Source organism: Haliaeetus leucocephalus, unplaced genomic scaffold (genome assembly GCF_000737465.1).
Source record: "Haliaeetus leucocephalus isolate CR32 unplaced genomic scaffold, Haliaeetus_leucocephalus-4.0 Scaffold795, whole genome shotgun sequence".
Classification (NCBI taxonomy): domain Eukaryota; kingdom Metazoa; phylum Chordata; class Aves; order Accipitriformes; family Accipitridae; genus Haliaeetus; species Haliaeetus leucocephalus.
Window position 1 is genome coordinate 1,254,419 of NW_010973231.1, and position 70,590 is coordinate 1,325,008.

General features: G+C 43.9%; 3 protein-coding genes across 8 annotated transcripts in view; all 3 read left to right on the top strand.

Annotated features, from left to right (window-relative positions):
* PIGA (phosphatidylinositol glycan anchor biosynthesis, class A) overlaps nt 1-6,000 on the top strand; it is an 8,103-nt gene extending 2,103 nt beyond the window's left edge. Inside the window, exons 3-5 of the mRNA XM_010581528.1 lie at nt 489-621; nt 2,038-2,244; nt 3,954-6,000. Coding sequence (XP_010579830.1) covers nt 489-621; nt 2,038-2,244; nt 3,954-4,217 — 604 coding nt within the window. The 3' untranslated portion in view covers nt 4,218-6,000. The remainder of the gene's footprint in view (nt 1-488; nt 622-2,037; nt 2,245-3,953) is intronic.
* Nucleotides 6,001-11,005: 5,005 nt separating this feature from the next.
* ASB11 (ankyrin repeat and SOCS box containing 11, E3 ubiquitin protein ligase) lies at nt 11,006-24,193 on the top strand. 3 transcript variants are annotated; one of them, XM_010581529.1, is made up of 7 exons: nt 11,006-11,183; nt 14,180-14,259; nt 17,241-17,348; nt 19,482-19,632; nt 19,820-19,954; nt 20,892-21,083; nt 24,069-24,193. In XM_010581529.1, the coding sequence occupies exons 1-7, from the start codon at nt 11,006-11,008 to the stop codon at nt 24,191-24,193; spliced, it is 969 nt and encodes a 322-aa protein (XP_010579831.1). The 3 variants fall into 3 exon arrangements, with proteins under 3 accessions (XP_010579831.1, XP_010579832.1, XP_010579833.1); XM_010581530.1 differs by having other exon boundaries at nt 17,292-17,348; XM_010581531.1 differs by lacking the exon at nt 11,006-11,183 and adding an exon at nt 12,459-12,528.
* Nucleotides 24,194-35,962: 11,769 nt separating this feature from the next.
* On the top strand, nt 35,963-53,933 carry ASB9 (ankyrin repeat and SOCS box containing 9). 4 transcript variants are annotated; one of them, XM_010581535.1, is made up of 8 exons: nt 35,963-36,345; nt 42,711-42,790; nt 43,939-44,046; nt 44,894-45,044; nt 45,603-45,737; nt 47,107-47,298; nt 51,003-51,168; nt 52,685-52,769. In XM_010581535.1, exons 1-7 carry the CDS (start codon nt 36,252-36,254, stop codon nt 51,125-51,127), a joined length of 885 nt encoding a protein of 294 aa, XP_010579837.1. In that variant the 5' UTR covers nt 35,963-36,251; the 3' UTR covers nt 51,128-51,168; nt 52,685-52,769. The 4 variants fall into 4 exon arrangements, with proteins under 4 accessions (XP_010579837.1, XP_010579838.1, XP_010579834.1 ...); XM_010581534.1 differs by lacking the exon at nt 52,685-52,769 and adding an exon at nt 52,392-52,478 and having other exon boundaries at nt 35,964-36,345; XM_010581536.1 differs by lacking the exon at nt 51,003-51,168 and having other exon boundaries at nt 52,685-53,933.
* Nucleotides 53,934-70,590: the final 16,657 nt, after the last annotated feature.

Below are 70,590 nucleotides of genomic sequence, written 5' to 3' on the forward strand. Positions count from 1 at the left end.
GTCCCAGTATCTCTTCAAAATAATAGCTCCTGATCATTGTCCCCTAAATACTTTTTTCCACCTCAGACTGAGACTGATCAGACCTCACATTGAAAAGTCGCATAATAGATCTAATCAAAAAGGATGACAAGTCTTAATTATTGACTGCGTGAAGCCATGTTCTCTTACAGAACTGGAAAGCTCAGTAGCAATGTTTTGAAGACAGTTGCCAGTAAAACAAACAGAGCAACTTCTTCCCCCAGCTTTATTTTCAGAAGTTTCTTTTAGTGTGAAAATCAGCAGCAGTCTTCTATTTCTTCATTACTGGAAAAATTTAGAGGAAACGGAACAAAGGTGTCTGTGTTCCTTCTCTCACTATATAAGTGTGATCCATTGGCACATTTTTCAGAATATGTGTAACACCATACTGTATTATTACAGTCCAAATCTAGTGTTTATCTCTTCTCTTTATTTCTTTTTTTTTCTTTTCTTTTTTTTCTTATATGCAGGGTACGTCTCCTAGGCGCCTTGGAACACCAGGATGTTAGAAATGTTCTAGTCCAGGGGCACATTTTTCTCAACACTTCCCTCACTGAGGCCTTTTGTATGGCGATTGTGGAAGCAGCAAGCTGTGGTTTACAGGTAAAAAAAAAAAAAAAAAATCTCAACTATCTAGAATGCATGTATCCATTTTAAACAAAGTTCATGATTAAATACTATGTGTTTGTAACATTTGATTTAATCTGAGGCTCTGTCTTTACAAAGGTGAGCAAATATTATCCCCATTTACAGATCACCTGGAAGCTGAGACAGAAGGGTTAACCGAAACTGCTTAAGCTCCCAGAAGAAACTTGTGCAGAATTGGGAATAACATGTAGATCTGCTAACTCTCAGTTCTCTGAACTAACCAGACTGCCTCTCCAAAATGCTATTTTGTATGTACTGCTTTACAGAGTTTCGGGGTAGTTGATGTTCATTGAAGGTTTACTTTGACACTGCTTTAAGAGGAGCTGCAGAAAAACGGCTCATGAGCATGAGTGACTGGTCAGTCAGGCATATTGAATTATCAGGCTACACCATTGTACTAGAACTGTTTTCTTCCTGCACCAAGAACTGACACTTGTTTTCTTGTATTAACTGAAGATGTATTTGCCTTGCCATGTAGGGATTCAAGCTGAGTTGGAGAGAGAAAAACCAGTAAAAGCCCTTTCTGGCTAATTCACAACTCGGACTGACAACTCAAAGAAAGTTAAATCAGCAGCCATAAAGATCTTAGATTTTCACATTAAAATATAAAGAAACTTTTTTTTAAAAAGACAGACTGATAAGAGTGTCTAATATACAGGAAGTATAGAAAATGTGAGGGACTTTTTTTTTTTTTTTTTTCCTCCAGTATCCTTTGACAGTAGTTACTACCTAGTTGTGGTCGTTATTCTCCTGTCTTCTGTTTTGCTCTCTAGAGGTGAGGAAGTTCTGCAGTTTTCTTGTTGTTGCCTGCTGTTTAGAGATGATTGTGTAATATGAGTCTTAGTAGTTCCTGATTTCCCTTTAAAAATAATAATTCAGATTTAAAATTACTGAACTTCTGAAGAAATTCTTGTAAATGTTCAGTAGCCTAGAAAGTGTAAACTGAAGGTGGATGTGGTAAAAATGTCCTCCCCAAGTAGAGGTAATGGTTTTCGTGAGGGGCTATGGAAAGTCCAAAATCTGGTTACACATATTTAGTCATGTACTACGACAAACAACTTTAGGAACGATGTCTCATAAACTGCTCATTAGACCAAGTCTTCTGTTTTATCATGCTACCAAAGAATCATTCTAAACATTGTTAAAGGTAATCTGCTATGCTAGGTCTTTTCTAGGGCCTAGACCTTTAGTCTGCATACAGGTACAATTCCGAAAGCATGATATCGGTCTTTGCCTTCATGGCAGCCACTCCTTGTAAAATTTTTTTTCCCATTCTTCTTAAGTGCTGTATCTAAATGGTGCAATAGCAGTGTCATTGCTCGATTTCATTGTTATGCAGCATACGTGCTATTTCTTTTGTTTCTTTTGAAGGTGGTGAGTACAAAAGTTGGTGGGATTCCTGAGGTGCTTCCAGAAAATCTCATTATTTTATGTGAACCTTCCGTGAAATCTTTGTGCGATGGATTAGAAAAAGCTATTGCCCAGCTCAGATCAGGAACACTACCATCTCCAGAAACCGTTCATAATAAAGTGAAGACATTTTATACATGGAGGAATGTAGCAGAGAGAACTGAGAAAGTATGTATAACCACTTCTTTTAAATTCTCTTAAAGTACATTTCTGAAACAGCTGCTTCTTTGAAACATTACTAGGTACCTTTATGTAACCTTTCAGTGTAATTTTTCAGTGTGTTTCTTTTCAAAAATACATGGTTTAAAAAGGTTCAGACAATACTTCCCCCCCTGCCCTGAATATATCCCTAGGTAGGTGGGTTTTTTCCTATTGGCATTTTTTTTCTATGCCCTAACTGCTGATAAATATTCTGAAGAACAGCCTAGATCTTTAGTTACATTTCTACTTACATATTTTTTCAAGTCTTCACATTAAGTAACTTTTCTGGCATAACTGGAAAAAATGCTGTATGAGATGTTAGCAGGTGGCAGACAAAACTTTGTCATGAACTCTCCCTTTTCCTTTTCATACAAGTGGTTTAAAATTATGAGAGGTAGTTTAATGCTGGTAGGCTGAACATAGTTGAATTTACATAAGCTATGGATGTAATGAAAATAAATTATCACACCTTTGAAATTGTATTTCACAATTAGAACTGCACTTCAGCATAAAAACTCTGCTGTTAGTGAAGAATGTTTACTGCAATGGTGTGATAAATGCCTGTGGAGATCTGTCACTTCTGATTTCAGCCCCTGTGTTTTAGTAAAGAGAGTAGCTGAATCACATGCCACTTAATTACTTTATAGTGTACTGAGATATATATCTCCTAAGTCTCCTTGAAGTATCATGTACAACCAGTTTATTTTATCGTTTTCAAGTACTGTCAGTACAATTCACTTCATGATTTTGAAGCTGCAAGCGGCATTTCAATTGCAAAGTTTTTATAGAAGTTACTCTAGATTTCAGTTTTCTTTATAGCCCTTTATTATAAGAAAAAACAAAACAACAAAAGCTCTGTGAAGAAAATGTTAGTATAATTGGAAGAAGTCTGCATGGAACTTATGTTATACAAAAGACAGTTGTTTGTTAGCTTATTGTGAATTTACCCGTAGGGTGAAGTCTGTAATATTCTCTAGGAAAAAAATCTGTATCCTTTAAGCCTTTTTTCAGTTGTGTCTAGTGGGTATTTATGTTTCTGTTCTATGAAACACAGGACTGTATATTTTTTTAATTATTTTTTTTAGTGGTTGCAGTTAATATGTATATTAAGTCACGAGTAGCATGTATTTGCTTTTCATGTTCATTGAATTTTAAGAATTTTACTAAGAATTACTAGTGTTTCTTTAAATAAAAATCAGTGTACTATTATGATTTGCTTGATTGTTCAAACACAGAGATTTGGAAGATTGCCAACTCATCTATGAGTTCATCTATCTTTGTGTTGAAAATCTCGTAATTGCATGTTCAGATTCTTTTCCTGTGACTGATGTGAATATGAGATTAGAACCCATTCCATTAATTAAAAAAAACCAACCCTCTCTCTATAATATTACATGAGCAACAAATGATGCAGTCTTCCTATTTAATGAAATACTCTTGAGGTCCATCAAAAAAATAGAACGTTTCTTTTCCTTTTTCTCCTTAAATAATTTCTAGAACAGTACTCATAAATTAACATTTAAAATCTGCAAAGCTTTTTGGGGGGTAATATTTGTGCCATCTAGTAGTTAGGAACAGATAATTTATATTGCACACTGACAACAAAGTACTGCCTGATTTTTGAGGTAGAAGCAACATTGTTTTAAGATCTTACTTTCTGTCTCTTCTCCATTTAGGTGTATGACAGGGTGGCAAATGAAGTGGTTTTACCAATGGATGAGCGACTTGACAGGCTGATGTCTCACTGTGGCCCAGTGACTGGGTATATTTTTGCTCTTTTTGCTGTTCTGAACTTCCTTTTCTTGGCCTTTCTGAGGTGGATGACTCCAGATTCCATTATTGATGTTGCAATAGATGCCACAGGACCTAAAGGTGCATGGACTAAGCAGTGTTTTGGGAGGAAAAAAGGAGGAGTTAAAGAAGAACTTCCAAGCTCCTAAAATGCTCAAATGGAGAGGAAAGAACATGTCAGTCACTAAAGGTTTTAATGCTTGCTGATAGAGACATTACTCTTAAAATTCTTCAGTTTCTTTCTGAAGTTCTTGGAAAGAAACTTGGTTAAATGTGCTACCTCAATTTAGGATGATGTTTTAATTTAGTTTTGGATTCATGCAGATTTATGGAGATCTCTTTTGCACTTAAAGCTGGGAGGAGAGCGTGGGTTTTTATATGTGTCAAAAGCCTTTGAGACAAAAATACAAGATTTTTTCTTGACCACTTGAATATTACAGAAAGTGACTGTAAACTTTAGTGGTATTTGGGAAAGCAGAACACAAAAATTACTAGCTTACAGTAGTCCCTGCTAATTCCTGATATTTACTATGATTATTATTTTGAGACCTATTTAAAAATACTTAATTAAAAACCCAGCAAAACACACCTTTTCTCTTCTAAAATGAAAATGGCACTTGAAATTAGTCATGAAGTCCATTACCATGGAAGTTTCAGAGACTTAGTTCTAGCAGTTGTGTCCCAGTGACAGTGTTTTGCCTGCATAGTGTTATTATTTTGAAGTTTTTCCCTAGTCAAAATTGGATCATCCTGTTGCTAAGTCAAAACTCCATAATGAATTTTTGGTATTTTCAGAGGTGCTAAATTTGTCCTGTTCACTTACACGTGTGAAAGTGTTATAAAGCTTATAGCGGTTTTTTTTTACAGTACTTAGGTGAAGAAATTATATTATTTAGAGATAATATAGCCTTCAGAAACAGCTCAGGCCTGAAAACTCCTCCAGCAGACTATGCCAAAGTGTGAAGTAACACGCGTGTGTGCACGCACGTGTGAGAGAGAAACCTGTGAAGGGCTTAGCAAGCACCATTGTGCTTGTGCGCTCTGTCTCCCTTCTCTGCCCTGGGCCGCCCCCCCTTTTTTTTTTTTTTTTTTTGCCTTCCCCTTAGTTATGACCAAAATGGCATTTCAGTCCATCTCTGGGAGGGACAGACAGTGTTTAGTATGCATGATTTCACCTAGACCACATCAGAGACACTGCAAGTGAAATCTTGGGAAGGTAGCCTTTAAATGGAAATTACCAATAGGTATGCTTTTCATGGAGAGGAAAAAAAATAAAAAGAAGTGGGTCCTTGCATCTGTTAGTAGTCCTGAGTAACGTATACCTGGGCCAAAACGCAGCACAACTCACCAATGTGCAAGGAGGCATTTATCTCATTTGTGTCACCCACCTCTAAACCCCGCCCCTGCCTAGTGCACTGGGTTAATTTCTTTCTCAAGCATCACTAAAGACTAAAAATCTTACTATTTTATGACTCTGAGTATTATGTAGTGTTGGACACTGTATTAATATTAAAACTGTGCAATATGAAAATACTGTTCCCAAACCCTTGAAGGGCAGTATTTAAAACACAGCTTCTGTCAATATCCTCTTGTTTGTGTACAGACATAGTTACCCTAACATCTGACATTTTATAACTTCACTGAACATATTTTCATGAAACACAGAAAAGTAATGTGAAATAAATGCCATATACAAAGTCTATTTTCTTTTACTAGAATTTTTAGCCTTTGATATGTAATGTACAATATGCATTGTATTGGAATTTGAATTTTTCAAACTCTACATTAAAAGTGGAGGTCAGCTAAAATGATGCCATACAGATTATGGCTAAGTGGGTGGAATTAAGGTAATATCTTACTTTTCAAAGTTACTTTTTCTTTTTTCCAAACACTCAAGCTTATAACAACTTTAAAAAAAAATACTGATTATCATTCCAGGGAAAAATTTTTTCTATATATTTTTTTAATAATATTTTGTTGATTCTCATTTATTTCTTTTTGGTTTCCTGCAACATCTAGAAACACAAATCAAATTTTCAACAGGATTGTAAGAATTTATTCAAAATACTTCTCTTTTCTTTTTTGGAACATGGTTTACTTATGAATAATATAATAAAACCTTGTTATAATCTTGTTTACAAGATAAATTCACAGTTTATCTAAAACTTTATTTACCTTTGGATAATGGATATTTTTCATTAATATCTGGTGGTTAGACTTCTTATGAGAAAGATGATTATTAAAAACCATTCTGCACAAGCTGCCACAAAAATTTAATCCATAACTGGTTTAACTACAACTATGTTGTTTCTCAAGTAATGCAACTTGTATTACGCATAACTCTTTGCGGGACTGGTTCACTCACTGGTCTTGTGCAGTGGAGTAAGGGCTGATGTCACTGAATCATTTAGTTTTAAAAAGCATCAGTGGGTGAAATGGAAAAGTTTAAATAAAATAATCACAATAATAAAAGAACAGACATAACGAGTATATTTAGAAATGAATAAAATAACTATTTAAAAAATCTAAAATGTTTCAGTTGTGCTTACAGGTAACATTTGATCATTGTGAAATACGAGGGAAATGTTACCAAAGAGAGAGCGATACTGAGTAATGTCTTGCGCTGAGCAGAGCCTCCAGTGTGGAGGAGGAGGGAACACTCCCAAACTTTCTGTATAGGAGGGACTATTCATCTGCAATGAAATTCCATCCCGCAGGCATAAGGAGCAATTGTGTTTCCAATACATTGTATGCAGACACTGTGAATTAAAGTATAGACGGCATCTTGATAACTGAAAATTGTATGTTAAACCAGAGCAAGTATCAAGTAAAGTATGAATGTAAGATTCATCTTTCAGATTGTGTTTTCGTGGATGTGGATAGATCTGTAAGAAGGTAAATACACTGTAATGTACTTATTTTTGTGCTCAAGTTTTTCTGCATCTTTTTAAAATAAACTTATTTTTTCTCCTTTTGATACTTATTTCTCTTCACTAGTCCTTATTTTCATACATGCTTAGGCTTATAAATAAATAATTGTAAAAGCACATCTTTTTGATGCTCCAGTAAAATACAGACTTCATGTAAATAGAAACAAGAACAATCAGTCTCAAAAGAAAATGGTTTTGCAAACTTTTTATATTAAAAAATATTTAAATATTTTTAATGTTTTATTTGCTGTCCTTAAGCTACTCTCGTCATATTTGCTGTACATCTTTTATGACACTCAGTAGTATCTTGACTTCCACAGTTTTTCCTAATTATTTTTTGACAGTCAGATGATAAAAGGTGGATATTTTTTGTTAAGGGAATAAAACTAAAGGCAAGATCCGGTTATACATCTGAATTTACATTTGTACTGAAATTTTGCATTTTTCTTGTCAACAGATTGGATTATTTTCAGATTCTGACTTGCTTCAACACTGGCATAACTCTGGAGATTGTATTTGTGCGGGATTAATTGAACTTTAACCATGCATAAGCTGGCTGTCTAGCACGCGCTCGTTCTTTAAGCTGGTTGTTTAAGCAGGAGGGACTGATGGCAGGTGGGTAGAGAAGGAGTCATCCCCTTGCTAGCACAGTGTTGGAGACGGATGGGGGAAATTAACTGCCTGCTGGAATTTGCTGTCTTCCCGCCCAGGCAGCAGCAGGATTTTTGATAACCAGACTTTACGTGGTGCGATGGGTGGCGGAGAGGTGAGATGAATCCCACATCTGCTTGTTTGAGAGCAACCAGGGAGTTGCTATGTATGTCCCTTTTTAAAAGCAGGAGTGCTGTAAGTGTGCTGACCTAAGGATGCAAATGAGGCAAGGCTTGTATGGGAATTAGTGTAATTTATTGGGTCACACTGATAGAAAAGAAAGAGGTAGGCTCGCCGTACGTCTTTGTCCTGATCTCTTCCCTGCGGGATAAAGGGTTTCTGTCTCCTCTTTTTTCCCCCGTTGTCTTATTTTGATTGAACATATTTGAAATTCAAACTCTCAACTATATACATTAGAAATACACTGCTGTAATTCAAGGAGTGTCTAGCATAAGAATAGACTGATACCTCTTTTAATTTCTTTGAGAAGAGGATCCCTCTAATCTTTTATTTCCTTGTCAAATTCTTCAGGTCATGTCTGACACTTCTGACTGTTGGCTAAAGTTAAGGTGAACCGTGGTGAAAATGAGTTGTCTTCTAAGCTGGACTGCCTTTTCTTTTGTGCTTATTCCTTGCATGTTTGTAAACCAAGGATATATAAACATTAGCTTTCCAGTTCTTTGGAGGATCTAGCTAAACTACTTCTATTCATTCACCATCTCATGACAGTTTTTTTGAAGGATTAATATATTTTCTGGATATTTTGATTTGACAATTTAGTAATTACTCTAGCTGAAAGCTAGAGTGATTCATGGAGTAGTTTGGGCAGCTTGCAAAAGTTCTCAATAAGGCATGTTTTTTTCTATGGAGGGCTGACTTGTTCACTCCCGTCTATCTATGGAGTTGCAAAATCCCTCTCATTCAACTCATAGCAATGTTGCCCAAAACAGCGAGGGAGGAAAGATGAGATTCCTGTTTCTGCGTTGTCATTGCTCTTCCATTGTGTTATGTCTGTTCTCGTGCCTACATTATGTCGCTCACCTCTATTTAGTTTCAGAAATAACAGACGTTTCTGAGTGTTCACACCAGGTCTTGCTACGGCTTACCTGACTACCATCTTCACAGGTAATAATACTTCCCACCATGCTGTTCAGCCATCTTCCCACTGATGATGTTTTTTAATCCGCTGCAGTAATTTTCCTAGTGTTCTTGTACACTAAGAGCGGATTAAGAGATTACATGAGCTTTTCTCAGATGACTCCTTCATTTAACTAAAAATCTTCAGTTGTCTTGTTCTGAAGCCACAGGGTGATTTTGCTACTACACAAATGAAGCTTGTACTTCTGGAAGAGTCACGTTCCTGTGATGGCTTCCAAGTGGTCAAACTTCCTCATGTTTTTTTCAGACCACTTGGGGAGTTCTTCAGTATTATTGGAATTTCACCTTCCTTTAGGGATAAGAGAATTTCAGTGGAAATCACCTGATCTCTAGTTTCTTGTATTTTTCTGCGGGTTGTGGGCTTGTACAATTCTACCTACTACCTGGCAGGCTGATTGTGAAAGAAGATCAGCGGATCTCCTTTGCGACCAAAAGTCTGGTTTCTGGTCTTTCTCTTAAAAGGTGCTGTTCTTTCTTGCTTACATCCTATTGAGTGCCAGTTTTGTAGATCCTGCACGAGAAAGATTCTCCGTCATTTAGACTGACCTTTTCTTTGTAATGATCTTAATTTTTTTCTGTTTGTTCTTTTTCTCTGCATCGTATCTTCTGTTCTTTATACCTTTTGCTATTCCTCTGGCTTAGGATGAGTGTTTTCATTATCTTATGTTTTTCTAGGTCTAACTGATCATCCTTTTTTTGGTCCACTTTTGTTTGCTAATGTCTCCTTTTTGTTTCCCAGTGGAGCAAACTTAACTGCTTTTTTCTGATTCCTTAACTGAACTTCTCTTGCCATGTAATCCATGACTTCAGCTGTCTTGTCCTGTGGCAAACAGTATTAAAGTGACTAAAAATAGGCAATTTTCCTCTTTTGGATTCATAGGCATTACAGGTTCTACATGTATATTACTGTGGAAGGAAAGGTATACGTACTATTTATGTAAGGTGTTAAGTTATTGGTAAAAATGTAGTATCTTGGTTTAATTCAAAATTTTAGAAAAACTGCTTCACTTGAAAAATGAAAAAATAGCTTGGGGTGGTTTCTTCAGTCTGTCCGCATGTATTTTGTATAGTATTCTAGTGCATCTCAGAGGGCAGAGTGCTGAAGATAGCAAGGTACTAATCCAGCTGTATTGCTACAAAGCAAAACAAATTCCATCTAAAATGTCCTGAGAAACAATTTGCCATAAAATTTCCTTCTGCATATCCACCATCTCCTTGGGATCTCTAAGAGAGGAGAGTCATCCTGCTCTTTCCCTTGACAGGTCTGTAAATTGAAGGGTAAGAGAACCTGGGCATGAAGGGGATTCAAAGAAAGAAAGAAATCTCCCTCTTGCTGTGCATATAGGGAAATAGGAATTAAGAGAAGTTTAAGTGAAAAGGAGATGGGGTATTCTACATAGATTCAATTAATTACATGCAGAAAAAATACTCTGTTCTCTATGGAAGCCATGGGCCTTCAGAAAGAAAAAAGGGCAGTTAAAGAATGGGTGCATCTTCTTCAGGTTCAAATATTACACCTTTGAATCAATGATGGGTAATGTAAAACTATTTCCATTCTTTCAGAACAGTAAGATGCTGTTTGCAAGAGATATTAATAGACACCATTCTTTATCCCTGAGTGATGGAAAATACCAGTGTGTTTCTGATGACACACTTTCAAGGTATTTTTTTCCTCCTAGAACAGCTTTAACTTCTTAGCCTTGGCTTTATTCAGTTTCTTTCATGATAATGCTTTTCTTTGATATGCTTGCCTTTGTTCTGTATCTGAGTACCAGCAAGGCCTGTTACCAAGACAGGAAAGACGGAAAAGTATTCTTTTTGCAGTATCTCTGAACAATTCCTGCAACTTTACCTATGCAGCCTTTGTAAATGAAACTGCTACATCAAAGGAGGAATATAATGTGGATGTATAGGCTTTCAGGTGGTATGGACATCATCTGTCTGAAAAATTATTCTAATTCATGTGGGTTTGGAAAGGATTTTCTGTTTGTTTCCTGTATGGCACGGGATGGTCAAACTACCTTATCCTTGGTATTGTTATTCAGTATCAAATAGCCCATACCAAATAAAACCAGAATGTATTTTTGGTAAGTGAGCAACAGCAGGTTCTGGAGGGTTTAAAATAGATGACATGTGATACCAAGAATAGCCCGGTGCAACTTAGCCGACCTGAGAAACTATTCAAAGAGCAAACCAAAATGGAGGGCAGTTCTATACTCCATGCTTTCACTAACATTTATTTTGCCATTTTTGCATTGTTTTGCTTCAAGCTTTTAATTAAGATTTCGTTGGCTTTGCTGACCCATTTCTATATTGTTAAAGGCAACAGAAAAGAGGCTGCCAGGATAGCAGAAGAGATCTATGGAATAGTCCCAGGTAAAGTAAAAATATGGACGCTCTAACATTTAAATGTGTATTATTTGCTACATTTTTGTAACTTGAGGATTTAAATCATTGAGTTGCCATGAAATGAGGAATCTGTTGCTAAATGCATGGGTGAATGTTTTAACCTGAAGTGCCTTCCATTTCTGGGGTCTTTGCAGTGTCAGTATCTGTTGGCATGATTTAGGTGTGCAAAATATGAGACTCCAACAATTACCCAGCTAGAATGAGGACAACATTTGCTCAAGGCACTGTGGTAAATAAAAAGATTGTTCTCGGAAGCAAGGCATTCTTTAGTGGGCTTAACAGATGATTTTACTAAATAGCTAGCTTTACTGCCAGAGAATATTTAGGGAGAAGTTTTAGCATGTTGATTTTCTGAAAGGAGATACTAGGAGGGTATAACTGATGACTTTATGAATCCAAGCCAAGAACCCCTGTTTTGTTAAATCAGATGATAAAAATGAATACAGCTAAAATTATTCTGAAAAAATATATGGCACGGGAATAGATTGTATTTAGTAGGTCTTTTTTTGTTGTTTGGTTTTTTTTCCCAAGTGATTTTACTCCTTCACATCACTTCCATAATAATGAGTAGACAGGCATTTGCATGCCTGGTAATTCCACTAATTAAAATGACAGTATTTTAAATTTACTAAGACTGAGGACATATTTTCCTACTTGAAGATTCTTATCAGTGTCGTGACATCACAGATTTTTATGTGACTCATTTGTTGGGCCCTTGCTTCATGATGAATAGGGCCACCATGAACAGTGAGCAGAACACGGGTGGTGCGAGATTGCCACCCAAAGCAGAGAGATTAAGATCTGGCCAAGAAAAATACTGCAGCAAAGCATTCTTTACAAAGCCTTTATACACAGGCATGTCTGGGTTATTAATTTACTTGTTATTCTCCAGAACATAATTCCAATAATTTATTACTGTCATTTTTTTTCCAAGTGCCTCCATGCAATTGTAGTCAGACACGTGGCAAACAGCAGTTTTTCCGTCATGCAGGTTCTTACTGAAGTGCCTTGAAGTTTAGCAGACCGCAGCATATTTTTATCTGCAAGCTGCCATTTGCAAAAAGCCATTAAGGATAATCTTACAAAACCTAAGATCATGTGATGCTGTTGCTGGGGCACTATATTGGATTACAGGCGGAGCTTCACAGCCTTTTCTCTTTGCAGTGAAGGAGCGCAGCAGCAGCAGCAGCAGGGCTGCTTAATTTCTCTGTAGACATTTAAAAAGACACAGTGTTTTCAGACATGTCACTCACAGCTGTGAAGGGAAGAAGTGCCCCATATGGGAACTATATTTGCCACACGTTTCAGGGAGGTAGGTTGCTGTGGCTAGCATGGAAGTATGCAGCAGCATGTGTTTTCATGGTGAGGCATGCGTGTGCATCCACATGCATTGTAAATGCATGTGACGTGCACTGGCACATGCTATACTGGATGCATAAAAGGTTAAAAAAGGCACTGCAGCTCTGCTGTCTGAGTTACTTCGGAATCTTCCTGCTGTACAGGGGCCCTGGGTTTTGTCCCTTGCAATGTCTTCTGACTTTCTGAACTGAGCTTGCCTTTTTCAGTCACCAGCATGACGAGGGATGTGGGGGGTTTTTGGGTGTTTTCAGGAAAATGTTTCTCAGTCCCTACCTGGTTCCTGTTTCCATCATTTTGCCTGGCGTGTCCTACTTGGTCCTTAGCAGTCTGGTTGTATATTGTGCTGGCTGGTCTTTCCATGCCAGCTTGCTGCCCTAGGAGCCCCGGCACAGCTCCTTAAATAAATGGGAACAAAAGTAGTAACTAAAGTTAAAGCCGTAACCCCATGAGCTGAAGTGCATCCCGGTTCTCGGGTAACAAAAGGAGACTCCCTTGGCCAAGGCTGAAACCTCTGCTGTGTCCTTGGCCTCGGGTCCCCAGGGATGTGTCTGTGTTGATTTCTCCCTGCCTTGGGTTAACACCTGAAATGGAGATAAATCGCCCTTTCCATTCTCTCTGGTGTGCGCCGTAGCTGAAAAAATTAAACAAGACAAGGGTTTCAAATACAGTGCTCATGGGCTTGCTGTACAACAGAGCATGAATGCAAACACTGGTATTGCTTCTGTCCTGTGGCACTGTAAATGCAGCTGGCCTTTGGAGAAATACTCACTACACACTGTGTTGTGGTACGGTTATAAATTTTAATATAGGGCAAGTAAATTTGCTCTCTACTTGAGTTGCAGGGATTTAACCTGGGCTGACTGACTATGCCTGTAGGTAGTAGCTAGGCTAAGGAATTTTTTTTCGTGGCACATGAATAGATTAAGATAAGGAAAAGGGCAGGCTAGCCTACATGAAGGAGTCTGAACAGTTCAACAACTCAAAATGATTAAGGAAGAAAAGTAAAGCCTCAGGCAGAATTTATTTTTTCCATGTCTTTTCTGAAACCTTCCAGTGAGGAGGAGGATGAAACCTGTTACCTGGTAGTCTGAGCTGAGGATATTATTTATGAAATTGTCAGTTCAGGAAATAAAACTGCCAGGGACATGCCAGAATTCATTTGACAGACAAGTCATCCCTGCATCTCCCTGCTATGAGTCTCTTAATGACGTGCAAGAGAAGCTGGAATATGATTTGTGACAACAGCTCCCTAGGAAAGACGGAGGCTGATATGGTTTTGAATAGGAGAATTGCAGGGCTCTGAAGTCCCCGGGTGAGTCCCAGCAGCACTAAACTCGTGGTCTTTGCTGAAGCATGTTTTTAGCTTTTTTTAAAAGTTCTGCCAAGAAGCTTTTGTTTAGGTCCCTTAGTGAGCGGCCAGCTTTCTCAGGAGCGCTGAGCCCTCAGCTGCTCTGCTGAAATCAATTTATCAAACAGTTTCACCGCTGACCCCCACATTGATTTCAGCCCCAATCTGCGTTTACACGCAGCTGTTTTTTCCCTGTCCTCCCAGGATCCTCTTTTGCTGCTTACCTGAATTAACTTCTATGCATTTGGTATTTCAGGCAGCTGGGCAGACCGATCCCCTCTCCACGACGCTGCCTTCCAGGGACGCCTCCTGTCTTTGAAAACCTTGATTGCACAGGTAAAAGCCCACGGGTAAAGAAAAGGTTGGGAAGCAGCGTAGTTTCTGTTGAATTGCATCTCTGAGTTGGTGAGCTGGTAATAGACTGCAGCAGAGCATAAGAGATGCAGTTGCATAAATAATAGATTTGCGTGCATGCCTTTGGGCGTGTATTAGTTTGCTTAGTTAGGATGCTGGGGACAAGTCCAGGACAAAGACTGTTACAGCTTGTAGCTTGCTGTTTGATAAACAATCCCTGGGTTCTTTCTCAGTGGTAAACCATGCAAACTGGGCTTGGGAATAGGGGCAATATATATATATATCAGCTATTTAAAGAAAATGGGTGGAAAGCTGTAAAAGTACATCTTGCTTTATAAAACAGCAAGCATGGTCTTCCTAAAGAGAGAGCTGTCAGCCTTAAACCCTCTGCTCCAAATGAAACCAAGAGTTCAGGCAAAAGAAAGAGAAGAGGAAAGAATATACTAGAAAGGACAAGAAGCTGGATCTGAAAGTGGGCAGCTGGACAGAGACAGGTTATGGTTCTTCATGCTTTGCCAACTGCCTTCCTTGCCACCTCGGCTTAAACTCAGTGCCCTCACCTGGCGTGGGTGAGCAAGTGCCCCCCCCAACATACCCAGTCAAGACAACTGCAGGGAAATGAATTCCCTGAGTGTAAGCTCTGTGACTTGGCCATCAGACCTTTTATATTCAAGGTAAATAATTTTTACCAGTGAGGCCACAGCTCGAATGGACAACGGCCTCCTGGAGCGGAGCCGCCGGTGTGAAAGCCTCCGCCCTAGACGTGTATGGAGGCATGGCTGCAGCTAAAACAGGTTGTGGTTTAGAGCCAGTATTCCCCCTCTCATTCCCTGATCCCTCTTTCCTTCACCTGCTGATATCAAATGATTTCATGGAAAAGGAAGTGATGGAAGTTAGAGATAATAAGGAAGAGGGCTTATTCATTTGGGGCTTTGCCGGTTTTCTGACCCCCTCTCTCTCCATGTATGCTGACCTTACACCATCTTATTCGTGGGGCTACACTATTATTGTGGTTACACACTAGATGCCCCAGTTACACACTGATCATGGTTATACACTAGAGAAGCAGCTGGTGTTGTGGCTATACATTATTTAGTTAATCCACCCTTTCTCCTTCTCCTGAAGACATTTAATTTGGGGAGTGAAGGATGAGGGTCCCTACTGATGAAAAGAGATCAAGGGAGCAATGTCTGTAGAGACTGAATTGGAGCTGATTCACCACAGTGTGATAAATGTAGGGATGAAGCTGTTCATGGAGCAGCATAATCATTGCTCATTGCTTCAAATATACTTACACCACTAGCCTAAACTTAAATACGGAGCGGTACTTCAGAGTGTATGTGGGACACTGAGAAGTCTCTGCCGTAGGACCATAGGTTTCAAGAGAGGCAGTGAGGCTTCTGCTCCCCAGGGGATGCCCGGACATAAGGGAACAATGGAGCGCTGGAGTTTTAAAAGAGCTCAAAAACTCGCCAATGCCTGTTCTAGCACTGAAAGAAGATTTTTCAGATACATTGGGAAGAGTTTATAAACATCTGAAAACAAGGTTTAACATGAGCAGTGTTTGGCAAACAGCTATAGTAAGGTCTACAACTTGATCTTCATTTTGTAATGGAAGGGATTGCTGTTTTGCCTTTCACTTGCAATGACTGAGTTTAATTTAAAAAAAATAAATATGAATAATGATTGAGAATATGATTCTATGACTAGGTCTCCTCTTTTTATCAGGTCTCTCTAGAAGACTTTCCTCTTGAAGGAATATGCTGATCATTAAGTATAAAACATCTATACAATTAGAAAATGGAATGATCTCAACATTTTTTCAAGGTTTTATCTACTCCCCTGGCACTGATGTAATGGACGGGAAATTTTTAGCGACAGCCTTTGCATTAACAGTGCTTTCACGTAACTGAAAAAGCCATTGTTTTTCTATCATAGAATTTCTATCTTAAAGAGGTTACGGTGGCTGCTTTTAATGCTCCTTGCACGGGGACTGGTGACGTTGACAGCGCCCACGGACCCCGGTTTCTGCCCGCCACGAAGTGCGCTGCTGCCACCTCGTGAGCACGTCGGGCGGAGACCGAGTGGGTTTGTCACAGAGCACCAGGCGTCGAGGGGAAAATGGAGCTGCTTCCAGGCCTCTTCTCACAGGTGGCTGTGAAATCTTCAGTACCAGGAGACTTAGCTGCATTCTGGGGAAAACGCATATGCCAGCTGCTTTCTCCTTTGTGAACATGCCTGGCTTCTGCTTGTGCAGGAATAGATGTACGAACTGTCATTTAGGGAAATACCTGCAATAAGGCATTTGTAAATCACAGTTCTTTATTCCAGTGTAAAACGTTTCCTGGGTGGTCAAATAAGAGGGGCTGATTCATGGGTGGAATTTGTCATCTCACCTATGTTATGGGTTTACCAGGTACTTGCTACCTGTGAGTAAAACACACTGGGCACCCCCTAAAGTCAGTGGGAGTATTTTTAGGACACGATTCACCTGACCCACTAGAAACAGCTGGTTTAGCGTGGGATGGATCGTGTGTATCCTAGGAGCCTGTTTCTCCCCACTGAAGGAGCCGAGGGCTCCCGCCGAGCTGCTGGTACCTCTGCTAGAGGCATCCCCGTTCAGGGAGGTGAATCCCACCAGCTGTAGCTCCTGGTGCCGGACTTAACAGGGAAGGTAACGCCGCCTTTATAAGTTAGAGAAACATGATGTCTGTGGTTGACTGTGCCTTGTAAAGAGCTAGAAATAGAAGGCACAGCTTGTCCTGGCTCCCCCTTTAACCCCATCACCAGCTGCCGCCTTTGGGGACGAGCACCGAACGGCATTAATGCAACCCGTTTACGCACCCAGAGACGCGGCTCTCCCCTGCCGTGGTCCGACCACCCCTGGGACCCGCGCCGGCCTCGGGGGGAGCCGCGTGGTTCGGGCAGGGTTTCCCTCTCACGCCCCCCGCCCCGCGTTGCAGGGTTTCGACGTGAACCTGGTGACGACAGACCGCGTGTCGGCTCTCCACGAGGCCTGCCTGGGCGGCCACGTCGCCTGCGCCAAGGTGCTGCTGGAGAACGGCGCTCAGGTGAGTCCGGGGGATGCGGGCGTCTGGACCACGGATGCTCCCCGCATCAGCGGGGATGCGGGATGGGCTGCCCGTGTGGCAGGGCCAGGCTGTGGACAGACGGGAGCGCCTCGGGCAGAACCGGGGGGAAATAAAAGGGTGCTTTGTTTCCACGGGTGATGGATTTGCCTTCCCCCAGTGGCTGCTTGGGTCACCCCGTTATTCTGTTTTGTTCTCCCTCTGTATGTGAAACGTAGTCGGGATTGATGGAAAAGGAATGAGAGGTGCTAGGTGAAAATAACCTTGAAGAAAATTACTTTTTTTCCCCCCGTAACAACCACTGGGATTGCCTCTGTTTTTCTGTGGGATGGTTTGGGAGTCTCATGTAAGTAAAAAGATGTGCTTGAAGCAATGAAACATTTTATCTGCTAATAAAATAACTTTTCCCCCAGTTGGACCTAAGGTACAATACATGTTAAAAATGGAGATACAGGAATGGATGAAGTATTTAAGACTACATTTCATTCAGCTGGGTTTTCAAGTACAATTTATATGGCAAGAAATTGAGCAACACCAAAACAGGCAATCAAGCTACCCTCTGCAGAAGAATATGCATTTGTTAACTTCCTGAACTGAATGCCAAATTTCAATCCCTTGGAAAGATGAAAGGAAAACCCCTTTATGCTCAGTTTTACTTGATTTGGGTATATTAATGGCATTGCCTTTTTATAACTCAGAGAATCGTCTCTGAACTACCTGTTGCTTTCCTAAGAAATCAGCCTATTCCTGGTATAATACGTAGTTCTGATGGTTTTTTTTGGTTTTTGCTTTCACCCCACTCTGTTCATAAATAAAAAGTCAATGGGCTGTTGTCTAGCTTCTGGGAGAAAATGTGCCATTCTGCCACTCTCCTTTCTTGTCGTGCTCTTTATTTCCTTTTTTTTTACCAACCCATTTACTCCACAACAGCTGTCTTGCCATTCTTTCCTCTTTTACCAGTTAAACCAATACCCAGCAGAGAGGGAAACCAAAGAGGTCATTTTCCTTCTTCACTTTTCTCCTTGCTTACCCTTGGTTTTCAGCTTGCTTGAATCGCTGGCCCTGTTGTGAAGTGATGCTGACAGACCCCCAGCGCCTGCAGCAGCTCCAGCCACATCTGCTCGATGAGAGTGCGGGGAGGTGGGATGCAGTGCTGGGCTGCAGGGCTCCAGCATGTAATCTGAAATACAGATACCCCCAAGGCACATCTATTTCTTACTTTGTGCTGGTTTTGGAGCTGTGCAGGATGAGGGATAGTTTAGCTCAGCAATTAGCAGGAGGGGAAGAAAATCAAGGAAGAGTCTGGGATCCGTAATGATGCTGTTGAAACAGAGTGTTAAAAGTCAGAGCTTTGCAATTTCACAAGAGCAAGCTGTACTTTGGGCTCCAAAATCTGAGCAGACACGTCCCCCGTGCTGTGGTACCTGGTATCTCCCCATAGCGTGCTGACTTGCCCACCTCCTGGCCCTGTCACGATTGTTTTCCAGCCAGATCCGTTCCTGCCGCTGGTTTTCCATGAAGGTGAGCAAGCAGAGGAGGCACCGAGGAGCAGGGGCACCTTGTGGGAAAAGGGGTTAACTCATACAGCATCATAAACAAGTTGGTAGTTCAAATGAGAAAGGACAAGTGATATCTAGGATGGTATCAACTGCAGATGGTCCGCTGCTGAATTACCCGGAATAAACCAATAGGTCCTTAAACATCACTGCCTTTCCCCGCTTTAAAGGTAAAATATCCTGCTAGTTAAACTATGTGAGCTAAGGTATTTCTACCCTGGTGCTCCATCCCCTTTGCAGTGCAGGGGATTGAAGATACTCAAGCTGTCCACATAAAAAAAAATTAAAATCTGCGTTTTCTGAGCAACTCTAGGAGGAGCATTCATAGTAGGCAGTGTCGCTGCCTTATGGCACTAGCTATGTGGGAAAGCAGGCAGGCCTCAAAGGAGAATGTTATATATGTTGTGCCACAACACGTAACTCTGAAAGCTGTTAACAAAATCAGTTCTGAAATTAAACAAGCATCTTTTTCCTGGTGCATTTGTGGCGTGCACATGAGGCATGCTGCAAGGGCGTTCCTCTTAAATCAGATTATCCTGAGTGTGTCTTGCTGTTCCAGGTCAATGCAGTCACCATTGATGGGATCACTCCTCTGTTTAATGCCTGCTGCAGTGGCAGCGTGGCCTGTGTCAACATGCTGCTCGAATTCGGAGCCAAGCCGCAGCTCAGGAACCACCTTGCGTCGCCCATCCACGAAGCGGTCAAGAGAGGTAACGTTCAGGTTGTGAGTAAAGCTAACAATGACTGAAGAATACATCTTTTATTGATGTTAAATTTTTTTTCAAAAAAACACTTGTCTGTACTGGTATGGATAAATAGGTTTGGCTTATTCCCAGCCCTTGTGCCTCACTGGCTGTATCTGCAGCACTTCAGTAACGGCCCTTCTTCTCTCCACAGGTCACAGGGAGTGCATGGAGATCCTTCTGGCCCATGAGGTTGACATTGACCAAGAAGACCTGCAGCACGGGACCCCGCTCTACGTGGCTTGCACCTACCAGAGGACAGACTGTGTCAGGAAGCTTTTGGAGCTAGGTACACCTGGAAAAGGGGCCGGGGGAGAGCTGCGGTGGGGTGAGCCCGCGCTGCTGGTCTCTCCAGGCTGCCTCTGCACTGCAGACATCACGGGTTATTTCCACAAAGGGTGTTTGGGCAGCCCGAGCCTGTGAGACTCGTTTGAGGCTATTAAAAATTTCACCTGCATTCATGAGGACTTTACGATTTTTTCAGTAAAAAAAGCCCTAATTACAGAGACCTCCCTGAGACTGTCTGAATGTGAAAATAAAATACTTTCAGTTTTCTAGAATGATGACAGGAAGCACAGACTGTGCTGGCTAATATTGGTGATGAAAATCAACCCTTGATTATGATAAAGTGTCACACTAAGCATTAACTTCACATGCTTCTCAGTGGATGATGAAGACAGCAGTAAAGCTGCTTGAAAGAATAATCACTGCGGGTCCAGGAACAGCCTATGAGCTGGCATAAATTTTTGCTGTGGGTGCACGTTAGCTGACTTGCGCCTGCTCGAAGTGTGGCCCTGCTGTGCCTGGTGACCCTGGGGCAAGCGTTTCCCCTGCTGTGCTCCCGGAGTTATCACAATGAGATACCTAAAGGGTCGTCGTCCGTCCCCCACCCCGTTAATTAGATTAACATAATGTACGTTACATTTTATGTTATTAACAAATTTACAGAGCATATGGTAGGCGTTGAACATCTATGGGGCTGAAGGTCAAGCTGCTCAGTTCTGTCCAGCGCAGACAGGGTTCGGTGGCTCTCAGAGGGCTTTTACACAGCAGGTATTTGACCTGCTGAGTTCTGCACTGCTGCTCTTGAGAGAAATGAGGGAGGCCTGTGTGCCATCCATCCCCATCGTTTATCGAGGCTACTGGTGGAAACCAGCCTGTGTGGTGCAGGTTCGGACAGTTCCTGCTGCCTCCCAGATCTAACCACGTACTCTTGTTCACTCAAGGAGCCAACGTGAACATGGGGAAGCGATTAGACACCCCCCTTCACGCGGCGGCGAGAAAATCCAGCGTGGAGGTAGTTGTCTTGCTGACGGACTATGGTGCTAACCCGAAATGCAGAAATGCTGAACTCAGATGTGCCCTGGATCTCGCCGTACCCAACAGCAAAGTGGAGCAGGCGCTTCTGCTGCGGGAAGGTAGTGGTTTCCTTTCTTCTTCTCTCTTTTTAAGTAGAACAGTATTTATTTCCTTTACCTAAGTACATTTTCTTAACTGCTTTTATAAGTAATGCTCTATATAAGTTCTCTTCTCTACTGATTTCAAGCCTGCAGCACATGACACACAAAGGAGTAAGAGATCTCAGTTTTCTTGCTAGATCTGCCATTAAGTGTTAGGGTTTTAGTGGGTAAATTGGTCAGTTACTCTGTGCTTTCTTTTCCTGTCTACTGATGGAAAATTATACATATTTACCTATCAGGACTCTAAGGATTAAAAACTGCCGTGCGCGTTTATTCACAGATAATATTTTAGTACCACCATCTTGTGTTCAGCCTAGCACGGTGGCTCAATGCGCTGCTTCCCACAGGAAAAGCCAGACGAGCGCGTGTGCCCTCGGTCGCCAGCAGAAAGCAGAGCTGTTTGCCAGGTGGCTCTTCAGCTTCACGGCACGCAGCTCTTCCATGCGGTCCAGGGAGCTGCAATCCCAGCACAAACCAGCTTACTTTCAGCCTTCCTACAATTAATTATCTTTCCAGTCTACTGGAAGAAACCCCTGAGCAGAAATTAATCTCGATCCTCCTGTGCTGTTTTCACCTGCACCACATACAGCCAGAGCTTGATGCACCCAGTAGCAATATCCCTGGGATATGGACGTGCTGAATTAAGTCGTGTCCCCCCCTCCTTTAACCCCCGTGTTTCCCAGCTCGCTGGTACCCCGTTAGTTGGTCTGTGCCCCCCCGGGGCTTTGCCAGCATGGAGGGTGAACGGTGCCCCCCCGCGCAGGCAGCCTGCCACCTCCCTCAGCCTGCTCACTCGCCCCCCAGGCAGCAAAGCACGATGTGCACAGAGAGCCTGCTTCCAGCTGCAGAATATTGTTTTTTTTTTTTATTAATATTGTTAAAGTTGCACGTAGGAATTGTGCTGACCCTCCGCACACAGGTGGGTTTTATGGAGGAAATGAAACATTGGCTTAATACCCTTCTGTCCTGCCCCATTTCTCCACGGCTTTTCATGCAGAGCTTTAACCTGTCGTGTCTAAAACCTTCTGGGAGGACTTTTGCTTGAATGCTTCTCACCTCTTGTGACTTCTGTCCCCATATCTGAGACGTTCAGGGCTCAACATCAGGCAGCGTGAGCAAAGGCAGTACTTGCAGTTGTCCGGCTCCAGTTGCCCTGTGTAAAAGACAGTTTGTGTAGATAAAGAAATATCCCAATATTAATAATTTCCTCTTCCTGAACTTTCTTTTTGATTTCCACTTTCAGCTTGTCGCCCTCTCCTCCCTTACAATCAGAGGCACTGTGGGGGCACTTCAGCCTCTGCAGGCTCTTCACTTGTCAGAAATGAAGTTTCCTCACCTTTCCCCTCAGTCCTGCTTTCAGATACTTTGCTGTATCTAACATCTGCAGCTGCCCTTTCCCCCTGCTTCCGTGTTTTCTGAGGTCCTTCTGTCTGAAATAAGCCCCCCAGTTTTCTTTCTACCCCCTGACTTTTCTGCTGTCGTTACTTAGTTTGCTCCCTTTAACTGCTCCTCTTCCTGGCTATTAAGTGATGTGAAATATAAAATGTTTCTGTTTTCCTAACTGCTTTGGGAGATGGTAGCTTCTTCACGTCAGTGACAGCAGTACAAGTGCTCTTTTCTATATAGCCCATATTTTTCTATTAATTTCTTCTCAGAGGGGGCATTATCAGCCTCTTTAGGCTCCTAAATTTTCCTGTAGTAAAAGCACAGGTTACGAAACTTACCTGGAAGGTATAAGGACAGGCTTTTAAGCACACGTCTCTACCTGTTGCTTGCCAAGCACTGCTGTGGTCGCTACTGTTTGGCCAGCAACTGGAGGGGAAGGGCTGAGACACAGCTTGAAAACTGAGCCCCTCCGAGCAGGCGTAAAGCTTCCACCTGGAGCAGCTCCAGCGAGAGGAGCGCGGAGGGGGAGCAGAGACGTCGTCACTATCAAGTTGCATTTGCACGTGCAAGCCTGCAGTTGCAGAAGCGACGGGGCCCCGTTTCCAGTGGGTTTGTGCCTGGGGTGCCCCTCACCTGACCCACAGCAGGGTGGGCTGGGGGCTGCGTCCAGCACCGTGCGAACCACTGCCCAGGCGGCTTCACCGTAGTCCAGATGAGTCCTCCCACAGCTCTCCTACCAGCGGACCCTCAGATGTTTAACACGAGTTTTTCACATGCAGCAACCTTTCCCCCAAGGCAAGGGAAGGGCAAAAAGGCGTCTCATCTTTTTATTCTTTTTTCTTTTTTTTTTAAATTTTTTTACCCTCAATGCCTTTTTGCACCAAACTTTTGGAGACTTTCTATCTTCGAGATGTTTTCCTTTCAGTCAGACTTAATTAAAATTGGATGACACATTAAGAAATTATTTTGAGGAGCACTGATAGACTGACTGACATACATACACAAATATTCAGAGACAGCGTGGTCATGTAAAAAGCCTAAGTTGTAGTTACTACTTGTGCAGGTACCTGCTGAGACACCAGCGGCTGGAAGAAGCATGTTCTGTATATATGAACAACTAACTATTTACCATATCCATCCAATTACGGCTGGTCTACACTGAGCACCTCTGCAGCTCCCCGTAATTCCTCTTGTCTTTATCCTCACAACACCGCTGGGTGTTGTCCTGTATCCTGAGCAAGGGCTATGCATCCTGGCGCTCTCTCTCCAGTGCAGCCACCTTAATGGTATTTTAAGTATTTGCTCAAGAAAAGATGCAGGAAAGCCTAGCCATGCATGCAGAAAAAGGTTTTTAGTGCTTATAGTTTTCAAATCACTGAACCAACTTTGACAACATAAATTAAATATGAACAATAATGTATTTAGCTCTCCCTGACTTCAGCAAGTCATTGTGTAGTGCTTGATCTGATTTTCAAATCTTGCTGGTGTTTGTTGCTTTCTGACTTATATCGTTGGTGGGGCTGGGGGTTCTTGTTCTTGCCTTTTTTTTTTTTCCAGGTCCTGCCAGCCTTGCCCAGCTATGCCGGTTGTGTATCAGAAAGCATCTGGGTCGGTCGTGCCTATATGCAGTCCACAAGCTGCACCTACCTGAGCCACTTGAGAACTTTCTCCTTTATCGATAAGTCTGTGACTATCTTTACCCTGGAAAAGAAAGAGGAACAAATGGTTGTTTACTCCAAAACTATTATATCAAAGAAAAAAATCAAAGACATCATTTACTGTCTACTGTGGATACCAAACATTAGCTGCTACATGACAGTGCAAATTGAAAACACCTTTCACAGTGAATGATATTATGGGTACAGTTCCCTCACAGTCTATTGCCACATCCACTTATGCCAGCCTGAGAAGTTTTAGTACATGAACAACGCACTTGACATGTTTGTAGATGCACACATCCATCCACCCACCCACAGGCGCACACAGAGATTTCCTCTGCATTTAGTGTTATATTTATTCATGCAGTATCTGTGCATCTTCCTTGTCTTGCCTATCCAATCTCACTGTCAAAAATCAAGGTAGTGGCTGTTATTCTTCCACTAGTGTGAGAATGAAAGCCTCCAGTGCCCAACGTCAGCCATATATGATATATTGCACATCTTTTGTTCGCATCCTGCCATCTCTTTCCCATAGTCTAGTGGAGCTGCAGCAACTTCCAGCAGGCTCTGGCTGTCCAGCCACTGCACATGCCCTCGTCCTCAGCCCAGCTGCCCCCAATGCTAACACATCTTGTCCTCTGAAGTGCAAGTGATGTTACTAAAGCAGGTGTGGGGTGTTTGGAGTAAGCCCACAAAAATGTGTGAAAGTCTTAAAAAAACTTCATCTCTTCTAAAAAATTCCCTCCTAAGCTATATCACCTGAGATCTGGCTGCATTCATTACACGAATAATTTTTCTTAGCTTAATTCCAGGATGGAATTGCAAATGTTTTCATAGGCCCAGCAGGTCAGCTTTCAAGGTCTGTCCTTTGCAAGGTTTAAAGAAAAGCAAAGGAATGTGTTGCTGCTCTTTTGAGCTTTGCATGCTTTGATGTTTCTCAAGATAAATCCTCAGACTGTAGAGCCAGAGAGAAGCAGGGCCCCTAAGGATGATTGTGCATCACCCAAATGTTCTCCTTGTTGGATATTGCTCACCAGGAGGAGAAGTTTGCAGGCTTGTCTGCTCCCTCATCCCCTAGTCGAGAGGTTTTCATTACCTCCCTGGGAAAAGGGATTTTTGAGGTCTTACGACTTTGCCCATTGTGGTATTACTTTAAATATTGTCAGGGTTAGCAGCCTGGACAAAGCAGAGCTAAGAACATGCATCTCTTTGAGCTGAGAAATGCGGAATCCAGTGACTGGTGCAATGCCTGCATTGCTCTGTAAATATTTGTTTATTTTTCCTGTGGAGGTTGTTCTGAGGGGAGAAATGTTTCTTCAGACCTGAGTTTAGGTAAACTTCTGCCATGAGACAGGTGATGGTGTTTCACTAGTTGTAGTAAAATGGGAAGTCGGAGAGTCTGTCTCCATTTTGCTCAACTTCACAGGTTCAAGAGGCTGATGACACATTTTCGGGCTATGAGATGTAGTGGTTTCATTACGACCTATGCATGCTGGTATCAATTTTCACTGCCCATACATCTTAAGTCAGGGGGAATTGGCCTGCTGGAGCCTGAATACGGGACTGGCTTCCAGCAGCCTTTGAGATCCTGTGCCTGCTCCAGCAGCAGCAGCCTCTCTGGGTCGATGCTAATCCCTTAATTTCACCATGACAGTCTCCCTCTCTGAGACATAGGTCTAAAGTTTCCCATACTTTCTTATGATTAATTCAGCACAAATAAGAGAAATTGTGCTCCCAGCAGTTCATGAGACTGGACCTGCAATTTTACAGCCAAAAATGAATGCAGTTTTCAGTCTGTGTTTGCACATATTGAATGCTATCTGACAGCAAGAGCTATTGCCCATAAAGGTGTCAGTGACATGAATGACCTTGTATAGTACAGTATATCATGAATCTCAGAGATTTGAACTCTAAATTCTCAAGGGCCTCTGAAAATCAAATACTATCAAGAAAGAAATGTCTATATTAATCTGATGTCAGCAGATCTCTCTCAGTCTTATCTTTACTACCAGCTCACCTACTCTGTTTATAAGGTGGCAGTCAGAATACCATCCGCTATCTAAATAGAGAGAGAGAGCCTCAGCTGTGTGGGTTGTCAGACTTGCACTGCAATCAAGAAGCTAAAGCAATTTATGGAATCTATTTCGGCGTGTGTAATACTGAATTGATTTTCTACTGTGATCATCAATGAAAGCAGTATTTCACTTGCATAGGATTTTAAATTGAAAAAATGTATCTCCATTAAGGAAATGCAAAGTCTATTCAGCCTCTCAGGAAGGTTTATGTTAAGAAGCAGCAGACGCTGCCCTATATTTATTGCTGATATTAGCTTCCCATCAAAAAATCACCTCACCTTTGCTTCCTCCTGGAGACATCATTCTTCCTGAAATTCTGTATATCAGAGACTCTGGAGGGAACACAGCCTTAATAAATCAGAAGAGAAGCTCAGAAGTCCTGACATTAAGAAATTTTATTAGAAACTTTACCTAGGCTTTCTTGCTCTTATTTCAAATGATTGAGCTACCCATTTAATTCTCATTGACTGTGCTTTGTGTTGTAACAATACACGGAAATATTACTGAGGAAATAGCTGGAGGAGGTATTTCATTTTTTTTGCAAATATGCCATCTCATGTGAGAATAGGGAAAGACTGGGACAATTTTCTAGGACGCTACTGAATCCTGTTGGTGATTTTTCAGAATGAGTTTGAACAACATCTGTCAGGTGCTTTTTCCCAGGCAGGAGAAGGGCTGACTAACCTCACAAGTTCTTTTTCCTCCAAAACAGGTGGTGTCTCCTCTGTCATTCTATGTTCTTTGACAGAAACCAGTTATTTGGGTAACATATGGTTTTCCTGGCAACACAGACATTTTTCTGTGCTGCAATGTCCACTGCTATACCACATCCCTCTGACTTTACCCCCAACAACTGCCAGTACATCTGCTTCAGTGAAAAGTGCTTCTTATCTCAACAGGAATGATTACACGATACACTGACTATTGGAAAAGTTTTACGGAACCACAAACACTTACTGATTCCTAGTACAGACACTGACTTGCAGCGTAAACGCGAGCTTGCGCTATGGATGCTCGCGAGCCATAAAGCCCCCGGTCCTGAGTGTATTTTGCAGGAGTGGCTTAAATAGGTTACTGATGTGCAATATAATCCCCAAAGACTTCCTTTAATCTTTCTCAATCTGTTGGGCCACTTTTCAGTTTTCTTATCCATCTATTAGGAGAGATCCAGTGTGGACTCAGAAATGCCAGTGATGAGGACCTCACAGATCTCAACCTGATCAGATGTTGGCTTCAAGCCATTGTTCATTACTCAGTGTATGTCTATCATTGCTCATGATCCAAAGCAAAACAAAATTAAATGGACTTTGTATCAGCCCTGTCTTTATCTTTAAAATAAGCAGTCTTCAAATCTATGTTCTTTCTACGAGTAGATGCATTCCCATGTTTCCAAACAGCTTTACAATCCCTTTTTTTTTTCCCCCACTGTATCTTTTCTCACACCACTAAGCTCTTGTTCATGAGCATGTCTTTCCTGATCAGCTTCTCCTGGATTCACATATTTCTCCTCTGTCACTAAGGAAATGGTTTTTAGTTTCCTCCTTGAGGAGTCTCACTCTTCAACAGCAGGCATTTTAGCCAAGGTCAACCTGTCTCCTTGTCTGGCGTGTTATTTCTCTCGCTCACCAGGCTGCTGTGTTGGGGTCCCCCCTCTGAACCTGCACGTCTCAGCCCTCCCTAGCCCCGGGGGAGGGCACTGGTGTTCGAAGAGCCGTCACCCCTTGGGACGTGTCCTGCTCACAGGCTTTTCAGCTGGCACATCCTTGTGGGAGCAGGACTGTACTACCCACCGTGTTCATGCAGAGCTGGAGCAAGTCATTTTGCCGTGCTGGGTGCTGCCTGGGCTAACTCCAGGCATGGCTCCCCTACTTGCTGTCCTGCTGGCTGCACATGAGTGGTTTTCTCTGTGTCTGATCACAGCAAGAGACATGCCGCTGTTGTTCACAGTTTGCATGAATCTGTAAAGAAAGACAGTTGTGGTGATGCTCTTCTTGCTGTCCCCTTGTCGCTATCTCAGTACCCTGGCCCGAAACCTGGCTCCACAGGTTTCCTTGTAGCTTGAGAGCACTTTTTCCCAGAGTCTCATCTGCAAGCAGTCTGGCTAACGGGCCGCCTCCTCGGGGACATACAACAGTGAAAAATAGACCAGCACATTTTGAAAGGGTTTAACGAACAATGTTTCTGATGGTAGGCAGGAAAAGAAAAAATACATTCTAATTTGGCCCCTAAAAGATCCTTGCTTTGGTCTCCTCACCAACCTCTTGGGTTCAAGCTGCTTCCAGGAAATCCTGTCTCAACGTTTCATAGTAGGTGTCCCTGATTTTCTGTCTGTCCAACAGAATCTCCCATTCAGAGTGAAATTAAAAAGGGGGGTAGGGGGGGAATGCTAAACTGCTGAAACTTGTGGTCATACTCTAGGAGCTGAAATTCTCCACATCTGCCTCGAGGTGCCGACATCTTACCTTCCCAGGCAGATGCAGGCTCTGAGGGAGGCTGTCCATCCATCCATCCATCCATCCACCTACGTGCTCCCTCTTCTTGTGACAGGACATGCCCGTGCCACTTTGGACAGGGGGACTGGGGGCTCGTCCCCTCCCAACTCTGCCTTCCCCCAGGGAACTCAAGCCTGGTCAACATCCACCTCGTTGCATTTAGACTTCTCGCCACTCATGCTAGAAATTAGTGTTGTGCTGCCCCTGTGCAAACCCCTGTGCAGGGGACCAGCGTCCCCTCCGTGCCACTCGCTGTCCTCTGCTTGCTGTCTACTCTGCAGGGCAGGAGGCACAGGGGCTGCCCGACACCCTTCTGTCCCAAATCTGACCTCTGTGTCCTGCAGCACAGCTCTGCTATTGGCATTTAACAACCCTCTAGTCCTTACCGGATTGAAAACTCTGGTGGTGTGTCCCAGCAGAGTGTTCGGGCAAGACTGATGCTAATGAAAATGAAACACATTTGCTGACTCTTAGCTGAAAAAATCTGGCTGACCTATATGCTGGGCTGGCAGTTCATGATGCCTTTGTACATTTTTTTCAGAAATTAACATTTTTCACACACCAATTGCTCCTCACTGTGATTTTTTTAATGTTCTGCAAGAGATGTGTAATATGTTAATGTCAAATATAGATTATTCCACACAGACTTTCTGTCTAATATGATTTCTATTTCTTGAAAATTCCTTTACCCTTAAATTTTATACCATTTGTAGAAACTCATGAGGCACATTGCAAGCAAACGGAAAACGGCATCAGGCTTGGAATTGAAAAATCTCCAATAAAAGGTACCAGGAACTGTGGAAGAAAGCGTAATTCACCTATTCATTTGGGAATAACATCTGCAAGGGAGAGAGAGATGAATCAGCAGAGCACATCATGCTAGCAATTTAACAAGTCAGCCAAAGCAACACATCAGTCAGCAAACCATTGCAACTAATACGTATACTGACTAGCAATGGATCAAGTTTCATGTGTGAAAGATTTTGAAGTTATTTTTCAGTGAATTAAATGTATATATCCAGAACTTTGATTCACAGCAATTAGAACAGAACTATTGTAAATACCAAAACCCAGCGCATAGTCAATATAGCAATTTTTGTCATTATGCACCAAGTCTGTGATATTATCTTTTACAAATTCGGGCTACCAGAATCACAATCGCTAACTTGGCTCATTTTCATTCAAGTGCAAAACTGAAGTCTGAGAAATACAATTATGTTCCAGCTGTGTAAAAAAGTAAAGGGATTTTGGTGTTTATCATAATGAGGTATTGAATGCTTTTGGCTACAAGATGTACTGAACTCTGTGGTGACTAGAAACAGGGGAAAAAAATGAAACTCCCGAACCAGTCTTTGTGGGGAAGGCAGGGTTTGGGTTTAAATCCATGTTTTCTTGAAACAATCTAATGGAGTAATATACAGGGCTTTCTTGTATTGGCCTTTCTCCCAGGCAGAGAGATTCGGTGGAAAAGGTCTGAAGTCGGCGAGAGAAGAAATATCCTGCCCTTTAATAGCTTTTCAGGCCTGGAGGCTGTGGCTATTTCATCTGATCTCCTCTGTAAGGCAAGCCACAGGACTCACCCAGTAACCATGCTAACCAAGACTGTGCTTTGGGCGACAGTGTGTTTTAGGAAAGGCGGAGGTCAAGCTCCCCCAGCCGCCCCGGGAGCCGCTCCTCTGCTGTTCCAGCCCCAGCTCTGAGGAGGTGGTGGGATAAGGGTTGTCTTCTCCTTGGCACACATCTGTTCTTGCCCAGAGCCAGGAGCTACTGCCGCTGCCGCCGCCAGCGAGGTGGTGTGCCATGCCAGAGGGGGGTGCCTGGCCAAAGCCGGCTCTTAGTGCCTGAGATTCTGGTAACCCACACTTGTAGAAAAGAAGATGAAAAATAAGGTCAGTAAGGACAAAAACTGCTATTTTGACTACGTGCTGGGTTTTCTGGTGTTTGGCAGGTGAATTCTGCAGCATCCTGCCATATTTTTAGCTGTATGCTACCAGGGGCTTGCTGGCAGTAAGTTTTTGTGGTGGATGGTTCATTTTCTGCCAGGTTTACCTGCTGGCTATGGAGGTTAACATGCCGTAACAGTGTAGAAATTAGACAGGATGGGAAGGGAGGGAGAATTAGAGATTTCCAGAGATAACTTGTTCTAACATATATTTTCTGTCCCAGGAGTATTTGTGAGTAAAATGTGCTTTTTTCTCCTAGGAAGAAAAGAATTAACAAGTCCACAGGCCTTATGACTTACTCACTGTATGATGCCCATGTTGCGCTCCACCAGCTTCACAAACATTATTCAAACTTTTTTTTTTTCCTAAGGTGGTAAGGAACATGCTTTATGATTTGTATTTGGAGAAGGGAGATGTATGAACTTACTGAATCCTGGAGAAAGTTAGTTTAGAGCTAGGATGTTAACAATCCTTGTTCACTGCACTTTTCTTGCACTAGGTACTGACTAAACACGTATTTTACTCCAGTCACAGTGAACAAATGGTTATAGGTAGTGACAAAGGCCCTGCGTTTCTTTGAAGGCTGGTGTAGCAATCCCCATGAGGGTGATAGAGTGTATTAGCATTGGAAACAAGGTGTATTTTTTTCACATTTTATGCATTAACAAAAAAAAAAAGTATACCAACTAGTTATGGCAACTGGAAGAGTATTAAAGAAGAATTAAATGAAGAATATTAATATTAAAGTAGCGTAACACTGGCTGAGGACAGGGCACATGATGGGGTATAGAACAGGCTGTGTCTAAAAGGTTCAGCATTTTACTGTATTTTCAAATATTAAATCAGGGTATATCTATCCCCAAATATTTTTAAAAGAATATGCCCACTTTTCAGATGGACCTTCATGAATTGCTACCTGCTTAAAGATCATCCTCAAACTCTGTGTGAACACTACTGTTCCCTTTTTGTGTTGTCTCCATCACAATGTAAACTGAAATATTTTTAAGGACACTGGCCCAGAAGCACACATCCTTTGTTTATTACTTGTATCTCATTATCCTGCAGAGAGATGCTTGCTTTTAACAGTTTCAGAAGGTGAGATCCTGCTGCCTGTAGCCTGAGATGTGTATAAAGGTATTTTGGCTTTGGCCCAGGAGCTTTGTGCCTTTCATCACTGAGTAACTGTCGAAGACCACTCGTCCCCAGATATGCCAGAATGCCTCCTAATTAATGAGTGAGATAAATTTATTTGCTACTTGTGCTTTCAGGGTCACTACAGATTTACAGCAAGGCATATATATGAAACAAGGCATCCTGAATAACTGCAGTGACTGAGGAACAGATTTTTTGGGGTCGGGGTTTTCCGAGACTTCAGTGAAAACTTTCCTGTAAAATGATGCCAACAAGTAAATCCAGCTTGTTTCCACAAGCAGGTTCCCACAGGCTGTCAGTGTAGAGAGGGCAAGAAATTTCACCTGGAGCCTGACACTGCTTTTTGCTAGAAGTGCTTTCCAGTTCTGCCCCCAAAGCGCTCCCCTCCCACCCACTGCAGGCAGCCACAGGAACCACAGCTGCTCTACTGGGTGTCCAGGGGGACTCCAGCTCATTTGACATTTATTAAAGTCTTTGAGCTGAAATGACTCATTCTGTGGAGAAAATTTCTGCTATTCATCCATTGTAAATGGATGGGAAATACCTAGGCTTTTCATGCTTGCAGCAGCTTGGCAAAAAATATGTTTTTGCCGCTGACCGTGAAATCACTTGTTAGGGATTTTGTTCCCTTTTTTTTTCTTTCTTTCCTTCCTTTTTTTTTGGATGTGGCTTGGGCACAGCAACTAAAAAGGCTCATCCTTGGCACATTTTAACAGGTAATTCTCTTTGCCAGCATAAATCTCTAGCAAACTTTGTCATCAGAAGAAACGGTAAGCTGAGCAAGGGGGTTGCTCCAGATCTTCAGATGCCTACCCCAATGCTGTCATAAGGAGAGGTGATGCGAAAATAACATCTGGGCACAACATGCTTACTTTTTCAAGATAGAGAACTCTTGTTTTGTGGTCTGCCGAGTCCTAATTTTGGGTAGAATTGTTGCTAAGACTATTAACAGCTGACAAAATTCTGCTTGTGCCAAAAAATGGGATGGCTACATCCCTGGTAAGGGTCACTTTTCTCCAGTTTGTTAGCAGCCTGTAGGGTTTTGTAACATAGGACATTTCAAGGTTGGACCAAAGATGGGGGAATCATCACAGGAACTGAAGATGCTCTGACTAAGCAAAGACTTCAGGACCAGCCCAAGGGACAGGTGTCTAGTTATTTGGGAGTATACCATGACTCAAAGAAGAAATCATGCCCAAAGAGTGAAATTAGTGTGGTCCTGTAGTCCTGACCAGAGCCCCAGTTCTGAGGAACGGACGTGGCAACTGGATTCTGCGCTTCTTGTGGCTTCACCCTGGTCTCTGCCTCTCTGGTGCTGGCAGAAGACACGTGTGATCAAACCAGAAACACCTTTTGTGAACCCTGTGTCGATTTACTCCATGAGATACAAATACATGTGGATCAGGACACCAACAGCCCAGGATAAAGTGTGCCTGTGGGCTACCGACCTGCTGTGGGGATCTCAGAGGTCCCCCTTTCAGAAAGGGCGATGAAAGGCAGGGATGTCTACCCCCATGGGGAGGGCTGCAGGCTCACCGGCCCCATTAGGTCCTCTGTGCAACCTTACCAGCTTCCAGGAAGACCAGTCTACAGCTCATCTCTCAAGGTAGAGGTTTATATAATGCAACATGACCAAAATATGTGCAACCAATAACAGACTATTCAAACGATGACCCTATCAGTCAGCAGGTCTCTTGCTCAAAGGACCAAATGGCCAAAGTCTCCCTGTCCGTGGGTGACTAGGGACTAAGGGATTTCTGTCTTCTAGGCTCCTTCTTATTATGGTTGAATTTAAAGCTCTTAGCTAATGCTTCTTCACTTATAACCCTTATCATTGCATATTTGGATGCATATGCTGATTCCTTTTAGCAGTGGAATTGCTGACGTGTTTGTTAATACTGCTAAAGATATGATCACACGTAAGATGTGGCAACCTAACCACTAAACTCACACAATACTAAAGGGGAAAAATTGTTTTTCCATTCCTCATTTTACATGTTAATCATCAAACCCAATATTTATACCGCTTTCTCCATTTACACATTTTTTCCCACAACATTTTTAATGAGGAAATTTCAATGGCTAAGACACAAATGTAATTTCCAGTCAGACCGAAGTGTCAGCTTGCATCCAGCACGTGGGGCCAAACCCGGGATCCAGGAGGCATTCAGCAGGGAGAGTCCTAGTAGGGGCTGGCCCTGTCCTCATCTGTATTTTATCAGCAGTTGTGCATCAACGCATGCCCAGGTTGCCTTCACAGATTCCCTGCTGACAGGGTTTGTGGATGACGTTACACTACTGTTTTTATCTTTTAACGTAACTGATTATTTTTAAAGATATGGACAAAGAAACCCTAAATATGATTCCAGATCTCTTGCATGTGTTATAGATAGGAATAAAAATGAAACCAAGTTGGTTAGGCTCAGCTGAGTTAGGATCAGAATTAGCCCAGGATTAGCAACTTTGTATCTCCAAATACACAAATGCAAATTCTTCCCTAGCAGACAAATTGAAAAAAACAACCCAACTTAATTTTTATTTCCATGGTGTAGAATTTTGCATGGAAATTCTGCCTCCTTGCAGTTGTACTGTGGTTTCAGCCCAGCCGATAACAAAGCACCACGCAGCTCCTCGTTCACTCCCCACCCCCAACTCAGGCCCTGGTGGGATGAGGAGAAAATATAAAGAAACGCTCGTGGGTTGAGACAAGGACAGGGAGGGGTCACTCCCCACTTATGGGCACGGGCAAAAGACAGGCTCAACTTGGGGAAGGAACAAAATCAATTTAATCTGCTACCAATCAAATCAAAACAAGGATATTAGGAAGTAAACCCAAACCTGAGAACACCTTCCCCCCAGCCCTCCCTCCTGCCCGCCTCAACAGGGAATGGGGGCTGGGGTCGGTTCCTCACCCCTGGTCTCTGCGCTCCTTCCTCCTCAGGGGGAGGACTCCTCCGCACCCGGGCCCTGCTCCGCCGTGGGGTGTCTCCCACGGGAGACAGTCCTCCACCAACTTCTCCAAGGTGAGTCCCTCCCGCGGGCTGCAGTCCTTCAGTCCCAGCCTGCTCCACGGAGTGGCGGCCATCTTGGGGGGCCTCCGCTCCCCTCCAGGGGCTGGGGGGGACAGCCTGCCGCCTCCCCGCGGGCTGCGGGGGCATCCCCTCCTGCCTTCCTCCCTGACCTCGGTACCCACAGAGGGGTTCCTCTCCCGTTCCAATCCCCCACTCCCTGCAGGTTTCCCCTCTTAAATCTGCTCTCCCACCCGTGTTTCCACTGTCCCTGAGGGGCTCGGCCTGGGCCAGAGGCGGGTCCGGCTTGGAGCCGGGGGAGCTTCCAGCAGCTTCTCTCAGGAGCCAGCCCTGCGGACCTTACCCTGCTGCCAAAAAACCCCCGCCACACAAACCCAGAACAACTTGGTACACAAATGGGCAAATATTCAGGGACAGAAAAAGGATTTCGCGCTTGTATATTACACTAATTTGGGAAGGAAAGCAGTGCAAATGGAGATGATCCATGAGAATGCAAACAGACCCAGAGAAATGAGGTGGTGGTCCTCTTGAAAAAAATGTTGCCATTTTGTTCACTGGTAGGTTCCCGATGTTTGTTTTAGACCGAGAAATTGCTTAAAAATAAAAGGGCACTGCTCAGATATCAAACTCCTGGTGTGACCGTGACTCAGTGAAATCGATTGAACCGGTGGGGGGACGGAAAGGAGCCCGTGCAGTGCCGCGATTTCCATGCCGTGCCGACAACACAGGGCCTCCAGTGGGAAGCGCAGCTCCCCGGACATATGTTTTCAATATCCGTAGGGTATGCCGCGATCGCTGCTGTGCAGCAGGCGCTCAGCCCTCCGTTTCTTGCATACGGACAGGGCTTGGCAGATAAGAGGGGTGGTTTCGCACAGTCTGCAGCGTCCAGAGAGGCACGCGGAGAAGTTGCCTGCAAACAACTTGCTTGGGAGCGGTGCAGATCCGCATGTGCGCTCGTATCTCTGCAGGTTTTCTTTGCAAATCCCCTGCAGGCAGAGTTTGCTCAACTAGTTGAACTGGCTCTTTCTGTCTTGTTTTTTTGGCAAACGAAGAATTTCCTTCCTGATAAAAACGGACGGCGGGCGCCCCGATTGGGTGCCGTGTTGGAGAGGATGTGACATCAGGCACATCTCTCGCTTCGCTGGGTCGCTGGCTGCCTACCAGGGCAGTCAGGGAGCCGTTTCGTTAAATCCCAACCCAGGTACTCGAGTTTCTGCACAAAGTGCTGTCGGCACCACATCCCAGTCTGCTGCAAGGTCTGTTTGACTCGTGCGTGCAGAGTCTGCTTAATAGATCACTCCCACTGCTGGGGGCTCACCGGGACGATGGAATTTGAACTCCGGAGACCAACCGCGAAGTGAAAAAACAGAAATTGGACAGACGGGGCTGAGATGGATGATGAGGGAACAAATCAAAGCGCCAGCAAATTGCAAGGAGCTGGAGGCCAGGCATCTGCAACGTCTCTATCGAACCCACTGATGAGGGGTAAGTAGCGCTCCTGCCTCGCCACAAGCCTCCACCTCTGCCGGCGGTGGCAAAGGGCAGGATCAGGCTACGGTGCCGTGCTGCTCCCGATGTCCTGCTTCCAGGGCAGGTCCACAGTCGGTCCCACAAAACATCCCCATGCCCTTGCACTTCAGAAGGGATTTTAATAAGCTATTCCTATTTGATACTGAATTTTTGGTTGTTTTTTTGATGTATCACAGGAAAGAGTGTCTGATTCTGTACTGCAGTTTGTACAAGCAGAAACAAATGCAGCACTTGAACCACAGCATGCTGAAAAAGAAGTTGCAATGTGGCGTGTTTGACTTAGATTAGTGCCAGCTGGAAGCTCAGCACTGGCTCAATTCCTCTTTTTCTTCTTTCTTTTCATTCCCTTCTTCCTTCCTTTCCTCCTTTCCTTTCTCCTTTCTTCTTCTTCTTTTCATTTTTCTTTTTTCTTTTTCTTCCTTGTTTTCTTTTTCTTCTTCTTTTTCCTTTTCCCTTTTTCCTTTATCCTTTTCCTTTTCTTTTTTCTTTCAGATGAGCAGACCTAAGTGTTGTTGCCCAGGCTGAGCCACCAGCCCTAGCAGGTTCTTCTGCAATGGCCAGGGAATTGTGGTCAGTTGTGACAAATGCCGTTGTGGTCACCGGTGAACAGTTATTCAGACAAATGGCCTCACTCTGATCATTGCTCTGTTGTCTGCCCAAGAACCCTCGAAAATATGACACGGTGACAAAAGACAAGTAATTTAACTTCACATAACACTTTAGCTGGGTGTGTTCCCTGCAGCTCTGTTTTCTGAGAGGCTACTCCTTCAGCTTATGGCGCGTGCAGAAGGAATGAGGTAAATTAAGATAATGTGACTTTACATTGTCCTCACTCCTTTCCTGGGCTGCTCAGGACGCTTCCGTTCATACCAACTAGAAAATTAAGACCCTAAAACCACAACACAAAGATGATCAATATATCTGCTGTGTTGTCTGCCTCTCCTCATGCATGTCACATATGTACATCCTAAGGCTGGGGTGGGAGGGACGGGATGGTGATGTTATTAACAGTACAAATTGAACCAGGTCCACACTGGAGATGAGCTCCAGCAGAATGGAGGCTGGAAGGAGGGAGCCCACATGCTGCACTGCCGCACAGAGATCATTTGGTCCTTTAAAAATTAGAGTTCAGTCCATTCCTCTTGTGTCTGCTTGCTGCTTAGCAGAGTCAATAATCTCTGCTGGCAATTTACAGCAGGAATGTATGTGGCTCAGGCTACATGTACCACGAACTTTAGGGGAAAGCCTTAGAATATGAAAAATACCATTTGTAATACTGTTATATATAATGCCATAGGCATATGTGTGTGCAAATATGTATGCAAGAGCACACCTCCACCGAAAGGATTTCAAAGCCCCTTGCAAGCTGCACCGTGGAAGTAAACCAGCCTGGGGACAGGCACGGAGTATGCAACACCCTCCACATGGTCAGAGGCTGAAAAAAGATACTTTCAGCATCACCACAAAAATGAGTGCTCTTCTAGAAAGGTCCCGTGAATGCTCTGTTGTCCACAGGGAGCAGTCAGGGTTTGCATGTTTGTGTGGTTATTGCTATAAGGCTCCCTCTGTATACACCACCCTGCCAGCGCTCACGTGCCCAAGTGATGGCAGTGCAATCAAATATGACCAGAGGTTTAATGTAACATCTGGGCTGGCTGGGATTTTCAGCAGTGAAAGGGGAGCTAGATGCCACTGAAAGCCAGTGGGTTTTGGATGTCTAGATGTTGAAGCTGTTGAGGCCTGACTCAGCTTGCCTGTGGACTAAGGTGTGGGTAAATTTCAAATTTGGATAAACAGTCTCATTCCTCTGTGAAAGAGCAGTTGTACATATTTTTGGCCGCCAGAAATCCTTGTTCCTGTGGTGGTACATACAGTGAACGCAGCTGTGCCACCCACATACACCAGCCTTGCTCCTCACCGGGCAGCTCTGGTGGGCAAAGTGTTTTGAGGACTTTCCTAAAAGTCACTATTTCAGGATTTTAAAAGTCCATGGCCAGTTAGCACTGGCATTTGCTTAGGCTTCAATGAAAAGCCTGTGTATGGTATAAATACTGATCGTTTATATTACTGCTGGCGTGCCTCCTGTGCTGTGCAGAAGGGGGGAGTGAGACCCCAACATCCACTTCAGCCTCCCTCCTCCTCCAGGCAAGAAACACGAGTTCCAGCCTGGAGCAGGCAGAAAATAGAGACTTTGTGGTTTGCAAAGGGTGATACCCAGGGTGCAGGAAGCGGGGAAATTTGCCTTCCCCTGGAGGGAAGTTGCCTTCCCAGCATTGCTTCAGGGTGGAGGTGTTTGCTGCAGATGGAGCTAGGGTAGGAGAGATGGCAGATTGGGGCCATGCAGTTCATGGCAGCAGATTTGGAAGTACGCTGTGGCAATTAGTCATCAGACAGGCCTTTAAGCACCCTCTTCCCAATGTGTCCAAGGCTGGTATGAAGCTACCATAGGCCTCCACTTCCATTTAGGATGAAAGTCTTGGTTCCTCTCAGTACAGAATTCCCAGCTGGATTATGACATGTTGGCACATACCTCTTTTTATTTTCCACTGACATCTATTTTTGACACTTACGTGGTCAATCTTTGAATTCATTGTTAAGACTTGGCAAAACTGCAAGCTAATGGCCAGCCTATAGATGACTATGGTCTGGTCTGGCTCTTTTTAGGCTCTCAGTAGAAACCTGCCTTTTCTCAAGCAAGCACTGAATGGATAAATTCTGCACATGGATGTGATGGCATGACCATGCACCTCCCTCTTTGTCACCAGAATGCTGACACGATGATATAACAACTTGGTAGTTTGCACAAAATGCTGCTTGTATTTGTGTGTCCAAAAAAAGATCAAGCTGCAGCTCAGAAAACTTGTTCCTCAATCTAAATTTTTAGAATTACTATAAACATGCTTCTCTTGCAACTCATGCAGATTGGGCAATGGCATTTGTTTCTAAAGGGGAAAATCAAAAGCTTTTTATGGAGCCTGGAAACACAACCAATGGTAACACAGGCAGGATCAGCAAGAACAACAGCATGGTCAGATAAGCATCATTTGACACACATAATTTAAAGCAAAGCTATTTTAGTCAATTAGTAATACTGTGCTTTAATAATTGCAGCATAGTTTAGCTGTCCTTATGAGACCAGAACCACAGCTTCTGGAAATGGCTGTTCATTTGCTAAAGCCAAAGGATATTTGTGAACTTACTGGAACTACGTGTTTGTTGTGGGACATGGCTCATGGAACATAGAAGGAGGCAGGCAGAGCTCAAATGTTGCTAATAACAAAGAATACAATTTTCTTTTAAAACTAATGGACGTACATTACCTACATTTCCTGAGTTCATTCCTCTGTTCATTTCATGTACTTGGTACATCCCATAAAGCTGTATTGGGGTTCTAATTTTGGCCTTCTAATTTTGAGGCTTCTCCCAAATATGAATCACATCTGAATTGATGAATCTTTTTGTGCCTGTGATGTTTGAGTTGCTTCTCAGTTTCTCATTTTTTTCCCTTTGGCTTTCATAGTGAAAGTAATAGACTAATAGACTTCCAGTAAAAGACTGGAAAAGATCACTTGACTCATGTCTTGTTAGCCATTTCTATACTGCTAAATAAAAGAGATTGGGACCATTTCTGTCTTTGAGACCAAATGGTGCAGACTGTCTTGCCTTCACATCTTCACCTGCTTAAAGCTGAATGCTGAATTATCCTTCTGGCTTTCTTTACTTGGCAGTGCAGATTTACCTACCCGCTCCGCACAGTCTCTGACAGTGCCTCACGGTCACAGGCAGCAGTGGAATAGATGGCAGGTTTCAAAGTGTCCACCAAACACCGAGTCTGTAGGCCACGGTCAATAGATCACCAAACACCTTCCCAGTTCTCTGCCAACAAACTTACGATCTGAAGGAAAAGACCCAAACCCACAGCTATAACAAATACATGCCAAGAGCAGGAGAAGGTGCCAAGCTTTCTCCCCGAGGAGAGCGCAGGATAGAGTCTGTGCCCTGTACATGGACGAGGCACAGCCTGGGCCTGATGGTCCCTCCAGCCTGATCTCCAAGGCATCTCTCCTTCAGAATTCAAAGCTGATTGCTAGTCATTTTAACTGCACCTTTGAGCAGGATATACTGACCAGGTAACAGAACCTCCAGCCACCAGATCTGTGTCCTGTCTCTAGTCATGGTCAGTCTCCGGTGGACACAAAATAAACCTCCTTTCTTGTCCAAGGGGTGCCCAGTGACAGCTTAGGTCAAGTAAATATAAACCTAGCATAAACCAATGAATGATCTAGTGTTTTATACAAGCCCTCGCCCTTTCCCTTCCCCTAACTAGATAGCAGTCATAACCAGAGACAGGGAAATGAGGAGAAATGGTGAAAATCATGAATCAGCTGCTTGTCCAAATCATCCCTGATGAGACCCCTGTTCCTAAGGGCCTTGTTCCACAAGCTCACCCCCCACTTCAGGCTTCAAACCCACCTGGAGGTTATTTCCAGGACATCACTGGGATTGTCCTGTGAGCCAGGAGCATGCTGGAGCATTGTTAGGGAAGGATTCTCACAAGAGAAGGTGAAGTCTTGATTACTCTGCTAGATTTTTTTTAACTGCTTCATTCAAATAAGAACTATCACGGGGACCAGTTGGGTTCCCTCTTGTGATGGGTGTGTGACTACTACCAATTTGACCCGCTGCTTGTGTCCAAGAAGGGAAACACTAAAATTTACCCTAGTTTAGTCCATCGATGGGCCATTCTTCAGAGTTGATAAGATGCAATATGTACATATTTGCAAAAGCGTGCTATGCAGATAAGCATTGTGATGGACACCAAGTGGCTCAAAAATTGTGTACTGTAGTAGCAGAAATATCCTTTTACCTATACGAAAAACTCTAGACAAATGGATTGCACAGTTATAAAAGAGTCTTGAGAGAATAACTATAAATCTATAGCAGACCTTTTGCAGGCACTATGCTGGCAAAAAGTCTCCCCCCTACCTAATACAGGTATGAAGGCAAAGATCTTCTGTGTGTGATAACACATTTCAGATACCACCATCTTCAGGTCACGATTTACTTAGTGCAGAAGTTTTCAATCACAAAGCCATTGTAAGTCTCGCTATACTAGATCTTGTTTAAATTTGATGTCCTTTACTGAGCACACTCAAAGGTGAGAGAGCGATAGCCCAACAGGCTGGGCGACGGCTGACACAGTGGGTTATCAGCCCACTCCAGCACCCCACGGCATAGCCAGAAGGGGCAGGACATCGGCCAGGAGGGGTTCAGCTCTCCATGCACGTTCATACCTGAGACAAGATCTGCGCATCTTGTATAAGCACTGGCATCATCAGCTAGTCTGTAAAAATTATTTTAAAGAATTGTGGTGGTTTATTAGGTTTTGTTGCTGAAGGCGGACTTCTTTCTGTTAAGCATCCTGTTCCACACATGTGACCTAGTATAGTCCTGGAAACCTCAGCAGCTTGTCCAAGTTGGTCATGGGGTTTTCTCTGTAGTTAGTGGAAGGAGAGTGAGGTATCTCCAGAGCAGCAAAATGTGTTTCCAAAAGAAGCTGGGTGAAATGCCCTCTGGAAATGCATCTCTTCCTTCCCAGAGGCAACCTGGGCCATTGACGTAGACCAGACACTGGGTTTTGAGGCAATGAGTGCTGAAGGAGGTAAATGTCTCCCAGAGGGATTATTGTTGTCAGCTGGCTCTGAGCCATAAAACCTGTACTATTGCAGATGGTATGTAAGTGCTGTACCTCACTTTGTGGTTTCAACAAGTCAGAGAATACAGCTATTACTTAAAATGCACCACTGCACGGGCTAACACCAAACACTGAAAACTGAAAGGCAAAATCAACAGGTAACACAATTTATCTCCTTGTACTTTGGTACCTTCTCTTGTTAGGTATTGTTGGCTCTAGCCCAGCTCTGAGCAGGGGTAAATGACTGAGCAGCCATACCCTCTTCAAAACACAGTCCTTTTGAGCTAATTGGTAAAGTGTGATGAGCTTCCAAGGCACTGGAAGTAATTTAAAGTGAGGGACAAGCTCCGTCACAGCAAGGTGATGTTCTGCAACTCCCTCTCATGTCTTCTGAAGGGGAGCGCAGCTGCTCAGCGCCAACACGGTATGAGTTAAAAACACACCCAGAGAGAAGCCGTCCTCTTGTCTCACTCTCTCCTGGCAGCTGCTGCAAGGAAAGCTTGGCAGCTCAAGTAATAAAGTAGAAAAAGAGAGGTTTGCTGGGGTCATGCAGTTGAATTAAAGTATGCTGAGGAAACAGTCCATGGAGTTGTTAGCCTTTTTTCCTGTCTTTCTCTTTATGCAGACTTTGTTTCAGACTGGTCTCCTTTGCACGATGCCTCTATCCACGGGCGTCTGCTTACTCTGAAGAAACTCATCAAACAGGTACCCCTCCGCTGGGTTGATGTGATCTCTGCTGGGTTTGTTCAGTGGTTAAATGCAGTCTGTGCTTTATTGTGAAACCTTCAGGGTGAGAAAGTCATGTTGACTAGAATCCGGTGAAATCTGTGTGTAACAGATGGGGTTTTTTCTACAAGTGGTTCCTTGCCTAGCACAAGCTCTGTGCACTAAGCTGGTGATGTGCCAAAATATCCTGGGTCATACTTTAATTCTGGTGCAGGTAACGGGACCCCGGTTGCTGGGATCTCCGGGCGGCTGGGGGATTCCTTCTGTAGCTCCTGCGCCTGCAAGCAGCGTTTGGTGCCGTGGGTGGGGGGCAGCTCAGGACCCAGGCAAGGCTCTGGATGAGGCATCAGTTCAGCCACCCACAGATCTGCGGGTAGCTGGGGCCCCGGTTCCTGCTGCAGAAGGGCAGGGAGAGCTATGGAGAGCCGATTTCTGAACCTCACTGCTCCGTTTCTTCAAAATTCTCGGATTTAGCCTGTGGAGGAGTTGATGGAGTGGGAAGGGGTATTGGAGACTCTTCCAGCTTAACCTTCTGGAGCACCAAGATTGCTAGAAACAAAAGATCCTGTAGAATCAAACCAATGGTTTCTAATGCAGGGGCTGGCTTTCCTTCAGTGTGCCTCGCTGCAAAGAGCAGAAAACACCTCAAAAGCGTTTCAGGATTCGATTCGGTCAACCAACCACAGACTCAGCAGGCAGGAGGTCAGAAGGCTTGAGCAGTGATGTAAAAAGGCAGCAGTCATGACCCTGCCAAGAACTCTAGTAGCAATTTGTCATCTTTTTTTTTTTTTTATTTCAGATTTTGCTGTTCATGGTGTAGTAGAAATAAAATCATGCTGAGTTCCTAAAGGGATGTCTGTATTGTCCCATTGGACAGTCCACTGCCTACAGCTTTCTGCCTCGACTAGCAGTGTGTAGAAGGCGTGACCTCTGGTGTGCTGTGCCAGTGTCCACTCCAGCCAAAGCATCACAGACTCTTTCTCTGCTTACCTATTGAGATGAATACCTCCAGGCAGTGGAGGAAGGTCTGATTACATAAATATTTGAAGCTAGAAAGGGTGGGGCTTTTTTGTTTGTATAGGGGGTTTGGTAGGTGGTTGTAATGGTATTTTCCATTATTTCATCAGGGGAGCGATGTTAATCTTGTTACAGCAGACCAGGTGTCTCCTCTTCATGAAGCCTGCCTAGGGGGTCATGCTGCTTGTGCCAGTGTCCTATTAAAACATGGTGCTCAGGTGAGTACGATGGACATTTTATGCCAGTATACCACTGATATACACTCTGTACTTAGCTCTGCTTAAGGTACCTATGTTATAAAATGCACTTAATAAAGCAATCCAAAAAGCAGAGATCTACACAACAGTTATTATTCTTTAGATGAAGGTGCAGTGTTCTCATCATTTACTGAAAGAATAAGGGGAAGTTCCTCTTACCAAGGGTTTATAATCCTGCAATAGTTAACGGCGTGTTTTATTTTCTGCACACACTAATCTCATTGGTGTCAATATGCAGAGTCTTAAATAGAGGTGTAGGACTATTAGGATCAACTGATGATAAAATGGGAAGAGAATGGAAACAACATGCAAGTAAAATGGTGAAATGGGTGTGTCTCATGGCCTCTACTTTTCAAGCTAATGTTGAAATTAGAGTGAATAAGAAAATTAACTCATTATACAGATGTTACCTTTCAGTTTAAAATTTAAAAAAAAGGCAAAGGCTGCACACTTTCAGCTGAAAATGGACCGTTTCAGGAGAGGGCTACAAGCAGGTGTGTTTCAGCTGAGATAACTGAGAAATGGGCACACATTTAACTTGGTAACTAACTCCTGAGAGACCCTGGAGCGACACTGGTTAGACATTCTTTTGCAGGAGGAGAGACTTGGGGGCAATTTTTAAAAAGATTTTTTAAATTATCTTTTTAATGAAAAGTTGTAATCTTCAGAAGCAGTAGGCAGTTTTTGCAAGGTATTAAATAAAAAGTATTGAGGACTGTTTTCTGTTGAGAAACTGGATAATTTTCATCAGTTTTGAAATACTGAGAAAGAAAAAAAAAAAAGCCTGATTCTGTTATTTTTCCCCCAGGTGAACGGAGCTACTGTCGACTGGCACACTCCGTTGTTTAGTGCTTGTGTCAGTGGCAGTGTGGCTTGCTTGAATTTATTGCTGCAGCACGGAGCCAGCCTACACCCGCCCTGTGACTTGGCATCCCCCATCCATGAAGCTGCTAAGAGAGGTAACCCCACAGGCATCAGCACTCCTTTCCATGTTACTAGCAGTGTGTTGAAGTGGAAGAGGGAGTTAAAGAAGATCATTTTCTTGATTTGGGTCATGTGAAATACCTTCCTAGTCCGTGTCATCACAAGTGGTGCAGTTCCTCCCACCCCTGGTGCTCACTGAGGGCAGCTCAGCTCGGCTCTCAGGACCTCTGAGTTCATGTGGCAACATCTGGAAGGGGATGCGTTGTCCAAGTCAGCCCCCTACCATGTGGACATCTGAGGGAGTCATCTGGCTATCTTCAAGAGCAGTGGAGAGAAACACAACGTGATTTGACTCGTCTTCGGTAGACATCTGAAATGAGTCAGATAAAATGCGAGGGCTTTTGCCTGTTTTGCTAACCGTGGCTTTGCAGCTCCCATTTTCCAGGTTGGAAACACTGGAGTGGATGAAAGTATTACACTACCATCTCTTGACAAATCATTGAATCTTTGCCAAATTACACTCATGCAATAGAGAATTTGCTGAAAAAAATGCCTCTTCTCTGTGAGTTGACTCTTCCTTTATCCCTTTTAAGGTCATGTGCAATGTGTCGAATTCCTTGCATCCCGTGGGGTAAATATAGATCACAACATCAAGCATCTGGGTACTCCGCTTTATGTAGCTTGTGAGAACCAGCAAGTGAACTGTGCCAAGAAGCTTCTTGAGTCAGGTAAAAAGAAAAATAAAGGATGGTGTGCTTTTGTTTCCTGCAACATCTATCTTTGGATTCTCTTTGCATCAAAAATTTAGAGGAGCTTCTGCTCTGGGACCTGGAGATGTTTCACTCTTAATGGCAGCCCTGGGTTAAAAGGGGTAGCAGGGTAACCAGGGTCTTCTTGACCCAGGAACTTGGCTTTACAGCTCCCAACAAAATGATGAGTGATTCTGGATTTCACATGGCTCGTGGTGCCTGGAACAAACACCATCCTTTCCAGTGTCTCTGTGTGCGATGCTGCAGTTATTTGAAGTGGGCAGGAAAAAATTCCCTTTTTTTCTCTTCCTCCCTCTTTACCCAAAACAATTGATTCAATTATTTTTACGTAGTATTTCTGCAAACATGTTTTAATTCCCACTGAGGTCATAAAAAGTTTGAAACATTTCCAACACATAAAAACATTCAGCGCTACATACATTGCATCAAACAAACCTAGCTATAAGTCTAAGCACTTGGTTAATTATACAAGGCCATTTCTTGTTATCTACAGTAGTGCAACTCTTCTAACCCAAGGGGCCATATAACCTAAAGTAGCCACGTAGCTAGTACAAAAACAATGGACCAACAAAGCCGCTTTGGAAAAAACAAGCAAACATCACATAGATCATCTTTTAGGTGGGTGTTCATCTTTTAGCACAGTGATCTATTTTTGGAAGAAGTCAAACACAAATTAATCTAAATATTAAATGTTTGGCTATTACTTTCTGTTTTCTGCTATTTTGTTTTTTGCTGCCTTCTATATATGAGAATGTGTACTATAAAAACATTATAAATGGTTTTGAATTAGTTCTGCAGCTCACCCTTCTTAGGGTGTTTTAGGAGCCATTAGACCAGGATAGCAGATGGGGGAACACTGAACAGGGGTGCTTTCTTATATCCTCCTCTACCAAGGGCCTCTAGAAATTTTCCATCCTCACATTTTTTCCCCAACAAATACTTTGGCATCTGGAAATCCCACCAGCTTAAGCCTCTGGTGCAGAGCAGGTTGAAACCCTGCATGTATTTTAAGGGAATGGGGCACTGGGATGGGGAGCAAAAGTGGGCCGTAGGTGGAACTACATCTTTGTCCTGCTTGAAGGTATTCATGGGCTGGATGAAGGACTTCCTCATGCACCATTACTCTGGGATCATTTTCTCAGTCACAGCCCCACTCCTCCTCAACCAGTGCCTGTGCAAATTGTCGTACCAAGCCCCAGGGTAAGGAAATCAACCTCTGGGTGAATGCTACAGTATCTATGGATTATTCAGAGAAATAGCAGCTAGTGCAGGAAATGGAAATAGGCTACTGTATAGTCGTTATTCTTTGTCATCTCTTGGCATTCAGGAGCAAATGTGAACAGCGGCAAGGGCCTGGACTCCCCTCTGCACGCAGCCGCCAGGAATCGCAGTGCAGAGCTGGTGACACTGCTGATTGACTTTGGAGCGGACATTTGGGTGAAGAATGACGAAAGCAAGAGGCCGATGGAGCTGGTGCCACCCGGCAGTCCTGTGGGCCGACTGTTCCTGCAGAAAGAAGGTACTACTTAGCACTTGTTTTATTTGTTCACTCAGGATTTGTCAGGGAAAAAACACCCAAACTACTGTAAAAGGCTATGCTATTCCATGCTGCTAGCACTATAGAACTGAGAATAACTAAGCTTACCTCCATTCGCCAGCATAGGGACACTATGTTTTCTAGTGTCAGAATATAGTGGCACACTAACAGTGATAATGGTAACAACAATAACCCATCTTTTGACCTCCAGGTTGTGAATCTACTGCATCAGGGAGCAATCATATGGAGCTTGCAATATAATGCAAAATAGAGTTTAGGGTGAAAAAAACAGCAAAATGCTCATTAGAAATTAGTGGTAGCTTTTTCTGATTACCTAAAGCACTGAAATCAGTGGGAGTCCCTCAGTTCCCTTGTGTCTGAGATGGGAGTAGACCAAGGAGTGTTGTCTGGAGCGTGCTGACAAATGCAGGCAGCAAATTGCCTCTGATAGGCATTGAGGCTAGGCAGTGAGCGCTAGGACTGGGATCTTTGGCTACACAGTATGCTGATGGTCAGGTGCGTGCCAAATACTGGTGTATTGGGTCTGGCTGAGATGGAGTTAATACTCCCCATAGCAGCCCTCATAGCACTGTGCTCTGCATCAGTAGCTAGAAAGGTGTTGATAGCACACCAGTGTTTTGGCTACTGCTGAGCAATGCTGGCACAGCATCAAGGCTGTCTCTCCAACTTTTTTGCCCCCCCCCAATGGCAGGCTGGGGCAGGGCAAGATCTTGGGAGGGGACACAATCAGGACAGCTGACCTAAACTAACCAAACAGATATGCCATACCATATGACGTCAGCTCAGATATAAAAGCTAAGTTAAGGGAGACGGAAGTGGGGGGCATTTTGTCTTCCGGAGCAACCACTACGCGTACTGAAGCCCTGCTTCCCGAGAAGTGGCTAGACATTGCCTGCTGATGGGAAGTAGAGAATAACATCATTTGTTTTTTCTTTGCTTTCGCACGCGCAACCTTTGCTATCACTTTATTAAACTGTCCTTATATTGACCCACGAGCCTTTTGTTATATTTTTCTCCCCCCATCCAGCTGAGGAGGGGGATTGATAGAGCGGCTTTGGTGGGCACCTGGCATCCAACCAGGGTCAACCCACCACAACTGTTCTCAGCATAAATGCAAAATTGCAACCAGAAAATTTTTAACGCACGTGATACTGAAAAAAAACCCCAGTATAGTGAAAGAATGATCTTCTAGTTCTCTGCCCTTTACTTTTATTGTTGGGCCAAGTTCTTATGTAGGTGCAAAAGTATCTTTAAAGTGAAAGACTCTATATTAGGTTTTTTGTGGGATTAAGAAAAATTGCACAGGAATGATATAATGAATATATATATATATATACATACATTTATACACTAGGCTTTTTTTTTAAAGGCCAACGTGATGTGCTGAATAATCCAGCAGTATCAAACTGTAAGCTTAACCTTTAGGAAGTGCTTATTTTGTACCTGTAAATGAAATAGTTCCAGGTCATTATACTTTATTGATTATGGATAAATTAATGAATTATGGAGAGAAACTTTACTTACCATTCTCGAGGAAAATTAGAATAAGGTCTCTAGTGGCTACTCATTGGAGTACTTGTGTTCTTCTTTAGAAGTTCTTATTCAGTCAGTAAGCTATACGCTTTACTAAATAATCTGGATTTTCATTATTTTGCACAAGTTGCTGATGGTGTGGTCCACGACTCTATTATGCCAGTTACATGTTGATGTGATTGTTGTCATGACAAGATTTACACCAAGGTAAAACTGGAATAACAAAGTGATGAATCAGGCCCTGCTTGAAATAGTAACATGAAAATAATAGCATGCAAACAACTGTGCTGCGCATGTTACGCATGAGCAACTGATACTTGGTTTCCCAGCCTAATCTATGGTGCACAGAGCGGTGATCTTTCTGAGCTCCAATCCCTGCTGTGTTAGACTCCCGACTCCAGTGGCACCATGTGTGTCCTGTTTATTTGAGATATAGAAAAATATTTCAGGCACGCCCTGTGGAGCTGGGCCGAGAGCCGACAGCTCGGGCAGTAAGGAACTTTGCTACGTGAAATTCAGCAGTCGAAATCAGAAGGAATAAATGCCTGAAGGGCCTTTTGCTGCTGAATACTGTTTTTCTGATGTTCTCCAACATGCCATTCTCCGAGTAGGGTCACGCCTGATGGACAGCTGACGTCTAACTTCTTTGGCTGACTGAATGGTTGCACCCCGGGGACAGTGGTGCAGATGTGACCCCTCTGGTTTCACCCAGAGGTTTGGAAATGTGCTGGGGGGGATCAAGAGTCCCCCCCCAGCCCCGTGTCCCCTCAGCACTGGCAGCGCTGAGCTGCTGCTCACCTGCCCTGCGCCCACACACGGCTCTTCTCCCCCCAAGCCGCAGATGCTGGGGGGCAGCAGCCCCTCGCCCCAGGACTTCACCATGCTGCCGGACTGCTCATACCCTGCTTGTGTTGCAGGGAGGGTCCTACCCGTGGGCAGGAGAATGAGCTAATGATCCAAAAATGCACTGTGTTTTTGAAGAGCGTGCTTGCGCTTGCTAAATATTTTTCAGTGTAGTGACAATGCTTGCGTTTGGTAAGTCTTTAGGTTTGGGTTTTGCGGGTTTTCTTTTTTGAATGGAAGCTTTTATAATGAGATGTTTACAGGCAGGGCATTGATCTGTGGGATCAGGATGGCCAAACCGACGTGCAATAGCCCATTTAACTTGCTTGCCTTGTTCCGCACCCAAGCACAGGGTGACTAACTCATCTGCTGATGCCCAGCAGAAGGCTGCAGCCCCCTGCACAGCCCTTCCAACAGTGCAGCCGTGTTCAGCCTTGCAGAGCTCCTGGAAATGTGGTCTCCTGCGTGAGGGAAGTCTCAAAAGCTGATTAAAGCTGCCACCTCACCGCATTTTTTGCCGCAGCCCACCACCACTAACATTGCAGCTCTCTGGTGACCGCTATCTTACTCGCCCAGCAGGCAGGCGCCGTGGGTGGCACCTAAACTGTCCCCTCCCGGCTCACTTACCTCCCTCTTGCTTTCCACGCTGGCTCTTCTTATCTCCTCCCCACTCCCAGCATCCAGCCCTCAAGTCCGTGCTTGCTGACCCCCCGTCCCCTTCTTGTCTGCCCCCCCAAAACCCCTCGCGACCCTCCGTGCTTCTCGCCCCTCCGTGCGGCACATCACGGTGCAGGTGCCGTGCCGGGGGGGGGCTGAATGTTGGCGGGTGCCGCAGTTAAACCGTCACACAGGATCTGCCTCTTCCTGGAAACGATAAGGGACCCAAATAAGCGTACAATGCCTTTATACTTAATTTTAAAAAAAGCGCCACAGATTCTTCAGCAGGGCTTGTACTTCTCAGCATGGGACAACATCAGACAACACAAACTGCTTCACACTCGTGTGAAAGAGAAGCTATTTAAGAGAAGCTTAAAAGGGAAAGACTGATGCTGCTAATGCTAATTGCAGCCATGTAATGACAGAGAGCGATTAGGCTTGAATTGAACTGCAGGCGGGCTGATGTCCTTTGGTGGGTGCAGGTCTGGCTTTTCACTGCTGAGCGTTCTGAGGGCCACGCACCCCCGGTGGCAGGAGGTGGGGGGAGCGGTGATGCACAACTGCTGTTTCAGCTTTACGGTTTTGGGGTGATAAAACCGCGTGTGTAACCTCTTCCCTGGCTCTTTCTCCAGGGCCGCTGTCCTTGATGCAGTTGTGCCGCCTGTGCATCAGGCGGTGCTTTGGACACAAGCAGCATCAAAAAATAACCGGACTCCTCCTCCCGGACGAGCTGAAACATTTCCTTCTCCACGTTTAAGCCTCTCATGTTCAAAATGGTGCCTTTAATAACACAGCAAGGTTTGTTGAGGAAAGACTCTTTTCTCATCAGTAGTGTTGCTGCAATGTTAATTTATGATAGCTGTTGGTCTCTGGTAAAGCCCTGGGTCCAAGAAACACAGGACTGACCGACTCTCTCAGTCCTCGCTGCCACCACCCCCAGCAAATAGGTCATTTGGAAAGGAACAATTCTGCATGGTTGCATGGTAAAGCTTGGAAATACGACTCCAGAGCCCCCTAGAAAGTGTAGAAAATGAGCCTAGCATTTTAAAACAGATCTCTTGATTCTCTGACACAGTTTTAGAGGGCTCATGGTTGACAGCCCCTTACAAAGAAAAAAAACCCGCATATCCCAGCCCAGCACTAACAGCACTTCACGTGTATATTAAGGGTACTAAGGATAGCTACACTTTCTCTGTAAGCAGCACTCATGTGCCTGTCATCTGTGAGGGCTGTACCCACACCAATGTACGGATAAGGAAAGGGAACCCAACTGAACCTACCTGTAGAGCAAGCGAGGCCCTCTGGCAGATGTTACTTATTTTCTAAGTATATCACCCTGCGGATAGATGAGCACCAACCAACAATCATCTGCTTTTAGGCCAGCATCTGAAACACGCGTTTCTGCCGTGGCAGCAAGTAGGTCACTGCTGATGGCAGCTCCCTACCGTGCAATCATAGTGGGGGGAAAGTTTTTAATCATCCATTAAAATCACTTATTCCTGATGCTTTGAGACATAAGGGAGCCACACTTCAGAACTACACATTTTCTCCTTGTAACATATTATTTTTCAAGGACACAGGCTAACAGGCTATCAGTTGCAGGCACTGAGTGCTTCCCCTTTCTACCCTGAAAATCAGGTGATATTTCCTAAGCATTTCTCAGCATGCATCAGAAAAACATCCCCCTTCCCCACCCAAGAAAAGAGATCGTCTTAAGAGTGAGATAATTCTTTTTCTTGGAGAGGTGCTACCTCATTCATAGCATTTTCCACGGGAGTGGTAACAATAACACCTCTAATCTGTGGTCATAAAACAAACAAAGAAAATACTGAAATTAAAGTCCATTCCAAAGTAAAGAGATAATGGATAATTTCTGCCCCGTGCTCGGTTGCTGAGCTGCTGGCTCACTGTATGTGTCTCTCAGACAAACATGACATGTGGTTCTTATTCCACCGAGGTCATAAGAACAAATATTTCCTCCAGCTAAACTTTAACACTGGGTGTTTTTCTTCCCTTCCCAGAAACACATCCTGTTGCCACAAACCAAAGTGCAGTTATAACCACTCTGGGCTGTCCCGGGCTCTCCCGTGGGAATATCGGCTGCCTGATACATGCGGGAGCGAGGATGCCGAAGCTCCGGCTCTTCTGCTTGCCACCCTGTCTCCTCTCTGGCTCTGGACCGTGATGGATCTGCATCACCTGGGAGCAGCAGCGCACCCACCACCTCCCCTGAGGGGCTACCTCCTACCCGCTGCGTTGGAGGGGCAGGCCACATGCTTCAGTGCTTTTGGAATTTCTTTTCTTTTTCACTTAGCTGTGGAGACTCCTGCAAGAGTGGGCTTGGTGTGCAAAAACCGTGACAACATCATTAACGCCAGCAGTGAGATATACGGAGTCCTCATCTCGTAAGTGGAGAGACGGGCAGCCTTCAAATACACAAACTTATTTTGATGTTTACTAGTGTGCTGGTGTGTGAGGTGCAAGCCTTCCTTTCACATAGGGGAAGTTAAAGAGGATGGGTCAAATGCTACCTGGATGCTCACATCTGGTGTAAATTACAATTCAAATCCTCGGCTGGACAACGTTACTGCTCCCTATAGGTATCCAGTATGATGGTTTCATTTTCTTGTGCTGACGAAACACAGCAAAAGCAGTTCTCTTGGTTTTGTGGGATACTAAATGTACCCTAATGGGACAAAGGGACAAACGCCATTAGGTCTGGAACTCCCCTTATGATAGAGGCACCTAAAAATCTTCACTTATCTGACCCGATTCATCACACATAATTTGAGCCATGTAAAAATTCACTGGCTGGTTTAAGATGGCCTTCTATATTCTTTCCCTCCTGCTGGGGAAGAAACATAGACACCAGTCTTCATAGGCTGAATAAAAGCAGGCATCTTGGATGGGAAAGGAGGATCTTTCTAAAATCAGTATCTTGGTTAAGCTGAATTTGCATTGAACAGGCAAGGAAAGGACAACGATCCTAGTGCTTAACTTTTGAAGATTAAAGTGTGAAGAATCCCTGCTTGGGTGACATATCTGAAAGCTGAAGATCCAGCTTATTATATTTCAGATGATGAAGAACCATTTTTTTACATACTAGTTTTATCATTTACCCTTAAGCATCTTATTTTGTAACTTTAGCCCATGGGTTTATAGGAGTAATGCTAATACCAGGAGAAAATTGCTCTTAGAAAATGGTGAGAGTGTTGCTTCTAGATTGCTTTTCTTCTGGAAATTTCATAGTGTGACTCTGTTTACTTGAATACCTCTGATCAAGTGTAATTAGGATGAATTCTGTATGCTCAGCGTGTACCATCTCAGTATGTTTGCTTATTTATTTTAATATAAATTGTGATCAACACTGGCAAATTACAGCTTTATGCATCATTTATCCAGTTATAAACTGTAAAAGTTGTACAAGATGCAAACTGAATAAGCTCATATAGGTGAGGTTTGGATCTTCTTCTCTGTTTGAAACCATTCCAAATGTAATGCAGGACTTGAAAGATTGTCAGGAATGTATTTTACCAGATTCTTTGCTATTATTTTGTTAGGAGTTTAATGGTAGTCAAGCCACAATTGCATAGGATATTTGCTCAAAAATAAATGGTTTATAAATGGTTTTTTTTGATTGTCATTAATTTTTTAATTGATAGCACTAATTTTGTGGATTGTCTGATACTGTGGAATTTTGGACTGAAATCTATTTGTTTGCAATCATGCCTACAGATGGGTAGTGTACAGAAGAATTCCTTCAAATAGGCCTATAGTAAAGATAAGACTAAAATGCAATACTGTGCAAATCTTGCCTTTTGCTGATGTTTTAAGGTAGAGTTGGACTCTTGCAATTCTTTTTCTACTCACTTGAGAGTTAGTGAAAAGGAGCCGGAGATTTCACGAAGTAGGAAAAGATGTAAATTAAGATGGTCACCATCTTTAGGGTTTTTGTTTTGTTTTGTTGGGTTTTTTTACCAATTTGCATCAGTTTGTCTCTCCTGTCTCCTCAGCAAGAGGCACATGTAATGATCTGGGTGCCCTTGTCTGTGCCTACACAACAAGAACTCTTTACTGGAAGTGAGCCTGTGGAGACCCTTGTATGGTCAGAAGTCCAAGGGGTATCTGCCAGCATCCAGTGGGTACACCGCAGGGCTGGAGAGACATGGGAGGGCAGTAATTCCCTCTCCATGAGATGCATCTCTGAAAGAGAGAAAGCAGTGCCAGCAAATTGCTTTACAAGATGTTGTTTCTGCTGGATACAGGGCTGCTTATGAAAACTGTGGAACTAAACAACCAATACCTCAACAAAAGAAGACAACTTATTTAAGCAAGAAAATTCTGATGTATTGAAAGAAGTCTGATGCAACAAATCTCTGCAAAGTTGCTTTGGCTCTACAGCAGTTGCTAGGTGGGATCAGCCATGTCCCAGGACTCAGTTCTTCATTCTGCAGTCGTGTGCAAAGGTCCACATCTGCCCTGCCCATTTCTCGCCATTTTATTTTTCTCTCTTAACTGGAAACCACAGACATCTTAATCTGGTAAATGTAATATACAGCTTTGGAGCATATGCAGAGAATGTCCTCTTACCTCTCCACTGACATGAATGCATTTCAAGATGACTAAGAAGGAAATAAATTTTGCTTTACTAGCTTAGCAAAATGGGACAAACCAGCTGCAAAATAGCAGATTAAGGGTGCTAGAAGGGAGAAAAGAGAGTGCTTGTGTCCCTAAATCAGGATACACTCAATTCCCCTCAGACTCATGTTCTCAAGAGCCACAGGTCCAGGACTTGATCCTCCCGAAGCCACTTTTTCTTGCTTAACACATGCACTTTATCTGTCAGAATGGAGACTGCCTTGCCCTGCAGTCCCAGCCTGAAGCCTGCTGGCTTTGGATAAAAATTTGCCAGAGTTATTTCTCTGCATATCGAACAATTATTTGTCATTCCTTGATACGTTGCTCAGCTCACTGCTCCAAGGGATACTCACTTTCATGCAGACAGGCATTTGATGCAAAAGTGCTCTCTAGGATGCCTCGAGGAGTCCACCCTTCTTTAAAATGACAGCAGTGAATTGTTGCTGGGAAGAGAAATATTTCGAATTCTTACATCCCCATTCAACACGGTAACCCTTACTCCAGCCCTACCTGAGTGCTCAGGTAGCACACCTGGACAATACCTGGGTCATGTCACCGTGCAATAAGGTCTTGTTTCTTTTCTATGCCAGATGAAGCCTTTCCTTTCTGAACTACTGCCCTTTGCATTTTTAAAGGCCTTGAAACTCGTTAATCATCACCTATTCAAGAGACACAGGACTAGATTCATGGCTTTAGCACCTGTGAAGTAAAATTGAGTTTCTAATCTGTCAGTTGTCTCACTTCACAAATTAAACTGTGGAGTCTCTGCCGAGTCTGGGGCTTTCAAAATCCCTAGAGCTTTTCCTTCTGTGGTTTGAAAAATACAGTGGTAGCAGTTAAAGCGGCTCTTTGTTTCATGAAAGCACGCTGACTCTGAATCCTGAAGGTTTGTGCAGACCCCAAAAAGATGTTATGCCTATGGCAAATATAGGGTTGTCTCATTGTCTTTGAAACTGCACTTTTTATTAACTTATTTTGGGGAACAGGAATCATCTTGGCTTTGTCTTGATTAAATAATTGTCCCAAAACAGGGACTGTTGGTGGTGTGAGCCTCTGCGTGGAGCGAAGCTCCCAGCAGCTGCTTTGCTCTCCCCAGTCCTCCCCGAAGATGTGCCACCCCTGCAGATGACTCCCCTTCTGCACCCTCCTGACAAGCATGAGGGCTGAGGCTGACAAAATCTTTGTCCCTTCCAACTGTTTATATCTAATTTTTCCTGTAAGCTGGCAGGCAGCACCTCTGCCTCGCCAAGTCTCTCGATGAGAACTATAGACATCCCTTTCCAAAATAACTCCATTCATATTCACGGGTTCAGAACAGGTGACAAATGTATTTCTGCTCCTCCGCTGGTCAGACCTTGGCGAGCGCAAGGTGTGACCATATTCCGACTTCCTTGGAGTTCAGTCTGTTAATTCATCCCATAGGAAAGGCGAAGCACTCCGCCGGCCCTGGGAGTACCAGCTTATTCTCCTTGTTCACTGACCGCTGGAGGGGGGGATGACTCTGCTCACAGCTCTCAGTCATTTTTTTAGTCAGCCAGACACCCTACCTAAAACCTTTTCCTCATAGAGCAAAGGTTAAGAAGTAGCTTTTTCTCTCTTTCAAGCTGTAATTACTTTTATTATTTCTGAGGCTAGAAAATAAACAAAACCAACCCCAAAGATTTCAATCCAAATCAAGCAAATATTGCTCATTTTTCTTGCAGGAAAAGAAAAAAAAAACACATGAAAAATGTTATCCACCAATTGGGCTATTGGGATATATTTTTAGAGGTGATGGAAGCAAATGCAAATCCCCTCCTAGAATGAAAGAGATTCAATCTCTATCTTTGCTATCCCTGGCACTTCGGAGATAGATCCCCCTCGGTTTTGGTGAATCTAAGCCTTTCTCTCACCCAATTTATCCAGCAAGAACGTCTGACTTGAATTACTAATAGTTTCTCACTGATAGCGCCTCAGTACATAGAAGCGTAAGAGCAGACATTGGGATTAGGGCACCTCTGGGGCAGGGACTGGCAGCCCCGGGGGGCTGACAGGGGTCCTGGGCCATGGCCAGGGTGGGGGGAGCCCCGGGGGGCTGCCGGGGGGCAGCAAGTGCTGGTGATGCCCTCAGGGCCTGGATGTCTGGGTAGCCATGTGAATTCTCAGCATCCGTGGCATCCTATAAAGAGGAGATCCATAGCTCCAGCCACATATTTTGTGTATGGCTAATTCCCCCCATTTGTTCTGCAAGAGTTTTCGGCTAATTTTATCTGGGAAAATGAAGAACTGTTTCTTACGCTCTCCTCGGTACTCCCTTCATAGTCCTCTCTCTCATCCCTCCCTCACAGCCTCTTTTTCCCAGGCCAGAGACTCCCAGCCTCTTTAGCCACTCATCAGACAGAAGCTGGGTGACAGAAATATTGTGATTCTATATGTAAATAAAGTATCCCCTCCCAAAAACCCCCCAACCCTAAAAATGGCCAGAGCTATCTACTGCTTCCCAGCTGCTTTCCTTGCGTGCCCTGAAGTGTTGCTCAGATAATTCTCTGTTCCCGGCTCATATAACCAGACAGCTTAATCCAAAAGAAATACCTAGTGAAAACACACTCAGCTCAATTCCTGGAGGGGTTTTGCACGTGCTTTCTCCTTTCAGTTATCTCACTCCATAAAAATGATCTTAATTGGTTTGCATGCTTATCCTGGATTAAAGGGGGACAGCTATGTGCAAAGAGCACAGCACAGAGAGCTCTTCTTTCCCGAGACACGGAAAAAGGATTGTGCCTCATCCCTCCATGCGGTCTGGAGTTTGCATCTGCTCTTGTGTCCCTGGGCAGCTGAGCAGAGCGGCGGTCAGGCATTTCCTCCCCATTCAGCGGCGTGATTTGAAGCCCCCAAGCCCCCAACTCCAGAACATTGAGAGATGTGTGGGATAGGAGTAACTGGACACATTTCTGGCTGGGGAGGCTGAGACAGGGGTTTGCTCCCCGGCGCTGGCTGCCCGCTGCCCCGGGCACAGCAGCCCTCCTGGGGCAGGAGCCCGAGGGGCAGAGAATTGCCCACCGTGGGGCTGCCAGCCCCGCTGCCTCTGCCCGCTGCTGCGGACAGTGCTAGGTTTAGCCAGCAGATGGTATTGCTGGCACACGCCTCTGCAGAAAAGTTTTGGGAGAGGAATAATCAGGGAAAAAATGGAGCGAGGAGGGTCACGGTGCTGGGAGTGAATGCGACCTCAGGCTCACATGGACCAGGGAATCGCCCATCATCGCCACTTCCATCCGAAAGCCATGCAGCTGGTTTTTTACTGCCCTACTATTGCCCAGCATTTCTGCGTTGATTGTCCAAAAGTGGGATTCAGCAGGATGCATAGAATGCTCAGGGTTTCTCTTAACTGATGGATTAACTGTGCTTTATATTTACCTTCCTTTTATGGTGAAGACTAATATTTTTACCATTCATAGATGCTGTGAAGAAAGCACTGGAGAACACTGGAAAAACCGAATGCAAATGCTCTCACTTGGTCAGTGGTTGCCAATGACCTGGTAATTAGAGGTATCCTGCGGCACTCCCAGTCTTAGAAAGGTCTGCTTGTTGCCTTAATTTTTTACATAGCAGTTTGCTTAAGATATTTTTCCCCCAACATCCATTAACACTTGACAGAAAAAATAACAGTTCCAGAAAATGGAACATCCATACCTATTGAAATTACATATAATTAACTAATTAGACACTGAAATCTGCCTCAGTGTTCAGAATGAGTACTTACTGGCGTATAATACCTTTCAAAACCCCTTCTCTATTCTAAGGAAATAATTACTATTGCCGGCTTTCTAATTTCACAGGCTATCTGTTACCGCTTTATAGACAGCAGCTCTAGGCAAGAGACCTTCCCACAATTTATTTTGCATGAGAGTGCTCCTTGTAGCTCCTTGGAGCCTTCTCCTAAGAAACATGCAGCACAGGACTTTACAAAGCCACTCGGTGCCACAGCCAGGACTCGTCACATCTGTGCTCCATGCTGAGCAGTGACTCTGATTTCAGGGAAATGTCTTATTTCCATGTCCTCTCTACAATGCTTTGTTTATACTGCTTTCCACGGTCTACAGCCCAGAAAATGTATGCATTGCATATGACGATCTAATTCAGCTTCACATCTTACAAAAAAAAAGCCTTCACATACTGACTACATGTAGGCTAGGCCTTTAAATGTAATGTATGCTGTGAATTATTATGGCAGACCTTTACTCACCCTCCTAGGTAAGGTAATTTAGTAAGACTTACAAGTGACTGCCTGAAGATGCGCGTTTGCCTTGTGCAAACGGAGGCAGTTACTTTGATAGTGTTCTCATTTCTCTGAATCTTCTACAGGAGCTGCCTAGAATATAGCAAATATCAGTGAGAAAAACTGCAGGGGCAGGAATGGCTTCACAAACGGTGTGTTTGTGCTACTTCTGTGCAGCAAATTGCAGCCAGCTGGTGCATATAGGATGCACAGCTCCTTCACCTGTCTCTTCTGGCTCCACAAAAGCCATAAAGGAAAGGAGGCAGGAGCTCTGCTTTGCCCTCTATCACCTGCATGCCTCTGGACTCTTTATTAGAAATCACCCTTGCAGCCTGCGTCCCTGAGAGGGGGAGTGCTGTAACCCGCTGGGTGGAAACCATGCACAACAGAGATATAAGTGCTGGGGAGTTTCTGGTTCATTTGGTATGGGCCCTATCTTAAGTGATGCATATTTTAACACTAAGCTCCAGCTATGGTCATCTTGAGGCTGCTGTTCCCTCTGCGGCACTGTATTTTGTGTGCTGGTTGGCAATAGGTGCGTGTGGGCTGGAATGAACAACCTGGTTTCCTACCACGCATCAGCCTTTGAAGAGACTTTGGCTGACAGTAAAAGCATAGTGGTTTAACTACCATTTTGGCCTCCTCAAACTTCTGTTAAAGTGCAAATATTCTAATATAACCAGGGGAAAAAAGAAGATTTCTTGGTGGAATTTTGTACAAATGACTTCTGTTCTCTTTTCTGATCACTTGAAACAATTTTCTCTCTAAGAACCCATTCTTCCTTTCACTAATGCACTTCTTGACTCATATCTATGGAAGCACCTTGCCTCCTGGCTCCTTTTGCTGGCTCATTACATGTATTTATTGCTGCATTTCTCTGAAGCAATTTCATTAAATTCTGCTTTGTGGTTATCACAGAAATCTACTGTTGGTATACAGTGCCCCTTCATACTCATAGCAAGTGCAAGTTAATTCTGTCTCTTAAATTTTATTAATCTCTTTCAATCATTTAAAAATGAAAAAAACAGTTAAGTTACTGCAGGATTTTGCCTCTTTCCATTAACAGCAAAATAAACCTAATTTCCTGCTGCTTTCTGCTTTATAGCTCAAGGCTTTGGTGTGGATTACTTTTTTGAGAGCTATTATGATTGCCCACAGGCAGAACAAGTTCAGTAAAATATCAGCTGCTGAATCTCCAAAGAAACATTCATTGGGGAAAAACTTGCAGCTCTTTGTTTGCAGCATTTTGTAGTTACTTAAGAGGCATTTCTGTTCCCTTAGCTTCATGAAAGGTGACCATTAGCATTAGTATTTTTAAAGCACCACAAGTATGAGGCATGGATGTGAACACTGAGGGATTTGGAGAGCACAGTTGAAAGAGTCCAAAAGGCAGATTTAAAAAAAAAAAAAAAAGTTGAGAATTATACATTGGCTCAAAGGCACTTTTGCATCCAAATCCAGAATTTACCGGAATCTCACCCATCAAAGAGGCAGAATGATGTTTCGTGCATATCTGAAACAGCAGTATGGGCAGATGGTCAGATTGTAGATGTTATTCTCAGTACAGCTGGGAATCACAATGTTGTTCATAGTCCTTACATATCTAAAGAGTTCAAAGTTTTTGTAAGCTTATTTATCTCATAGGTGGGTGACCAAGGAAAGGGTGCCAAGTTGTTGTTAAAGGAATCGGAACAATTTGGCTGGTTTGTTTCATGAAGTATTGGATGTCATGCTTCTCCCAGAGAAAAGAAGTGAAAAAATGACAAAAAATATTGGTGGAGAAATGAAAAAAAGAAAAAGAAAAAAATCTTTCCTACAGCTTTGTTGAGAAGGAAGAATGTCAACGGGGTAATAATCACAATGGAGTGCATCCTCCTGCACTTCCCTTGTTCTCCCCCATGTTTATAAAGGGAAACCCTGGAGGCTTTGCTGGTCATTTTTACTTTGCACAAAAGCTTTAGCTATTTCTCCAAAACACATATTTTTACCCAAGATATCTTGACGTCAAGGCTGGGGTTTGGATTAATGCACTGTGTAGTACAGTCAGCTGTGTTTGGAGAGTGCTCAAGCTACAGCTGCTGCAAAATCAAATGGCCCAGTTGTTCAGCAAAAAATGGACACTGGGAGAACGCAGCAGCACTACTTCTGAGACAGGGCTGGCTTCACCTGATCTCCAGCTGCAGTTCAGGACACGGACTCTGATGTTTAAATCCTTAGGTGCTGAGGCCCCAGCTGCAAAGTTCACTTGGCACGACTGTTCCCACTAGCACCACTTCTTGGCCACCGAGAATGGTGCGAAGCAAGTTCCTGCAGAGTGGAACTGTGGGGCTTTGTCACACAAGCGCATTACTGGGAGTAAACCACAGTAATACAACAAAAAGAGTGTGACTTAAGGCTGGTTTTCCGCATGGATGGTGAACTACTGCTTTAGTGGGGAATATTACACAAACGTGGCGAACAAGCTGTCTCCTTTTTAGCACACAGGTCCTTCACCCCAGGATCTCACAGGTCAGAGCCCCTAGCTGGAGTTCCTCGTCACCCCTCTCGAGAACAGGTACAAACTTCTCCCATGGGGATTCTCTGGTGTCTAATAATGGCTAGGCAGCAGCCAGTTCTCTGAGCAGACACAGATGAGCTACAGCTGTGCTAACACACGTGCTGGGGCTGTTTGCTGGTTCTGAGACCAACAGCAAAGAAACCTGCCAGGCGTCTACCATTAACCTCTTCCTCTCCAAGACAAAGTGTCTGCATCAGCAATTAGGACTGGTCCCTCCTGGCCTGCGCCAACTCCCAAACCAATCCCTTTGAAGAAGGCTGTTTTTCTAGCAGTGTAACAGTATGGGAAGAGATTTTGAGTTTGTATTTCTGGGAATGTCATGGTTTAAGCCCAGCCGGTAATTAAGCACCATGCAGCTGCTCACTCACTGCCCTCCCCACCCAGTGGGATGGGGGAGAGAATCGGGAAAAAAAACGGTAAAACTCATAGGTTGAGAGAAGAACAATTTAGTAGGATAGAAAGGAAGAAACTAATAATGATAATAACAACAACAATAAAATTATAATAATAATAAAAGGATTGGAATATACAAAATAAGTGATGCACAATGCAATTGCTCACCACCTGCTGACTGGTGCCCAGTCAGTTCCCAAGCCACCACCCGCGGCCAGGTCCCCCCAATTGATGTGATGTGACATGGTATGGAATACCCCTTTGGCCAGTTTGGGTCAGCTGTCCTGGCTGTGTCCCCTCCCAACTTCTTGTGCCCCTCCAGCCTTCTTGCTGGCTGGGCATCAGAAGCTGAAAGATCCTTGACTTTTGGTCTAAGCATTACTTGGCAACAACTGAAAATATCAGTGTGTTATCAACATTCTTCTCATACTGAACACAAAACATAACACTATACCAGCTACTAGAAAGAAAATCAACTCTATCCCAGCTGAAACCAGGACAGGGAAGTTCTCTCTATAACGTGCTGGCAGAGACATAGCTATGGTTTCTCTCCTCTGCCTGGCCAGCTGTTTTCATGATACGTTGCACATGATGGGTTCAAAGTTTACTGGAGAAGAGCGATGGCATGTACATGCCACATGCTTGCACCTCTTTCAGAAGTCATGTGCTGCATGGAGTGTACACATCCTTGGGATATCTCCGGTGCCAAAATAACAGGGAAGACGAGAGATGGGCCAAGGAGATGGAAAGGGAGGGACCGCGGGCCATTAAACAGGCGTGTTGATGCCTTCCTGCCTTTCTCCGTGAGGGGCTGTGGGAAGCACCCAGGTTAACCACCCAGGCAGGCACTGGGACTGCCACCGTCAGGGCTGGCCTTCTTCAGGAGAGGACCGAGCTCTAGAAGATGGAGCTGGATGAGCGCTTTGGATGTTAGTCGTGGGAAGTCTACTGGACTTAACCTGAATACTACTGGGAAAGGCAGCACTGAAGTTTCATGACCCCCACTCTTTTCTTTAAGTCTATAGTTTTTTTAACATGCATGAAGCAAAAGAAATAATTTGAAATGATTTCGCCTCCTTTTTTCTCCTTTCTAGTGCATTTCTTAGTAACCTATACCAACTAGTTATAATCACAAGAACTAAGGCTTCAGGATGAAACCCTAAAAAACCGGACAGTGCTAGCAGTAATTACAGTTCCCCTTCAACCTCAGTTCAGTTTCCTTGGACCTATGAATCCTGCTATGGTCTTTAACTATATGATAGCTGTTCTTCCCCTAGACCCTGCATCGTCACCGCAGACGTGTGGAGTAATGAGGTTCCTTCTCATTGCTCAGCGTGTTGGCACCCTGCCTCATTCATTGTAGGCTATTCAAACCATGCCCTGATAATAGGTTTATTAATTTCCTCCAGTGCTTTTCTTTGGGGCTGATCGCTGCCGTGACTGCCTTCTACACAAGCATTAGACAATTCGTTGTTGCAGTTCCCCAGCAAGGAGTCCCCGCTGTACAATCAGGGAGCAGAGTCACAGCAAGATTCCTAATTTTGGATACCCATTAGAGGTATCTGGCACCTTTATTTCCCCCAGCTGCTTAGTATTATGTAGCACTGTAAATACTTAATATGCAGCTGGTTTTCATTTCAGTTGCAACTGTGAGAAAGTTATTGGTAATCAAGCTAGATGCGGAGAAAATGCATGCAGCATGACTGCTTCTTTTTAAACACCATGTTTACGTATCTTGCCTGGCAGTACGTACGTAGCAGTCACTAAGGGCAAAGCGAGACCCACATCTCCAGGACAGCCTACAGCTCCCTGCGCCAGGACCTCATCTTTCCCCCAGGACATGTAGCTTCTGGCTTCCATGAGAAATACATCCCACAGGACTAGCAGCAGCTCTGAACTCCAGAGGACCAGAGCAACAAGGAGTGAACGCTGGAGGTGCAGCAGCTCTTTCTGATAGCGGGAGGCGGTGAGCTCTCTCCCAGCCCTGCATCTTCTTCTGCCACCTCTCCCCTTCTTCCTTCTCTTTCCTCCTCCCTTTGCTTCTCCTTCCCCCTGCCATTGGCAGTGACTGGAGAAATCCAAACCAGTTGTGAAATGCAAACCAGTCCCGGCAGACTTTATTAGTTTGGCCACATTTTCACTGTTGATGTGGCTCAGGGGTCCCTCCCTGGCAGTCCAGCATGTCCTGAATCCCTTCTTTCTTTGACCCCATCACCAGACTCATCCCTGATTCTTCCCCCCTTCCTCAGTAATCTCCCACCTGCCCACCCACAGCATTCCTATGTTCAGCCTCCTTTTCCATACAGACTCAATCTTTCTCTCACTAGGTTTTCCATCTTGCTCTGCATGGCCCCCCCACCGCCCACCGCTCCCAGCTCCAGCCCTGATTCCTTTCCAGGCATTCTCTGATTTACCTTTCCCCATCTGATCTCTTTCTGCAGTCATTCCCGCTCTCCGACCTCACAAGTCTTGTCCCCATTTACAAAAGGTGGGGTTCTGTTGTACCGTACCTGGGAGCCAGCACAGAGAGCAGAAAGGAACGGTGCTTGCTGCTCCCTTCTCTGACGGCCAGCACACCATGGGCACCAGTGTTTTTAGGAAAAGCAACTGAAAGGAAATTCTTCTTCACCTGAAAGTGGGAATGAGGTTAATAAAGCCCTCATTTCTAGCCTTTAGTTTCCAGCTGCTAGCAGCTTTCTGCAGACCAACACAAGAAGAAGATGATTTGGAGTAGTCAACATGGATTTATAAAGGGAAAGTCTTGCTTGAACAAACTGATAGCCTTTTATAACAAGCTTACTGGCTCGGTGAATGAAAGGAGAACAGTAGGTGTTGTTTAGCTCAGCTTTAGCAAGGCTTTTGGAACTGTCTTCTGTGACATCCTCATAGACAAGCTGTTACATGGGCAGTGAGGTGGACAGAAAACCAGCCGAACCGCTGGGCTCTGAGGGTTGTGATCAGCATCAGGAAGCTGACCCTGAGGCTGCTCACTGCTGGCACGTCCCGGGGGTCCATACTGGGGCCAAGGACCTGGACGACACGGCGACGTGCACCCTCAGCAAGTTTCTAAGTGACACAAATCTCCTGCAGGAAAAGGCTCAGAGGGTCCTTTAACACCAAGTTAAACATCAGCCAGCAATGTGTCCTGACAGCAAAGGCGGCCAACAGCCTCTTAGGTGCATTAAGCGGACAGTTGCCAGCAGGTCAAGGGAGGTGATCCTTCCCCTCTGCCCAGCGCTGGTGAGACGTACCTGGAATGCTGGGTCCAGCTCTGGGCTCCACAGCACTGCTGAAACAGGTCCAGCATGACCACAAAGATGATTAAGGGGCTGGAATACCTCTCATACGAGGAGAGGCTGAGAGAGCTGGGGCTGCTTAACCTGGAGAGGAGAAGGCTCAGGGGGATCTTGTCCATGTGTATAAATAGCTGGTGGGGGGAAAGTAAAGGAGACAGAGCCAGGCTCCTCTTGGTGGTGCCCAGTAACGGGTCAAGAGGCAGTGGGCACAAAGCAAAACACAGGAGGTTCCACTTAAACATAAAGAAAAAAATTTTTACTTTCAGGGTGACTGAGCACTGGCCCAGGTTGCCCAGAGAAGCTGTGGAGTCTCCATCCCTGGAGATATTCAAAACCCAACTGGATGTAGCGCTGAGCAACCTGCTCTAGCTTACTCTGCTGTGGGCATGGGGTTGGGCTAGATGATCTCCAGCAATGCCCTCCAGCCTCAATTATTCTGTGATTATGTGATTTATTCTGCTAGCACGGGTAGCTTCCAGAGGAGGAGTTTGGTCTGTAGTCCACAGTTTGCTTACGTTTCTCCATACAATCACAACAGCAACATTCAATTACCTGCATGTCACCTTTATTTCACACCTGCACTAACTGGAAGCAGATTCATGAGTGTAAGCCTGACCTCTGTTTCTGGCCCTGAAATGCAGTTTCATGGAAATTGAAGGGAATGCTGCTGGGTTTTTTTTTTTTTGTAGGGATTTGCAAACTCTTCCCAGAGCAGGCAAAGCCATTCAACTTCTCCCCATTACTTTTCTTCTAGCATTAAAAATAGTACAGAATAACATTTTGCAGGACATAGAACTGCAGATGTAGTGTGCAAGGCAATAGATTTTAAGGAAACTTTTCTATCTGCCTGAGGAAGATTTCCAGTGACAAGCAGAGCCCACATAGCAACAGCAGAGGCAAACTGTTCATCATTGAAGTTTGCATTTGAAAAATATGCTTATATGGATTTTATTATTTTGTAAGCATGTAATATGCTATTGCCACTGCTGGTAATAGGCCACAAACCTTGTACTGAGTTTGCAAGGCCTCAGGCCTGAGGCTTGTCAGGCTTGCTCTGTGTGAATATTTTGTGACCTGCCTGCAGCTTTGTTTTACTTGGTTTAGTTGTAATAATGATTTTTCTAATTGAGTGGGTGTCTGTGGGTAAAGAGTAAAGGTGTAAAAGCATGCTAGGAAATATCAAAATGCCCCCAGGTGGATCCTGGGGTGAGGAAGAAGAAACCATCAATGTGAACATCACATTCTTCCCGGCAAAAGCCTTCAAATGCTGATGACTTGCTGTAACCACCCCCCACAATCACCAGCATGAAACCACCTACACTGAGGCTCAGAGGAGCAGGGAGAAGGTCAGCATAACTCCTCAAAAGGGGTGGAAAAATAAGAAGTGTTTGTATATCAGCTCTGATTGTATTGTATTATTATTCTTTCTTTACCTGCAATAATTAAATCTGGGCTAATAATGGTTATACTGTTAAGATTTCAATTATGCTAACAACAAATTCTTTAAACAAAATTTTGAGAGTAAGGATTCCTAGTTTTTAAAGTCCAGATTGTAGCATGTCACTTGATAATCACCAACAAATCCACAGACAGTGGATGGTCTTAAAACCCTCATGATTTCCATGACTGCAACCAGCTATAAATCAGGCCGTGGTAATTCTGTGAAGTCCTCCAACAATGCAGCTTCCATAGCTCTACTACACACGTAAGACCATAACTAGGAGACAGACTTCTTGATTCAAACTAAGTCCAGTGTAGCTCTCAGATGCTATTTCATCTAACAGCTAAGTCACTCACAATAATGTTTTCATGATTGTTGCAAAGGCTAACTCATTTTCTAAATACTCAGAAGCATTACTTGGGTTTCTGTACCATTCTGTCACTTTGCTGAGCCGTCAGGAAGGAGCGAGAGATGGTCTGTAAACCCAGTAAGGCTGTTGTACATTAAGACTTCCCAAGCAGGTAGGCTTTGAAAGAGTTTAGTGCAGAAGCCTGCAAACTTTTTCATAGCTTTCTTCTTATTTTTCTCCTTGGATGACAAGGAAGAAAATTGGGGCTAAAGTGGAACAGCTAATAGAACAAAAATATAGAAATCAAAATTGCCATCTCTGCTTTGACCTCAATATGCCAAGAGATTAATGTCCCCACGTCAAAAGGGCAGATCACCTCTACCTTAATAGACTGAAAGACTCACCGTATGAAGTTGCAAGACTTCTATCAAGGACTTTATCAAGTTCAAGTCATTTAACTGGAGAATTGCTGACACTGCATCTATCTTCAAAAAGCAGAAAAGTACAATCTGGACAACAAAAGAATTGATATATCCTTCTTCCCCCAAACTACTGTCCTTGATGTTACCTGAAATTGCATGGGGAGATTCTTTAGTGGTTGAGGAGGTAGAACATAAAAACATACTGATTGCCTTATTAGCCCTGTGTCCACATTTTTCTGCTACCATTCCTTCTTATCCCCGAAAATAGGGTGACATCGTTGCTGTTGGGAAGTTTGGGCTCTGTAAGCAGTTTGAGATCTGAGTCATTCTATAGGATTAAGACCTTGCTGAGTAATACCTTCTCTGAAGGATATCCTTTGTAAGAAAAGGACTGTGTGAGAAGATGTCCATTCATGCAAAAGATTCTTGAAGAAAGCATCCCCAAAGAGACTGTGAGTCACATTGGTTCCTCTGCTAATATAAGACACTTAGGAGATGTGATCTGTTGTTTACGCAGGTGTGATGCATGGGAGTTGTTCAGAAAGGGGGGATGACTTCTTTTCTTTCTTTTCCTGTAGGACATACATTAAATAATGCCCGCTAAGGGAAAGGCAGAAGGGAATTTGTCTCCAAAACCTGTACTTGTTAATAGCAGTCCTTGAAGGATCCCTTTGCAATTTATCAGGAAACACTATATACTGGTGGTGTAGGCCGCTCTGGACTGCCTGCACACACTGCTCTTTTCGGATTCTCTGCTTTTGGGAAAACAGACCATTATATGTTTCTCAGGTGGTCCATAATTTACTCTGCCACTAAGGCAATAAAGAGGCATAATACTAAAAAACAACCCAAAAAACAAACAAGAAACCAGCAAGAGTTTATACCTTGAGACTTCAAGGTCAAGCTTCTCATTGCAGGGTAGGAAACAAAAGGTTATAGGTTAAACAAATACAAACACTCAGAATTGTTTCTAAGCAACAGTTTATTCTTCTCGGTGATCATTTTCTCTTACCTCATAGTCGCAGGATGCATCTTGGCCAGAAAAACTGGAGGTTTAGTACTAATGGCAAGAACCTCTCTTCTGAACGGTGCCCTCAGTTCTTATTTTAGGGTTTCCTGCAGGGCAGCCACCTCAGCCTCTTCTCTTCTCTCTGTTTTATTATTTAGATTTGGAATATTAATGCAAATGTATTTGATGGCTCTGCCAGGATGCTTGCATTTTAGTTCTTCACTCAAAGATTATATCACTCCAGGGCTCATCCCTGAAAGAGCAGGAGGTATATGGGCTGTGAAAATAATATGAAGGCTCTTGCTGGAGGTGGCTATGGGCTGTTACCCCATCTGCTTTAGCCTTTCTATCTTGCTGCTGATGCACTCACATCAGTTGTTATACAGGCTGCTGGTTATAAATGTCTTCAGGTAACCTTACAAGTTCTGTTATGTTATTAGTTTTCTACACAGAATGCAGCTGGGCATGGATGCTAGGTTATCAGTTACTCTGAGCACGTCTGTAAGAGGGCAGGCATCCTCTGCTCTCCTCAACTGTTTCATGGGATCCTGTGGCATGACAACTCATTTGCTTTAGTATTTAGCCTCCGCAATCCAGTTTCTCATCCAAGAACAAGACAAAACCCTCGAAATCCAGGGAGCAGTAGCTGAGGCCAAAGACTTCTGGGAAAAAAGGGTTACCCTGGAATTTGTTGCAGAGGTGCTCGTTCAAGCCATGTTTGCCCTTTCTGATCCCTTGGTCTGTCTTTTCATTCCCAGGCTCTACACGTGCACCAATGGCCAGGTTGGTGCTCTTGGAGGAAGAACCTGTGTCCCATTGCTGTGGAGATAATTGCCCTTGCAGTTCTGAAAACAAGGAGGACTGCAGTAACTAACTTTTCTGTACCTTCCAAGTACTTTTCTCAAAATGGAAGCTAGATGAAAACTCTCTGTCTCTACAAGAAACCTTTCTACTGGGACATTAGAAAAGCTGTGGCAAGCTGGAAAAGTGATGTCAGGAATACAAGTTTTAATACTTTTTACTGTATGGATGATGGAGCCCTGGCACAGGCTGCTCAGAGAAGTTTTGGGGTCTCCACCCTTGGAGATATTCAAAAGCATCTGGACACTGTCCTGGGCAGCCAGGTCTAGGTGGCTCTGCTTGAGCAGACGGGTCGACCACGTCCAGAGATCCATTCCATTCTGCCATTCTGTTCAAGTCACTTCTCTGCCTGATGCAAACCAGGACTTACCATGAGGCTCTCACCCCTATTTCCCAAGCCTCATACCCAAGTTTTCCAGTGTCTCCTCTCCTCCTGGCCTTGTTAAACTCTGTACCAACTTCTAGTATTTGTGGAAGGTGGGACCACTATGCAGATGAGCACCCTAATCATAAAACTGTTGACCGTTAGGAGGTCGATAGTATACCTTCTCCACCAGCATCTGAATAGAAACTCCAACTTATCAAACGTAGCTGATGCACTTCTGTGAGAAATCCTGGCTTCAAGTGGTTCACATTTCACCTTTCACCTGACCAGAAAAACTTCCAGTAAACTCTACTCCTAAATAGTTTAAAATGTGTCATTTTTCAGGGGTTTCCTACTTGTCTTTGGAGACTATTCTGTGGGTAAATAAACCTCAGTATTAGGAAAACTTCCTTCATATCAAGCCTGTTTCCCTTTCCAGGATTTCACCTCATTAGTCCAGGATCTACTTCTCTGTCCCTTCTTAGCCCTCTCACCCTGCATATGAATCTTCATCTGTGAAGTCACAGGGCAAAGGATAACCTACATTAAAGGGGACTCCAGCAAAGTCGTGAGACAATGTCCATTCCCCAAAAGAAAAAAAGGAAGAGGGAGAAAGAAAAAGGGGCCTACTGTGT

Coding starts and splice junctions, on each gene's coding strand:
- ASB9 (XM_010581532.1), top strand. CDS start 36,252: ATGGATGATGAGGGAACAAATCAAAGCGCCAGCAAATTGCAAGGAGCT. Junction 45,045..45,602: donor CCATGAAGCTGCTAAGAGAG/GTAACCCCACAG, acceptor ATCCCTTTTAAG/GTCATGTGCAATGTGTCGAA. Junction 47,299..52,391: donor ACTGTTCCTGCAGAAAGAAG/GTACTACTTAGC, acceptor TTCCCTTCCCAG/AAACACATCCTGTTGCCACA.
- ASB11 (XM_010581529.1), top strand. CDS start 11,006: ATGGAGGGCAGTTCTATACTCCATGCTTTCACTAACATTTATTTTGCC. Junction 17,349..19,481: donor TGCTGGAGAACGGCGCTCAG/GTGAGTCCGGGG, acceptor TTGCTGTTCCAG/GTCAATGCAGTCACCATTGA. Junction 19,633..19,819: donor CCACGAAGCGGTCAAGAGAG/GTAACGTTCAGG, acceptor TTCTCTCCACAG/GTCACAGGGAGTGCATGGAG.